The sequence below is a fragment of the Dermochelys coriacea genome, chromosome 1, assembly GCF_009764565.3.
Source record: "Dermochelys coriacea isolate rDerCor1 chromosome 1, rDerCor1.pri.v4, whole genome shotgun sequence".
Classification (NCBI taxonomy): Eukaryota; Metazoa; Chordata; order Testudines; family Dermochelyidae; genus Dermochelys; species Dermochelys coriacea.
In genome coordinates, this window is record NC_050068.2 from 211113876 (window position 1) to 211177691 (window position 63816).

At 47.5% G+C, this 63816-nt stretch overlaps 1 protein-coding gene across 2 annotated transcripts; it reads left to right on the forward strand.

Annotated features, from left to right (window-relative positions):
- The first annotated feature begins 13881 nt into the window (after positions 1 to 13881).
- On the forward strand, positions 13882 to 27586 carry LAG3 (lymphocyte activating 3). Of its 2 annotated transcripts, XM_038387196.2 has the most exons (8): positions 13882 to 15976; positions 16240 to 16411; positions 16645 to 16871; positions 17206 to 17469; positions 17724 to 18017; positions 18474 to 18764; positions 19034 to 19152; positions 26211 to 27586. In XM_038387196.2, exons 1-8 carry the CDS (start codon positions 15922 to 15924, stop codon positions 26319 to 26321), a joined length of 1533 nt encoding a protein of 510 aa, XP_038243124.1. In that variant the 5' UTR covers positions 13882 to 15921; the 3' UTR covers positions 26322 to 27586. The 2 variants fall into 2 exon arrangements, with proteins under 2 accessions (XP_038243124.1, XP_043357195.1); XM_043501260.1 differs by lacking the exon at positions 18474 to 18764 and having other exon boundaries at positions 13883 to 15976.
- The last annotated feature ends 36230 nt before the right edge of the window (positions 27587 to 63816 follow it).

Sequence of the window (63816 nt, forward strand, 5' to 3'; positions counted from 1 at the left end):
GGGAGGATGTGAACCCTGCTGCCCCCCCATGTGTCGCCTATGGGGGTCAGGTGAGCATGTATTAATTCTGTCTGAAGCATGATTAGGGACTTCAACTTGCTCCTCCATCACTTTTATCTGCTTCTGGCCCAATAGAATTCTTTCCTGGGTCTCCTTTCTGTCCAGCCTGCCTATCTTATGATTTTCTTTTAAAGTCTCTCTCCACAACCTACATTCTTGTTTTTCAGCCTCTGAGGATTGGAACACCTCTTGAAATATGTCATCCTTGCTCCTCTTTGGTAGCTTCCTTGTTTGACAGAGGCACTCTGCCGGTGTGTAGGGGGTTCCAGTGAAGGCCACATCTGCAGAAGTACAAGAAACAATAAACAGAAGCATGATTGTTAGTGCATGCACAGCATCAAATCATTATAGTAAAATGCACCCTTTTAAAAATACGAATCCATGTCTCTTGGCAAGCACACAGCTCAGTGAACACCCTAAACATGGTAAGTTCAGCCTGGGGGGGATGCTCAAGATGGGTCAAAGGGTCTCAGTCGTTTTTTAAGGGGATCACTGCCAGTGTCCTGTTTTGTAAATTCTGCCACCATTTTCCATAGACAGGGATAATTGAAACCGATATCTCACTCCTGAGTGTAAGTAAGGATGCAAGGGTGCATCTCCTGCATGTGTGTGGCTTCAGACTGGGTCCCTGTGCTGCTCACCTGTGTGCTGCTTTGGTTCCTGTACAAGGAACCAAATTGCCATTTGAAGTGGAAAAATTTCCTACAACAGGGGAAGGAACAAAGCATCTCTGCCAAGGAACCATTGGCAGAGGATTTGTGAGTACCTCCAGGAAAGTTTCTGAGAGATCTCTCTGGAGGACTCTCGTTAAATCTCAGTGTGCATCAACACACTGTTCTACCACACTTCTTAGCTACACAGAGGAATGTGAAGCATATGCAAACACAGTTAGTCTTGTACATTTCTATCCCTTCACCCACTTCTAGAATATACAGTGCAAAGAACAGCACTACCTCATATAACTGAGCAGCAACAACTCAAAAAGATCACTTACCAGGGCTCTCCTCTCCTGCATCATGCGCACCGGAGATGGACTGCTGGGGCTGGCGAGATCCCTCAGGAGTGGAAAAGAGGTCCTGGCTGGCCATGTCAACAGATGACCCTGCCATGTGCTCCACATCATCCTCATACTCAACCTCCTCATCCACAACTTCATCCTCGGAGTTGAGTCCACAGTACACTGTCTCCAGCCCCACCAAAGTATCCATGGGGCTCTTGGTGATGGAGGTGAGGTTGCCACCAAGGGTGGCCTCCAGCTCCTTATAGAAGTGGTAGGTCTTCAGAGCAGCACCAGATTGATGGTTTCACTCTCTTGTCTTGAGGTATGCCTGCCTCAGCTCCTTTATCTTTGCATGCCACTGATGTGTGTCCTGTTCATAGCCCTTATTCAACATGCCATGAAAAATCTGACTGTAGGTATTGAAGTTCCTGCAGTTGGAACAGAGATGGGACTGCACAGCCTCCTCTCCCCACAGTGCCAGCAGATCCAACTACTCAGGTGTGATCCAAGTGGAAGAGCGTTTGGTGCATAGAGCTGCCATGGCCAACTGGGAAGATGGGATGTGAGCTGTCCATGCCGAGCAAACAGGAAGCGGAATTTCAAAAATTCCCGGGCTTGTAAAAGGGGAGGGGCAGAAGCCTGTGTACCTGGGTGGAGGGCAGAGGAGTTTGAACTGCTGACCAGAGCGGCCATATGGGCATTGTGTGGGACACCTCCTGGAGCCCATGTACAGCAACATACACTGACACTTTGTCAACCTAACTTTGCCACAAAAAGCTCTATGCTGCTCTCATTGAGGTGGTGGGGGGTTTTTTGTTTGTTTTTTTGTTGGCAGGAGCATTGCAGTGTGTACACCTCCACTGTTTTGTTGATGAAAGCTGACTTTTGTGAACAAAGCTCTGTCGTGCAGACAAGGTCTTACTGTCCAGATGGATGTCTGCCACTCCCAGCTAGTGCTCCCAGGTCCTGCCTGGAGCACCCTGGTGGTTCATGGGAGTGTATGAATAGGAGTGCAGAGTTAGAGTTGGGAGCACTGACAAAATGGCAGGTGGTGTTAGGGGAATGGTAAAGTTCTGTTATATTCCCAGTGCCCGCAGCCATCTCCCCAGGGGCAGTGTATGTGTGAAGCATAACCCCACAAAACACAATCATTAGAAATCTAGGAAATGTACGGGTGAGTATTTTCCCCTGGTTCTCAGAGGATCCTGTCTGTGGCAGCCAACTTACATGCTCTGGCAGGGGCTGAGGCTAAGCAACCCTAACTCATTAATGAAGTTTTGTTAGTAATCTTCATGGATTATTTTTTAGAAATGGATGGTAGTGGAGGAGCATGATTGAGGCACCTGGGATGGTAATGAAGTGGTTTCCTTGGTACACTGCTGCCCCTCAACTACTAGCTCCCTCTTCCAGCCCCACCATGCTCCAGCAGGGCTGGTGGGGTTGCTTAGGTATGTCTATACTGGAGCTGGAAGGTGTAATCTCCAGCACAGGTGGGCATACCCATGCTACCTCTGACGGAGCTGGCATGCGGAAAATAACAGTGTCGCTGCAGCAGAATAGGCAGTGGAAAAGGCTAGCCACACTGAGAATGATCCTGTCTGAGACCAGAGGTAAGTACTTGGGCAGTTAGCTCATCCCACAGCTAACGCCACAACTGCTATTTTTAGTGTACTACATATAGCTAGCATGGGTAGTCTGCTCGGCTGGAAATTACACCTCCAGCTCTAGTATAGCTGTACCCTGAGAGGAGGGAAGTGGATATGGCTTTAGGCTGTGAGGGGTGCTTTAGATTCCCTACCTTACCTCAGGTCCCAGTGCATGTGGAAAGAGCTCTGCCCAACCTTTTACCCAGGAGTGGGTGAAGGGGAATCCCTGAGTCCCTTCCTCAGGTCAGGGAGAAGTGAGTGGGGAAGGAGTCCAGGGCTTCCTTTCCACCCAGAAAAGGGATTTTTTAGCCCTAACTCTAACTCTCTTACTCACTCAGAATCCCCTGGAGATATGCAGTGGCAGCTGTTGTAGGAGCAGCAGTGATCTGTATGCTATGTATAACCTGTATACTCAAAAGGTCTGTTACATTCCCCCACCACTACCCCTTTTGTCTCCTTTCCCTCTTTGAATACCTGTGAAGTGGCTTTCCCCCTCCCCTCCTTCCTGGAATGCTTGTGAGGTAAATGGGCTGCTTAAACAGCTGAAAGATCAGAAGAGCTCCCAGGTAGACCAGGTGTCTGGGACTCTAAGTAGGCAGTGATCACACACCCAATACATGGACACTGCATGGACACTGCCTGAGGTGGAGTGTGACCAACCAGACGTGGCCAAGTCATCTCTAGTCACAGGCCATGAGGATCAGGTCCTTAAAAGGGGAAGGGGCCATATGCTCAGGAGTGCACTCACAAGCTTGTACCTCCCATGAAAGCCCTTGGCCCAGACTGTCTGGTCAATGGTTCCCCACCTTGCATTCCATTGTGCGTCGGGAAGACTTACCTTCATCACACTATCCATCGCTGCGCTGTGGGACACTTACCTTGAAGGATCCTGACATCTCCAGTGCCGTGCCTGTCCTGGGAGCGTGAGTATGCGAGTGTGAGTGTGAACCCCCACCTTTTCTTTTGAGCTTAGCTATCAGAATAATAAACATGCTGCTTTCTGCCAAACTCTGGTGGGTCATTAGTCCTCCCTAAGCTTACTAGTTGGCCCAGTTTTGGGTTACATTAATGGTGGCGAATGTAGGCAGCTTGGCGGAGGATTTGACCCAAGAGTAGGGGTCCCCTGGTGCCCCCCGGTGGTCTCTTGGATGGGTCCTGCTCGAGCCTGCGTGAAAAAGTGGTAGGCTAGCAACCCACTGCAGGGAAAAAAGGATGCCACTGTTGAGTGCTGGTATAGGGCAAGGAAGAAAATTGGGTGTAAATCCCGTTGCCCCCAATAGCTTCTTGAGCGGGTCCAGCTCGAGTCTGTGTAAAAGGTGGTAGGCTAGCAACCCACTGCAGGGAGAAAAGGATGCTGCTGCTAAGTATGCCATTGTGGGGCAAGGGGAAAGAACAGGTGAAGCAGCCTGAGCAAGAAGACACCCCGCCTTGGGGAGCAGCACCGCCGCCCAGGATGTTGTTAGAATGGCTCCAAAAGAAAGGGGCAGACCCCTGGATGCCAGGGGTGGTTCCACCTGGGAGTACAATTCATGAGTTGGAGAAGGAACGAGACATGTGGAAAGCGCAGGCTCTGACTGGCTAGCGCCCAGCCATCTTCCCTCTCTGTGGCCGCAGTACAGCTGGTGGCAGCAGAGGAGGAGTAGGAGCGGGTGGAAGTAGAGAATGCTGCTCTGATCCAGGCAGTTACCTGCCTGAAAGATATGGGCCTGGAGGCATCTGCCCGGGAGAAGAGCATCCGGGAGGCTTATTCAACCCAGGTCACCACCATTGGGGTGAAAGCCCAGGTCGGTGCGGGACCATATGATGATTGGGATGGGGATATCTGGTATGATCCAGATCCCCCCGGATCCAGATCCTGGACGGCCGGACCCCAGACATCATGTTGCAGCAGTCTAGAGGGTGGTCCGAAACTATGGGCCTGTGCCTGCAGGGGGCGGGGCAGCCCAAGTACTGGACTCACTGTGGCAGAGACCGAGTTGACTCTCGTGCAAGCAATAGAGTTAGCAAAAACCCTGGAGGGAAAATGAGTACACTACGGACAACTCAAACAAGCAGGGTCTGCCGCGGTGGGAGCACTGTGCTAATTTGTGTCTAAGCTTCTGTCTTTCAGCCTCTGAGCCAGAACATCTGGAGAGCTGGTACCAGCTGAAGAGTTATAGAAATACCACGGTTATAGTATTCCGACAAAGTCTGTGTTCAGAGTTCTGTGTTGCATGTTCTGTTTCTGTCTCTGGTGGGTGTCCTGTGCTAGTACTGGGTCCAGAAAGAGAGGGGATACTACACTAGACAGGGTAAATGCCTTTTCCTCTATTTCCCCCATCTCCAACCAAATTATCAATCACGTATACCTCTGTCCAAAAGACTTTGGTCCCCAATGCATCAGGTTTATTTTTTGTTAGGTTCTCTAATCATTTCGTTTTGATTTTTGTTATTGATACATTTGTATTGTTACATTTTCTTGTATTGTTAATTCCACACTTTCCTCTATGCATCCTGGTTCTACTTCCCCAAGCCCTGAAGGGTAGTTCATGGTCCCCCATAACCTGTAAGATCTTGGCCCATAATTGTAGGGCCCCATCTTTCAGGTCTTGGATTTGTTCCTCTCCTCCTTACCCCCGACCCCGAGACCTCTTGAGAACAACTGTTAGTAATAGGGGATTCTGCAACATTTTAGCAACTAAATTTTAGTTTAAGTCCAAATCAGTTTAACCTTGCATGACTACTATGGTACTCCTACAAATCTTATTTTTTGTGTGTACTTAAGAAGGTCCTGACCTCAGTGACTTTTATTGTTTGATGGCTATTGCAGCATCAAACTCGTTTGTCAGTGTATCCAATTATTGTAATGGTGATGGTTTCATTGTATTCCCAATTATTATGATTATGATTGTTTACATTTGTGTTTATGTTATATCTGGTGTTTAGTCAATTGTAATGCTTTAGTTATATTCACCTGGTTATGTTTATTTGGATTGTTTGCAACAGATCACCTGTGCCCTACAATGACAACAACTACTGTAATGATCATAGATCAAGGGGTGGAGTGTTGTAGGAGCAGCAGTGATTTGTATGCTATGTATAACCTGTATACTCAAAAGGTCTGTTACATTCCCTCCCCCTCTCCCCCCGCCTTTTGTCTCCTCTCCCTCTTTGAATACCTGTGAAGTGGCTTTCCCCCTCCCACTCCCTCCTGGAATGCTTGTGGGATGAATGGGCTGCTTAAACAGCTGAAAGATCAGAAGAGCTCCCAGGTAGACAAGATGTCTCGGACTCTAATTAGGCAGTGATCACACACCCAATACATGGACACTGCATGGACACTGCCTGAGGTGGAGTGTGACCAACCAGACACGGCCAAGTCATCTCTAGTTGCAGGCCATGAGGAGCAGGTCCTTAAAAGGGGAAGGGGCCATGTGCTCAGGAACGCACTCACAAGCTTGTACCTCCCATGAAGGCCCTTCGCCCGGACTGTCTGGTCAGTGGTTCCCCACATTGCATTCCATAGTACCTCAGGAAGACTTACCTTCATTGCACCATCCATCGCTGCACTGTGAGACACTTACCTTGAAGGATCCTGACATCTCCAGTGCTGTGTCTGTCCTGGGAGCATGAGTATGCAAGTGTGAGTGTGATCCCGCCTTTTCTTTTGAGCTTAGCTATCAGAATAATAAACATGCTGCTTTCTGCCAAACTCTGGTGGGTCATTAGTCCTCCCTAAACTTACTAGCTGGCCCAGTTTTGGGTAACAGCAGCTGCACACTTCACTTCAACCTTAAACTAGGTTCACCGGGGGAGGGTAACCTAAGCCCTGAGGTAAGTGGCGAAGTGGGATACTGGGAGGAAAAACAAGGAGGAGGGTGAAAAGGGAGGGGGGCTCCTGATTCATACTGAGAAAGTAGGGCAATCGGCTAGTTATCTTAGGTGCATGTACACGAATGTAAGAAGCCTGGGAAGCAAGCAGGAAGAATTGGAAGTCCTGGCACAGTCAAAGAACTATGATGTGATTGAATAACAGAGACTTGATGGGGTAGCTCACATGATTGGAGCACTGTCATGGATGGGTATAAACTGTTCAGGAAGGACAGGCGGGGAGGAAAGGTGGAGGAGTTACATTGTGTGTAAGAGAGTGGTATTATTTCTCAGAACTCCAGTATGAAACTGGAGAAAAGCCTGTTGAGAGTCTTTGGGTTAAGTTTAGAAGCAAGAGCAACAAGGCTGGTGTCATGGTGGGCTTGTGTTATAGATCACCAAACCAGGAAGATGAGGTAGACGAGGCTTTCTTCGGACAATTAACTGAACCTTCCAGAACACAGGCCCTGGTTCTAATGGGGGACTTCAATCACCCTGACATTTGCTGGGAGATAATACAGCAGTGCACAGACAATCCAGGAAGTTTTTGGAGAGTGTTGGGGACAAATTCCTGGTGCAACTACTGTAGGAACCAACCAGGGGCCGTTCTCCTCTTGACTTGCTGCTTACAAACAGGGAAGAATTGGTAGGGAAAGTAGAAGTGAGTGGCAACCTGGGCAGCAATGACCATGAGATGGTCGAGTTCAGGATCCTCACAAAATGAAGAAAGGAGAGTAGCAAAATATGGACCCTGGACTTCAGAAAAGAAGAAGTTACCTTGTGCAGTAACGATGGTTCTTTGAGAATCATCTACCTGCAGTATCTCAAAGGGATTTTGTAAGGTTATTGAGCACAATACAGGAGAAACTGGGTTAAATTCTATGACCTGTGATATACAGTAGGTCAGACTAGATAATCTAATCGTTCCTATTGGCCTTAAGAATCTAGAGAGGATTGTATAGTTAATGGTTTTTTTAAAAAAAAATTTCAAAGTTTTCTGCATTTAATTTTCCAGTTTATATTTAAAAGAAACTATTTAAAGTCACTTTTTTCCTGATTTTTAACTGTAAATTTTAAGACTGCCTTAACCAAAGTTCTATTGTTTGATTCTAATTAGACTTGTCTAGTTGGGTCAGAAATTACCTTTGAAGCCTAAGGAAGCGGGTTGCTGACAACTCTTTGGGAAACGGGCTGCAGGTTTTACAATACAGGGCATTGCCCCCCGCTGCAAGGTAGAAAGAAAGGGGTGACCCTCACAAGAGGCATTCTGCAAAGGTCCAGACTTCATTGTGGCACTAGTAAGAGCAGGGATGGGGAGTGCCAGGAACTGAACTTGCATGTATACTACATAATTAAAAAGAAACAAAAACAAATCCAAAAAGACAATAAAGGGAATTCACTGAAATGGTCAGTAAAGCCTAGGACCTGATCAAAGGTAGCTAATGCCCAAGCCAAATGTATCAATACTGAGCTTCCGAACTTCAGCCCCTCCTGTATTCTAATCCTAGTTTCCACTGCCTTCCCCAGCTCTGCCAATGCCCTTCAGTCCTCACCTTCAGCCCCTTCTGCTATTGCTGCCCTAGCCTAGCCACACATGCAGCTCCACCAATGCATCTCAGTGGTGACCTCACTCCAGTCGCTGCTATTTGTGCTGGTGGGGTTTTGTGCTGGGAGATGACGAAGGTGCCATTCAATGGAGTCAGCATTTAAAATGGGTCATTACAGAGAAACGTCAGAGATTTCACGTCTAAAGATAGATCCTCACACTGAGTAAAACAATGCCTTAAAAGCTATCATTTCAGAACATGCCCTCTCACCACAATAACCCCTCTACCATCAACATCCCCTTGTGTATGAGAGGCATTGTCCTCAGCCCCAGCCCCTCAGCTCTCCAAGCCTGAGCTTTAGGTTACTTTCCCAGGCAGTGGCCGATAGACCAGAATTTAGCTGTATCCCTTTTTAAGAGTTAGATGTGACATTGCACTCCATATGTTTATGGAAATATGCTTATGATTGTAAACATAATGTAACTGGAATATGCTTTATGCAAAAGGTCTCTTGTAAGGTATCATTACAAAGCTTATGATCTACTGAGTGCATTCATCCTATTTGTTTGCATGTATTATTTCTATGTCTGGAGTTAGGAGAATAAGATATAAACTTGTTTTACTGATGTAAACATGTTAAGTGGAAGCCATTAAGGATGCTTCAGAATCAATGAACTGTGAATGGGTTTGTTTACCTGCAAGTCTTCCTATGTACATGTCTTCCAGCTAGTAGGCTATGAAGAAGGAGGTCTTACAGTGACATGTGATCATGTCACCTGAACTGGAATCCATCTGAAACCTGGTGCTTTTCCATTTAGAAGGAGAGAGGCAAAAGATTCCTGCCTTGTGCCAAAGCTGTAACAGGAGGTGGAACAGAACAAAGGGGGCTGCCAGTCATGAGAAATCCATGAGTTACCACCTGAGCTGGAACAAAGGAAAGGATTGGGCCCAGACTATGAAGGATCTAGTCTGTGAAAGAAGCTCATTGGAACATCTCTGAGGGTGAGATTTACCTGTATTCAGTTTCTTAAATGTATTAAGCTTAGACTTGCATGTTTTGTTTTATTTTGCTTGGTAACTTACTTTGTTCTCATAGAATCATAGAATATCAGGTTTGGAAGGGATCTCAGGAGGTCATCTAGTCCAACCCCCTGCTCAAAGCAGGACCAATCTCCAACTAAATCATCCAGCCAGGGCTTTGTCAAGCCTGACCTTAAAAACTTCTAAGGAAGGAGATTCCAGCACTTCCCTAGTTAACGTATTCCAGTGCTTCACCACCCTCCAAGTGAAAAAGTTTTTCCTAATATCCAACTTGAACCTCCCCCACTGCAACTTGAGACCATTACTCCTCGTTCTGTCATCTGCTACCACTGAGAACAGTCTAGATCCATCCTCTTTGGAACTCCCTTTCAGGTAGTTGAAAGCAGCTATCAAATCCCCCCTCATTCTTCTCTTCTGCAGACTAAACAATCCCAGTTCCCTCAGCTTCTCCTCATAAGTCATGTGTTCCAGTCCACTAATCATTTTTGTTGCCCTCCACTGGATGCTTTCCAATTTTTTCACATCCTTCTTGTAGTGTGGGGCCCAAAACTGGACACAGTACTCCAGATGAGGCCTCACCAATGTTGAATAGAGGGGAATGATCATGTCCCTCGATCTGCTGGCAATGCTTCTACTTATACATCCCAAAATGCCATTGGCCTTCTTAGCAACAAGGGCACACTGTTGACTCATATCCAGCTTCTCATCCACTGTAACCCCTAGGTCCTTTTCTGCAGAACTGCTTCCTAGCCATTCAGTCTCTAGTCTGTAACAGTGCATGGGATTCTTCTGTCCTAAGTGCAGGACTCTGCACTTGTCCTTGTTGAACCTCATCAGATTTCTTTTGGCCCAGTCCTCTAATTTGTCTAGGTCACTCTGTATCCTATCCCTATCCTCCAGCGTATCTACCTCTCCTCCCAGTTTAGTGTCATCTGAAAACTTGCTGAGGGTGCAGTCCACGCCGACCTCCAGATCATTAATGAAGATATTGAACAAAACCAGCCCCAGGACCAACCCTTGCGGCACTCCGCTTGATACCAGCTGCCAACTAGACATGGAGCCATTGATCATTGCCCGTTGAGCCCGACGATTTAGCCAGCTTTCTATCCACCTTATAGGCCATTCATCCAGCCCATACTTCTTTAAGTTGCTGGCAAGAATACTGTGAGAGACCGTGTCAAAACTTTGCTAAAGTCAAGGAATAACACGTCAACTACTTTCCCCTCATCCACAGAGCCAGTTATCTCGTCATAGAAGGCAATTAGATTAGTCAGGCATGACTTGCCCTTGGTGAATCCATGCTGATCCTGATCACTTTTCTCTCCTTTAAGTGCTTCAGAATTGATTCCTTGAGGACCTGCTCCATGATTTTTCCAGGGACTGAGGTGAGGCTGACTGGCTTGTAGTTCCCTGGATCCTCCTCCTTCCCTTTTTTAAAGATGGGCACTACATTAGCCTTTTTCCAGTCATCCAGGACCTCCCCCGATCGCCATGAGTTTTCAAAGATAATGGCCAATGGCTCTGCAATCACATCCACCAACTCCTTTAGCACTCTCGGATGCAGCACATCGAGCCCCATGGATTTGTGCTCATCCAGCTTTTCTAAATAGTTCCAAACCACTTCTTTCTCCACAGAGGGCTGGTCACCTCCTCCCCATGCTGTGCTGCCCAGTGCAGTAGTCTGGGAGCTGACCTTGTTGTGAAGACAGAGGCCAAAAAAGCATTGAGTACATTAGCTTTTTCCACATCTTCTGTCACTAGGTTGCCTCCCTCATTCAGTAAGGGGCCCAGACTTTCCTTGAACTTCTTCTTGTTACTAACATAGCTGAAGAAACCCTTCTTATTACTCTTAACATCTCTTGCTAGCTGCAAATCCAAGTGTGATTTGGCCTTCCTGATTTCACTCCTGCATGCCTGAGCGATATTTTTATACTCCTCCCTGGTCGTTTGTCTGATCTTCCACTTCTTGTAAGCTTCTTTTTTGTGTTTAAGATCAGCAAGGATTTCACTGTTAAGCCAAGCTGGTCGCCTGCCATATTTACTATTCTTTCTACACATCGGGATGGTTTGCCCCTGTAACCTCAATAAGGATTCTTTAAAATACAGCCAGCTCTCCTGGACTTCTTTCCCCCTCATATTATTCTCCCAGGGGATCCTGCCCATCAGTTCCCTGAGGAAGTCAAAGTCTGCTTTTCTGAAGTCCAGGGTCCATATTCTGCTGCTCTCCTTTCTTCCTTGTGTCAGGAGCCTGAACTCCACCATCTCATGGTCACTGCCTCCCAGGTTCCCATCCACTTTTGCTTCCCCTACTAATTCTTCCCTGTTTGTGAGCAGCAGATCAAGAAGAGCTCTGCCCCTAGTTGGTTCCTTCAGCACTTCCACCAGGAAATTGTCCCCTACACTTTCCAAAAACTTCCTGGATTGTCTGTGCACCGCTGTATTGCTCTCCTAGCAGATATCAGGGTGATTGAAGTCTCCCATGAGAACCAGGGCCTGCAATCTAATAACTTCTGTGAGTTGCCGGAAGAAAGCCTTATCCACCTCATCCCCCTGGTTTGGTGGTCTATAGCAGACTCCCACCATGACATCACCCTTGTTGCTCACACTTCTAAACTTAATCCAGAGACTCTCAGGTTTTTCTGCAGTTTCATATCGGAGCTCTGAGCAGTCATACTGCTCCCTTACATACAATGCAACTCCCCCACCTTTTCTGCCCTGCCTGTCCTTCCTGAACAGTTTATATCCATTCATGACAGTACTCCAGTCATGTGAGTTATCCCACCAAGTCTCTGTTATTCCAATCACATCATAATTCCTTGACTGTGCCAGTTCTCCCTGCTTGTTTCCCAGGTTTCTTGCATTTGTGTATAGGCACTTGAGATAACTTGCTGATCGTCCCTCTTTCTCAGTATGAGGCAGGAGCCCTTCCCTCTCATGCTCTCCTGCTTGTGCTTCCTCCCGATATCCCACTTCCCCACTTACTTCAGGGTTTTCATCTCCTTCCCCCCGGTGAACCTAGTTTAAAGCCCTCCTCACTAGGTTAGCCAGCCTGCTTGCGAAGATGCTCTTCCCACTCTTCGTTAGGTGGAGCCCGTCTCTGCCTAGCACTCCTCCTTCTTGGATCACCATCCCATGGTCAAAGAATCCAAAGCCTTCTCTCCGACATCACCTGCGTAGTCATTTGTTGACTTCCACGATTCGACGGTCTCTACCTGGGCCTTTTCCTTCCACAGGGAGGATGGACGAGAACACCACTTGCACCTCAAACTCCTTTATCCTTCTTCCCAGAACCACACAGTCTGCAGTGATCTGGTCAAGGTCATTCTTGGCAGTATCATGGGTGCCCACATGGAGAAGCAGGAAGGGGTAGCAATCCGAGGGCTTGATGAGTCTCAGCAGTCTCTCTGTCACATCATGAATCCTAGCTCCTGGCAAGCAGCAGACTTCTCAGTTTTCCCAGTTGGGGCGGCAGATAGATGACTCAGTCACCCGGAGGTGGAAGTCCCCGACCACCACCACCCACCTCCCTTTCTTGGGAGCGGTGGTCGTGGAACCCCCCATCACTAGGACAGTGCATCTCATGCCTTCCAATCGGCAGAGTCTCCTTCTGTTCCCTTCTCTCAGATGTATCATCTAGTCTAGTCCACTCTCTTCTGTCTGTTATTACTTGAAACCACTTAAATCCTACTTTTAATAGGATTTAATAGGATTACTGTTACTCTTAATAAAATCACTTTTGTTTATTAGTAAACCCAGAGTAAGTAATTGATACCTGGGGGAGCAAACAGCTGTGCATATCTCTCTATCAGTGTTATAGAGGGCAGACAATTTATGAGTTTACCCTGTATAAGCTTTATACAGAATAAAACTGATTTATTTGGGGTTTGGATCCCATTGGAAGCTGGGCATCTGGGTGCTGGAGACAGAAGTACCTGCTGAGTGGTTTTCAGATAAAGCCTGAAGCTTTGAGGGCATGGTTCAGACCCTGGGTCTGTGTTGCAGCAGGCTAGTATGTCTGGCTCAACGAGGCAGGGTTCTGGAGTCCCAAGCTGGCAGGGAAAATGGGCTCAGAGGTCATTTCAGCACATCAGGTGACACTCCCAAGGGGGCTATGTGACCAAACCCATCACACTAGGAGATGAGCTTTTTCATTTGAATACAACCGTTCCAATGCTGTGAGTGTGGAGTTAACACCTAGGCCAATATTAAGGATTGAGTGGGGATGATGCAGGGGGAGTGAGGTTAGGAGATTGAGGAGGGGCAGATGGATGGAGATGGAGAGCAGAGTCCTGTCTGTATCTCTGGAGTGCAGCCAGGGAGAGGGGTGGGGCAGATGGGGCCTGAGAGTCACGACCAGTCTTAGGGGTGGGCCATCCGGACAACCACCCAGGGATACCATGGTTAAAGGGGCACTGTGAGGCAGCACAGAGAGGCACACTGCTGATCTAGAGTCAGAAACTGCTCCCGGCTGGCACAGGAGTGCTGTGTCCCATGTGGGGAGGCGCCCAGATTTCTCCCTGCTCCCTACCTGCAGAGGAAGGAGGGACAGTGGTGATATACAGATAGTGCTCACGGTCACCCTCCCTGCAATGGGGCTGTGGGGGGGGGAGGGGAGGGAGCAAGAGCAGAGCAACACCAAGCACTCCCTGCATCCAGGTCACTTTCCCCAGCTGTGCTGTGCTGTGAGGAGAACGTCAGGAGCTGCTGTTTTCCTGCCCTCCTGTTATTCAGCCCGGGTGGGGAAAGTGACCTGGATGCAGGGAGCCCTGACTTTGCCCCCCCCCAGAGCCCCCGAGGGGTGCGCAGAGGAGCAGTGTTTGAGGGGGTGAGTGAGCAGCAATGCCAGGCGCTCCATGCATCCAGGTCAGTTTCCCCACGTGGGTGCAGGCTTGGGGATGCAATGGTTAGGGGCACATGAGGGGGTACAGTGTAGGGGTTAGGAGCGCAGGAGGGGGCGGGGAGCCTCAAAAGCCCACAGTGGCCAGGGGCAATGTGGGGCGACACTGAGCCCACGGGAACCAGGGTGTGTGGGTGCCAAAATACAAGTTTGCCCAGGATGCCATTTTCCTTCAGGCCAGCCCTGCTGAGAGTGAAGCCCCACATGCCTCCTCGCTATGCCGCAGACCCCTCTCTCTTTCATTCTCTTGCTCTGTTTCTCTTTCACCCATGCACTCATGCCATTCCTTTGATGCTGACTCAGTGGAATAAGTCTATACCCTCTGCTTAGACCGGACACCAGGCACTGTTTTTGCTGAATAGGAGGAAAAACACCTTGTCCTTTAACTGTAATGTATTCTCCAACCTCTCCTTTCCTCTCTCTGTTACCCACTTCTCTGTTTCCCTTTTCCTCCCTCCTGATCACTCCGCTGACAAAAAACAGAGAGAGAAAGAGATCCTCCAGCAGAGGAGAATTGTGCCTCTGAGACACCCTGTGCTCCCTGAACCCAGGGAGAGGCCCCACCCACTCCGGTTAGTGGGGGATGTGTGCACAGAAGGGGGCACAGTCAGAAGTCACCAGGAAGGACAAATGCATGATTAAGTCAGATAGAGCCAAAACCAGTGGGTGCTGGAAAGTGTGAGCCACAAAAGAAGGGATTCTCTGAGGTGACAAGGGGGCCCCATGTGTGACAGGGATGGGAATCTATGAATCTCACTATGCAAAGTTCAGTTCTGTTCTCCCTGAACTTCTCAGCACCTACATGGAGCTGGGAGAAGCCCCCACATCACAGGACCTGAAGTTGGGTCTCCCCAAAACTGGATAGAGAGGGATCATTCTCTCCCTGTTCAGGGATGCAATGTCTTGCCATGCAACCCCAAAAGCACAGCAACCTTTTCTGTAGCCAATATGCAGCCTCCTCCCTCAGCTCCTCCTGGCCATCTCCCTTCCAGTGTGGTCCTGGGTTTTGGATCTATTACTCACATTTGTCCTAGCTGAAACTCACTTTATTTCCTGGCCCCATCTCCCACAGGACCTGGAACAATTTGTGTAGCCATTGAATCAAACTGTAAACCCTGTATATGATGGGAACCACTTCAAGCCGGGGTGTGTGGCAGCATCCCCAGCACCCCTAGTTCAAGCACCTATGCCATCTCTCGTCTTTTTTAGTCCCTTTGGGTTATTTGCCTGTCCTTCCTGTTGTTTTCAGCTCCTCATTTAGTGTCTGCCTGTGAATTGGAAATACAGAAAAAGAAAGCATATATTTGAGAAAGTAAAAGAAAAAATGGAAAGAGGAACAAGGCATTTTGAAAAGACTAAAACAATTAATTGATTGAAACAGTGAGAGGCGGAAAGATCAAACCAAAAAAGGTAAGAGATGAAAGAAAAACATGAAGGGCACTTGCTGGGAAGTGTCTTCTACAAATTTTCCGCTCTCTGGGTAGAAGCGAAACTGTGAAGAAAACAACAGAAACCAAGAGAGAGAATTTCCACTAAAAGATGCTTAGAACACGATCTCTGACTCCTTCTTCCTCTGTCTCCATCTCTTTCTGCACGTGCCTCAGTCTGATGCTGGTTTCTTGGCTGTGACGCATCTTCTCACTGCTGTGAGGAAATTAGCTGCCCACCCTCATTATAAGGGCATCTAGGGAAAGGCTTTGATCAGAACGAGAGAAATAGTGAGCGAGAGAGCAAGTGAACGAGAGAACCTGACGACCCACTCACCTGCCCCCTCCTTGGTCCAGTCCATGCCTTGTTCTCACTCGTCCCTTGAAGCTTTGGATCCATTCTGGTGGTGAACTGAGTGTGGAGACACATCCCCTTTGTCTCCTTGATGCCACCATGACATTGGCATTCATGCCACTGTCTCTCGCCCTCATGCTGCTGGTGACCAATGGTAAGGGGGGCTGAGTATTTTTGGTGGTGGAGGGTAGTTGCACTGGGGACATTTGGGGTTTACCTGGTCCACAGGATTTTAGCAATTCAAAGCTGAACCCTTGGCAGATCTTGCTTTCCTGACCCTTCAGTGTTCCCCTTATCCCGATATTGCTCCCCAGCCCTCTTCCATTCTCCTTGGCAGGGTTCTCTCAGGACAGGAAAAAAATGTCTCCACTCCCATTTCTAAACCTTCCCCCTGCTCAGTTCTCTGTCTTGTTGCAGCCAGCATTACTTCCCCTGGAGCAGCAAAGGAGCAGAGGGGGGAGCAGAGGATGTGGGCCAAAGTGGGGGACCCGGTTGTGCTCCCCTGTCACCTGAGTCCTCAGGAGCTGCAGAGCAGCTGGAAGCAGCTGTATGAGAAGACAGCCGTCCGCTGGGAGCGGCATGGGGAAAGGTAATGCAGGCTGGGGGGGGGGGGGAGGGATTGCTGTGCTTTTTGATTCCTTTCCTATTTTTCACCTTTCCCTCATTCTTCTTTCTCCTCTTCCACAGTCTTTGATTCCCATTCTCTCTCCCCGATGTGCTCTTTCTCCCTCTCGCTGCCTTTCTTCCCCGCTCTTTCTCTGCTCCTTTCCCCATCCTCTCCCTCTCCTAGCACTAACTCATTCCCCCTGCCCATATCCCCAGCTCCCACAAAGAGCCCCACATGGTGCTGGAGGTGGAGTACAGTGGTCTCCTGAAAACAGCCCGATCCATGATGCCCCGAGCCTCAGTCAGGGAAACCAGCTTCCGCCAGGGGGACTTCTCCCTCTGGATTGAGCCACTACTGAACGACGATGCAGGCCATTATGAGGCACTGGTGAGATATGGCAAGGAGACTCGGCGCTGCCAGTTGGAGCTGGGCATGGTGACAGGTACGAGAAGTTGGAGCCCAACAGGGATCCCTGGAACAGCAGGGTATTGTCAGTTAGGACCAAAAGTTCTGGGAGGGGAGCCCAGAACTGGAACAGCAGATTAGAAAATGAGAAGCAGCCTCTTGAGATTAGTCAACTCCCCTGTCTTCATCCCATGGGCTGAGAGCTGCAGAGAGGGAAATCTCTAGGTAATAAACACAACGAAAACAGGGAGACCAAGGACAAATTGATTGTCCCTTCAATGCCCTGCAGAGAGGGGCTGGGAGGTCCAAAGCGGGAATGGTTTTAGGGCTCCCCTGTGACATTAACTTCTCTTTTCCCTTCTTCTCCGCAGTGACTGTCAATCCCCCAGGCCTGCTGGTGGAAACGGAGCCTCTCTTGTTACTCTGTAACTCCAGTCATCCGGCTAAGCTTGTGGGGATGCGCTGGTTCCATAATGGCAGCCTGGTCCCCGTCTCTGGCAGGTTCCGTTCCCGCTATGGGGATGGGGCTCTATCCATCTCTAGGCCAACTGTGAGTGATTCAGGGCCCTGGCGCTGCGAACTCACATACTCAAATAATGAGAAAGTTTCTGCCACATTCAACCTTCAAATTCTAGGTAATTCTGGCTTCCGACTCACCCTCTCCACTCCCAGAGATCTCTGGCCTCTCACAATAGCCTCCTCCTCTCCAACTCTTGTCCTATCATGAGTAGCCACCTTGGATCTCTTTGCTTCCCTCCCTGCTTTCCCAGTCATGGCTCCCCTCTGTCCCAGCATCCCCTCCCCACAGGGTGTGGTAGCCTCCCCTTCTGTTGCAGTTCTGTGGACCTCATACCATCTAATGTTGCCCTACACTCTTTGTTTCCTCCAGGTTTTGCTGGCCCAGCCTCTCCCGTAGTCTATGCTGCAGTAGGATCTGCCACCAACCTTCCCTGCCTCCTGAACCGAGACCCCAGTGCCTCCGGCATTCTAGGGGTGTCAGCCCACTGGAGCCGTCTTGCAGGAGAGGATCTGGAAATACGGGGCATCTCCAGGAATGGGAGCAATGGGAGCTTCACCCTCCATCTCCCTGAGGTGGGGCCAGGGGATGCAGGGCAATACTGCTGTGCTGTCTCTATCCATGGCACGACCATCACTAGGGACGTGACCTTGGCAGTGATGACAGGTGAGCAAGGGAAACCCAGAAGATGCCAAGGAGACTCTTCCCCTCCAGTGGTCTTCACTGGCTTGGAGAAAATCTCCTTGCACACCAATGTGGTGAGTTTGGGCTGTTCTCAGCCTGTCCAGCCTCCACATGGGGTGAGACTCTGTGTCTCAGCTCAGGCATTTAGCTGCACAGGAGTGGAGTCTCTCTTTCCACAGGACGCTGTGCCATAGAGATGTTTCTCATGGTGGTTCCATTATTTTTCTTTTAGAAATCTGCCTTAAAGTAGGAAAATGAAAGAGAGAGAGAGAGAGAGAGAAGGGGGAAGACAGGGAGTCAATGAGAGAAGGTGTGAGAGAGAAAGAGAGAGTGAAAAAGGAGGAACGTGACAGAGAGAGGAAGGAGGTGCTGAAGGGGTGAGGCAGGAAGACGCTCTACTTTCTTTGCTGAAGGTATTTCTGTTTCCCTCCCCCACAGTCACCCCAAGCACCAAAGGGCCAGTCGCTGAAGGCTCTCGTCTGCTGCTTATCTGCAGCCTCACCCACCCCAGAGGGCACGAGCTCTTTCAGTGGAGGCAGCTGAGCTCAGGTCTCAGCAATGGGAGCTCATTTGAGGCCACTCCCAGGAGCCCAGGGGTCCAGCGCTACTATCTGGGTTCCACCCTGGAACTGACCCATGTGTCGCAGGAGGATATTGGCACCTGGGAGTGCAGTGTCCATGGCTCAGAAGGGAGGCTGGGAGCTGTGGAATATGAGCTGTATATTACAGGTACCATCTCCCCTGTGCCCCACTTCCTCCACCCCACCCCACTTCCATCTCCCTGTGCCCCAAGACTTCTGCTCCACTTGACCAGCCAACATTTTCCAAACCTCATCCACACCCCAAACTAGTTCCAACCCCCCCAACTCCCCACCCCCACTCTGCCAGACCAATCCCATTATTCCCTTTCCAATGTCAGCTCCCTCAGTGCAATCCCATCCCTTTCCCATTCCAACTGCCCCTGTTTCACCTCCCTTCTAACTGATTTCCCCTTACAGGTGCCCAGCTCTCTGGTCCTCATCCCATTCTGGATGGGCAGGTCTCTTTTGGCCTTATTCTTGTCCTCTTCCTCCTGCTTGTGGCCTCCATCCTGGCTTTGGTCCTGCGGAACCAAAGGGTGAGTCAGTCCATTGCCCTGTCTATGTCCATCTGTCTTCTCTCTCAAAGGCCATTCATTCCTCCTTGGGCAGAGCCGTCAAAGAAGTGTCTGAGTAGCGTGACAAAGGGAGAGTGAATGGGAGAGCTGAGAGGGAAGAACCAGGGGGGAAAGGGCTGTGATTGAGCCCATCTAAGCCTGACAGCCCTGCTTCGGGTTGGGGCAAAGAGGCTACATTGGGTAGCCTGCCAGCTGTGCCCTGGTCGTATGCAGTATGTACTGGGAATATAGGAACTGCCAGGTTGGATCAGCCCAGTGGACCTGCTAGCCCAGTGCCCTGTCTCTGACAGTGGCCAAGTGCCAGATATCTCAGAGGAAGGGGCAAAATACCTTCTAGTGGACAATTATAGAATAACCTGCCCACGGAGGAAGTTTTCTCTTAACTCCTGTCAATTTGAGGTCCTCTTGTGCCTGAAAGGATGAGGGTTTATGTCCCTTCCAAACTATTGTGGTTGTACTTTTTCTTTTTCATAACCTGATCTAATGTAATTGTGGATGTTCTCAATTCCCATGTAGATTCATAGATTCCAAGGCCAGAAGAGACCATTGTGATCATCTAGTCTGACCTCCTGTATAACGCAGGCCATAGAACTTCCCAAGATACTTCCTGAAGCAGATCTTTTAGAAAAACATCCAATCTTGATTTAAAAATTGCCAGTGATGGAGAATCCACCACGACCCTTAGTAAATTGTTCCAGTGCATGTATATGCCCAATACCTTTTTGAATCCTGCTAAGTTCTTGGCCTCCACATTATTCTGGGGCAGTGAGTTCCAGGGGCTCATTATGCAAGGTGTAAAAACTGTTCCCTTTTATCCACTTTGAAATTGCAGCCTTTCAATTTTACTGATCATCTCTTTGCTCTGTGTTATGATAAATTCATCCTGACTGACTTTTTCACCCAGTTAGAATTTTGTTCACGGAAATCTTTCAAGGCCTCACATCGTTTTCATCACTCATATCTGAATCCCCTCTGTTTTACTATGACTTTTTATAGAGAGGGTAACGGAAGATGAACACAGTGTTCCAGATGAGGTCATCTCACTAATTTACATAATGACATGGGAATAGCTCCAGTATTATTCTCCATCCCATTCCTGTGCATGCTAACATTTTGTTGGCTTTTTAACTACTGCTACCTGGTGAGCAGAGATCTTCAATTATACAATAATGTCTAGGTCTTTTTCCCTAAGTGGTTATGGTTCATTTAAAACCTAATAATTTGTTGGAGTTCAGATGATTGCTTTCAATGTGCATTACCTCGCATTTGCCTACACCAGCAGTCCCCAAACTATTGAGGGTCGCACATTCCCCTTACCCTGTCTGCCCCCAGGAGCTGGGGCCAGGACTGGGGCTGTGGCTTGGGACGGGGGGACGCAGTCAGGGGTAAGGGGGCCAAGACTGGGGCCACAGCTGGGGGTGGACCTGAGGCTGGGTGTGGGGACATGGCCAGGGGCCGAGGCTGGGAGTGGAGCCATGTTGAGGCTGGGGACGGGGCCAGGTACAGGTCCATGAATGGGACCAGAGCACAGCTGGGGGCAGGGAAGGGCTGGGTGGTGCTCCCTTCCTACAGCCCTAGGGGCTGGTCCGGGCCCTGCCATGCCCCCCTGGACTTTCCTCCACACCATAGGCAGCAGGTATAATAGACTGGGGAAGACTGTGCTTCCCCAAACAGCCCCGCATGTGGTCCCGCTCATGCTCCAGCCCGAGGCCCTCTCCTGCTTGCCCTTCCCCCTTGGTCTCAGCCCAGGCAGGCTGCTCCTTTTCCAGGGAGCTTGATGGGGCTGTGACTAGGGCAGCTGGGACTTGAGATGACTTGTGGCTGGGGCTGCACGGCACTGGGGGGAGCCCTGGTGCTGGGGGCTGCAGTGGCCAGCACTCTGGGGCTGGGGGCGCTGGAGCTGCCTCGCCCGGTGCTGGGGGGGGAGTGCGGGCTGTGTGCCGCCCACCTGGTGCTCTGGGCTTGTGGGGGGGGCACGCCATCCATCCCGTGCTCCAGAACTGGGGAGTGAGGGGACGCGCGATACCCTCTCACCCAGTGCTCCAGGGCTGGAGGTGCTCGGGCAGCCCGAGGCTGGGGTGGGAGGGACTAGAGGTCATGCGGGGGGGGGCCTCTGGGCTTTGGTGGGGGAAGGGGCTGAGAGGGGCAAGGCCTCAGGTGGAAAGGATGGGCCTGGCCAGGGGCTAGCCTCCAGAAGCCCATGGTTCACCCACTGCCCATGCTCCATGCCCCCCTAGAGGGTGCACCCCACATTCTGGGGACCTCTGATCTACACTGAGTTTCATCTGCCATTGCGATGTCCATTCATCTAGCTTTGATTCATAGGTTCATAGATTCCAAGGCCAGAAGGGACCATTGTCATAAGCTAGTCTGACCTCGTGTATAACACAGGCCATAGAACTTCCCCAGCCTAATTCCTGTTTGAACTAGAGCAGATCTTTTAGAAAAAAAATCCAATCTTGATTTAAAAATTGCCCATGATGGAGATTCCACTACAACTCTGTGCTAGCTCTCACAGTCTTCTCCAGTGTTGTTTAATTTAAATAATGTTGTGCTATATGCATATTTTGCTACTTCACTGCTCATCCCCTTTTCCAGACTAGGTAAATTTTTAAAATCACTGAAGGACCCAGGATCTTAAGTCCCATTTTGAAAAGTGATTTAGGTACTTAGGAAACTAAGGCTTATTGCACTTCAGTGGGCCTTAAGTGCATAAAAATTGACAAGTTGCTTCTGACAATGAGACTTCCAGGCTCCTAAGTAGGGTTCATTGAAAATTCAGTTTTTGACTACATTAAATTTTTTGCAAAAAAGTTCCTTTTTCAGAAACGTTTGACTTGTCACTGAGAACCCAAAACCCAAAATTTGGATTTGGACATGCCAAAAGTGTGCCTCATGGAAGTTGTTGTTTGGGTGCCTCATGCCCCCATTCTTCTCTATGAGCCAAGTTCTGCAACCAGACTACATCTTCCATGATGCACCACAGTGGCTCAACAAGAGGGGAGATGTAGACTGACCAGGGTGCCTGGCCCATAGAGGAGAATGTGAGCATGGGGCATCCAAACCACAAATCCCATGAGTCACTGTGCATTTGGCCAAAAATGTTTAGGTTTTGATTTCTACCAAGAAGTCAAAATTTTCTGTGGGGGATGCCCCCATTTTCTGGCCAGCTGTACTCCTAAGTCTTTTAGGCACTTAAAAAAATTATACAAATATAAACATGGTAAACACCTGTCCTAGTACAGAACCTTGTGGCACACTACTATTAACCTTTGGCCATGATGAAAATGTATTATTTATTCCAGCTTTCTCTCTGTTAGCCGGTTTCTGATCCATGATAAAACTTAACCTTTCACACCATGTTACTTAATTTCTTAACAGCATCTCAGAAGGGACTTTGTCAAAGTCTTCTGAAATCCCCCCCCCCCAACATCATGACAACTGGGTCATTCTTTATTCACAATATTGCTGATGCATTCAGAGAATTCTAATAGATTAGAATGGCATGATTTTCCTTTGCAAGCACTAATTTGTAGCTATCAGATCACGTTCTTCTAAGGATTTTATAGTGCTCTAATTATTATTTCAATTAATTTTCCTGTTCTACGGTAATTTTCTTGCTACAGCTTTTCTGGGGCTAGGTCAGACTCACTGATGTGTAATTATCAGGATCAATGTACAACATTTGTCAATGTATACTTGCTGATTTTAATGAGGCTTCATATTCTTGTTAGCAGTCTCAGACCCAGGTCCCATCCACTCTTGGTGACTTGTCACTCTTCTAATTGAGAAAGTAACAGATTTTTTAGACAAAGGAAACGGAGTGGATCTAATTTACCTAGATTTCAGTAAGGCATTTGACACCATGCCACATGTTAAATTAGTTAAATTGGAAAAGATAGGGATCAATATAAACATCAAAAGGTGGATAAGCAATTGGTTAAAGGGGAGACTACAATGGGTCCTACTGAAAGGCGAATTGTCAGGCTGGAGGGAGGTTACCAGTGGAGTTCCTCAGGGATTAGTTTTGGGACCAATCTTATTTAATCTTTTTATTACTGACCTCGGCACAAAAAGTGGGAGTGTGCTAATAAAGTTTGCAGATGATACAAAGCTGGGATGTATTGCCAATTCAGAGAAGGATCGGGATATTATACAGGAGGATCTGGATGACCTTGTAAACTGGAGTAATAGTAATAGAATGAAATTTAATAGTGAGAAGTGTAAGGTTATGCATTTAGGGATTAATAACAAGAATTTTAGTTATAAGCTGGGGACACATCAATTAGAAGTAATGGAGGAGGAGAAGGGCCTTGGAGTATTGGTTGATCATAGGATGACTATGAGCTGCCAATGTGATATGGCTGTGAAAAAAGCTAATGCGGTTTTGGGATGCATCAGGAGAGGTATTTCCAGTAAGGATAAGGAGGTTTTAATACCGTTATACAAGGCACTGGTGAGACCTCACCTAGAATACTGTGTGCAGTTCTCCCATGTTTAAAAAGGATGAATTCAAACTGGAACAGGTACAGAGAAGGGCTACTAGGATGATCCAAGGAATGGAAAACTTGTCTTATGAAAGGAGACTCAAGGAGCTTGGCTTGTTTAGCCTAACTAAAAGAAGGTTGAAGGGAGATATGATTGCTCTCTATAAATATATCAGAGGGATAAATACCGGAGAGGGAGAGGAATTATTTAAGCTCAGCCCCAATGTGGATACAAGAACAAATGGGTATAAACTGGCCACCGGGAAGTTTAGACTTGAAATTAGATGAAGGTTTCTAACCATCAGAGGAGTGAAGTTTTGGAATAGCCTTCCAAGGGAAGCAGTGGGGGCAAAAGATCTATCTGGCTTTAAGATTCTACTCGGTAAGTTTATGGAGGAGATAGTCTGATGGGATAATGTGATTTTGGTAAGTAATTGATCTTTAAATATTCAGGGTAAATAGGCCTAATCCCCTGAGATGGGATATTAGATGGGTGGGATCTGAGTTACCCAGGAAAGAATTTTCTGTAGTATCTGGCTGGTGAATCTTGCCCATATGCTCAGGGTTTAGCTGATTGCCATATTTGGGGTCGGGAAGGAATTTTCCTCCAGGGCAGATTGGAAGATGCCCTGGAAGTTTTTCACCTTCCTCTGTAGCATGGGGCACGGGTCACTTGAGGGAGGATTCTCTGCTCCTTGAAGTCTTTAAACCATGATTTGAGGACTTCAATAGCTCAGACATAGGTGAGGTTTTTCGTAGGAGTGGGTGGGTGAGATTCTGTGGCCTGCGTTGTGCAGGAGGTCGGACAGGATGATCGGGATGGTCCCTTCTGGCCTTAGTATCTATGAATCTATAATTTATCCGTTTGTTCCAGGATCTCCTTTTTTCAGACTTCAGCCTCTCACAGTGCCTCAGCTTTGTCACCACTAAAGAGCAGGTCTTTGTTAGGTGTCCCCCCAACATCCTCAGTGGCAAAGACCACACAAGGAAATCACATTTCTTCAAGGCAAACTACTTATATTGCAAATTCCTCCTCTAATTGCTCCCCCGGTGGTCCAGGGGACCCAATTATTCTCTCATAGGCTTCCTGATTTTTCTATACTTTACTGGGGCTATGTCTACACTATCGCGGAAAGTTGACCTATGCTACACAACTCCAACTACGTGAATAACTAATCTGGAGTTGATGTACCTTAGGTTGAGTTACCATTGGGTCTACATTGCTGGGGGTCGACAGGAGAAACTCTCCCATCGACTTACCTTATTCTTGTCATCAGGGTAGAGTACGGTGTTGACTGGAGAGTGATCTGCTGTCAATTTGGCAGGTCTTCACTAGACCCGCTAAATTGACTGCCAGTGGACTGCCAGCATCGATCTCAGATATAGAGTAGATGTAGCCTGGTTCTCAAACTCTTCAATATCATGACCTCTTTTTCTATAATGGGGACCGCTCCCATCTAGCAGGGATATCCCTCCCAATTTGCAATATAGAAAGGACAAGCCCCTGTCCCCTGTTCATCACCCACCTGGAGGTCACAAACCTCAAACTGAGAACCCATGGTACACTTGAAGAGTAACACCCCAGAGTGTACTTAAACAGAGGTGACGTTGTGAACCTTTCAATACTATTAGAGCTATGTATCCACAGGATAGTGCTCCTGAGTGTATTTTGAATGATTCAAGGTCTGGAAAGCCTGTCTCACCATGAGAGACTCAAGAAGCTCAATCTATTTAGTTTATCCAAGAGAAGTTAACAGGTGAATTGATCACCGGCTACAAGTATCTACACAGGGAAGAGACTTCTGATACTAGACAGCTCTTTAATTTAGCAGAAAAAGTCATAGTAAAGTCCAATGTCTAGGAGTTGAAGCTAGATAAATACAGATTAGAAATAAGGTGCAAACTTTTAGCAGCACCTGTAATTAACCATTGGAACAATTTACCAAGGGTTATGGTAGATTCTTCATCACTTGGAGTCTTTCAATCAAGACTGGATGTCTTTCTGAAAGATACACTTTAACTCAACCAGAAGTTATGGGCTTGATGCAGAAACTCCTGGGTGGGTTCTCTGGTTGGGTTTACACAGGAGGTTAGACTAGATCATCATAATGGCTCTTTGTGGCCTTAAAATCTATGAAAGGAGACACATTAAAGGCATAACTCAACTGCACACAGCATAATATCAAGCCAGTATTCTCTACAGGAAAGGGAACATGACTGTGGAGCATGACTCCCGGGTTCTTCTCTCAGCTCTAGGAGATGACTGGGGTATAGTAGTTACAGCAAAGGAAACTGAGAGTCAGGTTTTCTGAATCCTATTCCTGGTTGTGAGAAAGAAGAGTGTAGTGGGTTAGAGCAGGAAGAAGTAGAAATCAGGACTCCCAGGGTTCTCTCTGAGACCTTCTAGGCCTCTGAGAGATAAGACCTACGGTGGCTACTCAGACCCAGGGTCCAGATGTAAGCATCATGTGGGGGCAGGATGGAGCCCATGCTAGGTCCATTCCCCAATCATCTCTTCTTTTTCCCTTTCAGATATTCTCCCCAGCCTTCCCGGCACTGGAGCGGGTGGTTACTGCCCCTACATCAGGGAATGCAGGGAAGGATGAAGGCCAGGAAGGGAAGAGCCTGCAGACAGAGTGCTGATGGAAGAGAAGGCACAAAGGTCAATTGGAATGGCAAGCACTTCAATGGGAAAACAAGACTGTGTTACACAGCCGGGGGATGGGAACCACGCAGACTTGTCCAGAAGGCATGGAGGTCACATGGACACAGCACGGGGACCATGCCACTGCGGAGGGGGTGGGAGTCATATGACAAAAAGGAGATGGGAGTCACTTGGGCGCAAGAAGGTTGGGAGGGGGGTTGTACTGGTTTCTGAGCTTCCTTTTTGGAGATGAAGGACTCCAGTGTTCATAACCTGCTTCACTTCCACTTGTTTCTCTCTCACTCCCTTGTTCTTTCTCTCTCACACCCTCTGCCCTCTGTCTCCCTCTCTCAGCCTTTCTCCTTCCTTGAAGGGATGTGAGTGGCCTTTAGCAGATGGAGAGATTGGCAGAGACTTGGCTCCCCTTTGCCCACAGGGAATTTAACTCCCCGCTGCTGACTTCTCTCTCTGTATTCCATAAGCACCCTGCTCCGGCACACATTCGCTGGCACATTCGATCCTGCAGCCAGAGATATTGCATAGTTGAGTTTGTTATAGTTTATTAGCACTCAGAAGAAAATGTCCTTCAATAAAACCCCCCCACTGGAAACCCTTTGGTCTCTGTGTGCATTTGGGGTGAAATGGGCCTGTCTAGCACATTGTTTGCATCTGGTTGTCTGTGTGAAGCAGCTTCCCTGAAATCTGCCTCCCGCCCCCCGGTGGATTTCACTTTTATTTTTGTTTTCCTGCTGTAGATCATTAGTTTCTGGACTTTCAGGAGAGAAAATGAAATGACACCAGAAAAGGAAAAGTTACACGCTCTATCTGTCCCTTTCTCTTGGTTTCAGTGTCTCTCTCTTTTTTCTGCCTGTCTCTCTCTGTGCCATTCACTCTCTTTCTTTCATTTTCTCTCTCTCCCCACTCTGTCTTTCTTATGAGACATCAACGCAAGAGATCCTGACCACTCATGGTCATTAAACATCCCTGTTATTTCCCCCCAGTTTGGGGCATTAGCCTATCAAATGCCCCACACCAGGATCCAGGAAGTGTGCTGGCCAAATCCCTGCTGAGTGCATCCATTTCACCACCCTAAATTTCACTGTGATCTCGCTGTATACAGAACTCCCTTTTACTTCCTGTCCCAAATTATTGTGTAGTGCTGCTGTGTGGCTATTAAACAGCTGCTGTGTCGTACCCCAGAGGTAGCTGCATTAAATATTGTTATTACTGCAGGCTTTCATTTTTTGTAGCTTGTGTAGGCTGAATGCATTGCACTCACCAGGGGCTCTTTGCATCCCCAATTCCCCACCCCCAGTTTCGTGTGCCACTGTCCCATTCCCCTCTATTTCAGGAACTCTCTATAACATCACCCCCCTGGCTTCATGCCAGGGGTTCTGTTTGACACTCCCTCCCCATTACTAGGATACTCCATTTTCTCCCATGCCAGGGCATGCGTGTCCCCTCTGTCCCTCCTACCCCTTACCATTGTCCCCCATTCTCCCTATCATGCTAGGAGCTTTGCGTGCCTCCCTTGTCCCCTCCCTTGCCTATTACACAAAAGTAAGGCTTTTGACACAGTCCAACATGACATTCTCATAAGCAAACTAGGGAAATGGAGTCTAGATGGAATTACTATGATGTGGGTGCACAACTGGTTGAAAGAACATACTAGTGTAGTTATCAGTGGTTCACTGTCAAACTGGGAAGGCACATCTAGTGGGGTCCCAGAGAGGTCAGTCCTCACTTCAGCACCAATGTTCCCTCTAATTTTTTCCATTCATGTGCGGAATATATTTTGTGACGTGCACCAAGGTAATGTGTGCATGTGCACCACCAGTAGAAACAAAAAACATAGATATAATCAGTGGTGAGCTGGAGCTGGTTCACACCAGTTCACACAAACCAGTTGTTAAATTTTGAAGCCGGTTTAGAACCGGTTGTTAAAGAGGTGGGCAAACTCTGGCCCGCGGGCCACATCCGGCCTGCGGGACCATCCTGTCCAGCCCGCCTGAGCTCTCGGCTGGGGAGGCTCTCCTGAGAATCCCTTTTAAATTTTTACTCACTTGGTGGCGGTCCGGGTCTTCGGCAGTGCTTCGGCAGCGGGTCCTTCACTCACTCCGGGTCTTCGGCAGCACTTCAGCGGCGGGTCCTTCGGTGCTGCCAAAGACCCAGAGTGACGGCAGCACTTCGGCGGCAGGTCCTTCAGTGCCACGAAAGACCTGGAGTGACTGAAGGACCCACCACCGAAGTGCCACCGAAGACCCAAAGCGACTGAAGGAACCGGTTCTTCAGCTTTTGGCAGCTCATCACTGGATATAATATATATATATATTTTTAAAGTTACCATAGGGACAATTACTCCAGACAGGACAGGTTAGGCATTTGAGAACTCACTACTCAAAGAATTAAATTTAAGTGTGAGAGAGAAATAAAAATTATGAAATGCATAGACCAGTCAAAACACTAAAATAACACACTTTGAAAGAATAAAATTATAGAGAATATATGTGCATTGCAGGAAGTACCAAGAAGTAACAACAATACTAAAACAAGTATCTGATGGGAGGTGAATGTGAAAGAGAGAGAGAGAGAGAGTGTGTGTGTGTGTGTAAAAAGAAAAGGAGTACTTGTGGCACCTTAGAGACTAACAAATTTTTATGAAGTTGACAGATTTCCACTCTATACAGCTAAATTCAGTGCCTTGCATAATGACAGGTTTCAGAGTAGCAGCCGTGTTAGTCTGTATTCGCAAAAAGAAAAGGGCTCTAAGGTGCCACAAGTATTCCTTTTCTTTTTGCGAATACAGACTAACACGGCTGCTACTCTGAAACCTCTGTGTGTGTGTGTGTGTGTGTGTGTGTGTGTGTGTGTGTGAGAGACACACACACAGAGACAGTGTGTGTGTGAGTGACACAGAGACTGTGTGTGTACATGAGTAGGAGTGACACAGAGACTGTGTGAGACACAGAGATTGTGTGATGCAGAGGGGGAGTGTGTGACGAGACTGTGTGTGTGAGACACAGAGACTGTGTGTGAGTGTGTGTGTGTGTGTGTGAGACAGAGATACTCTGTGTGACACAGGGTGTATGTGACACAGAGACTGAGTGTCTGTGTGTGAGAGAAAGACACAGAGACGCTGTGAGACACAGGGTGTGTGTGACACAGAGACTGTGTGTGACACACTGTGTGTGTGTTTGTATGTGTGTGTGTGACACACAGAGACAGTGTATGTGCTGGCTGATGGGGAAAGCCATGCGCTGTCTCTTTAAGACACTCACTGAAAGCTATCCTGCTCTGTCCTGAGCCCTGTTATTTCCGTCCCCCTGCGGGATGGGGCACGTGGACAGGGGAAGGGGAGAGAGAAAGAGAGAGAGAGAGAGAGACTGTGTGAGCTGGCTGCTGGGGAAATCTCAGAAACAGTGCACTGTCTCTTTAAGAAAGGCACTCAGCCACTCACCATTCAGACCTCAGCAGCAGTTCCAAGTCCTCCCGAGCCAGGCTGTCCTCTCTGCCCTGCTCTGTGAAGATGGGGTACAGGGGCAGGGGGACACCCTGAAACCCTCCTCTCCCCCACCCCCACTCTGCACAGTCAGCAGGAGGGTCCCAGGAGCAGCTGCAGTTGGCGCAATGTGCGGCGAGGGGCACCTGAACACTGCCAGCTGTGCGTGCTCTCTAATCCACTGGGCAGCATTTGAATCTCTTCTGTGCAGCCGCCCAAGCACGCAGCTTACAGGGAACACAGTCCAGCACTATTCAATATTTTCATTAATGACTTGGATAATAGAGTGGAGAGCATGCTTATAAAATCTGTGGATGACACCAAACTGGGAGGGGTTGCAAGCACTTTGGAGGACCAAATAAGAATGCAAAGTGACCTTGACAAACTGAAGAATTGGTCAGAATCTAACAAGATGAAATTTGATAAAGACAAATGCAAAGTACTTCTAGGAAGGAAAAATGAAATGCACAATTACAAAATGGAGAATAACTGGCTAGGTGGTATTATTACTGAGAAGAATCTGGGGGTTGTAGAGAATAACAAATTGAAAATGGGTCAACAATGGAATGCAATTGCAAAAAAAAGCTGATCTAAATCTGGGATGTAACAACAGGAGTGCCATATGTAAGACACGGGAGGTAATTGTCCTGCTCTACTCAGCACTGGTGAGGCCTCAGTTCTGGGCATGTCCAGTTCTGGGCACCATACTTTAGGAAAGACGTGGACAAATTGAAGAGAGTCCAGAGGAGAGCAACAAAAATGATAAAAGGTTTAGAAAAGCTGACCTATGTGGAAAGATTAAAAAACTGGTTATGTTTAATTCTGAGAAAAGAAGATTGGGGTTGGGGGGACCTGATAAGAGTCTTCAAATATATTAAAGTCTGTTATAAAGAGGATGATGATCAGTTGTTCTCCATGTCCACTGAAGGTAGGACACAAAGTAATGGCCCTAATCTGCAGCAAGGAAGATTTAGGTTAGCTATTAGGAAAAACTTTCTAACTATAAAAGTAGTTTAGATGTGGAATAGGATTGCAATGGAGGTTGTATACTCCCCATCACTGGAGTTTTTAAGAAGGGGTTGGACAAACACCTGTCAGGGATGCTCTAGATCCTGCCTCAGTGCAACTAGCTGAATGTGATGACTTCTCGAGGTACCCTCCATCCCAGAGGTGGGCAAACTATGGCCCGCAGGCCACATCCAGCCCGCAGGACCATCCTGTCTGGCCCCTGAGCTCCTGGCCGGGGAGGTTAGCCCCCCTGCACTCTCCCCACGCCCTCACAGCCTCAGCTCACTGCACCACACCTGCCGTTCCAGCTGGGCAGCGCGGCGGCGTGGCTGGCTCCGGCATGGTAAGGGGGTGGGAAGCAGAGGGTACCGGAGGGCAGTCAGGGGCAGGGAGCAGTTGGATGGGATGGAGGTTCTGGAGGGAGTGATTAAAGAATGGGGAACAAGGGGGGCTGGACAGGTGTGGGAGTCCCGGGGGGCCTGTCAGGGGGCGGGGGCGTGGATAGGGGTTGGGGCAGTCAGGGGACAAGGAGCAGGGAGGGTTGGATGGGTCACGGATTCTGAGAGGGCGGTCAGGGAGTGGGAAGTGGTAGGGGGCGGAGAGGGTGCAGGGGCCAGGCTGTTTGGGGAGGCACAGCCTTCCCTATCTGGCCCTCCATATAGTTTTGCAACCCCGACGTGGCCCTTGGGCCAAAAAGTTTGCCCACCCCTGCTCCAGCCCTATGTTTCTGTGATTCTATGATTCTACTTTCTTTTCTTTCTGTTTGGGGGAGGAATCATTCAGAGTATCAACATATGAAACTTCATTGGGAGGATAAGCAGAGCTGAAGTGAGGGTGTTGTTATGCTGGAAGGTGTTAATGACTGCCATCAAGTGGTTCTTTAATATATAAACAATTACAGACTATACTTTCAGAAATTATGTTACAGACAGACAAAGGGATGCCATCAAGTTGAGGGTAGGGCCTTGCTTTGCTCATTATTTTATTATTTCAGTGAAGAATGGAAGACATCCCTGATCCCTCCCCATGTATTCCTTTCCTCCCTCCTCAAGAGTTTGGAAGCTTCATACATGTAACCACTTTGAGATCCTCAGATGGAAGATATTAGTGAAGGGACAAGGAATATTAGGGTTTTAATGAGTCATCAGCAGTTGCCCCAAAGCTCCCAAATGACATATCCCAAAGACCATAGTCAGCACAATGCAGCATAAATATGGGCAAATCAGTCATTTTCCTGTTCAATTGTCCTCAGCTTTATCAAAAATGTGATTGTTTCACCACTAAGTGGTATCCTAGTTTGCAGAGATTTGTTAAAGGCACCAAGTTGAGCTGTCCATGTAAAATATCCTATACAGTTTTGCAAGTCGCTTTCAAACAGACACTGATTTTTTTTATATTGGACTTGAGGCAAAGGGAAGGTGATGTAAGGAAGCAGAGTCCATTTTAGTGCTAGGAGTTTACCTGAGAATTTTATAGGAACATAGGAATTACCAGATTGGGTTTGCCCAGTGGTCCATCTGACCCAGTGTCTTGTCTCTGACACTCGTCAGCACCAGATGCTTCAAAGGAAGGGGTAGGCCATGCCAGAGTAGGAAATTGTAGGATAATCTGACACTCATGAAGGTCTCATCCTACTCCCCAATAATTAGAGATTTGCTAAACGCTGAAGCATATGGTTTCATATCCCTTCCAATAAGCTTTTTTAGCATTAGCTATAATTCTGGTTGTTCTTGTTATCCATATATAGGTATGATCCCTCTGTGAATTTTGATATGTTCTTGGCCTCAACAACATCCTAGCAAAGAGCAAGTAGCAAAGTAGCAAAGAGTTCCTATGATCTGATTACCCAAAAATATTTCCTTCTATTGATCTCATATTTCCCACCTTTCAATGTCACTGACAGTCCCTTTGTTCTTGTGTTAGGGGCGAGGGAGAACAGAGGTTTCCAATCTTCCTTACTGTGTAGACTTTCTTTATGTCCCCTCTTATTCTCCTCCTTTTTAAGTGTAACCCTTCTGCTAGGTGGAGGCTGAGCCAGCAGCAACCAGGGCCGGGTTCAATATCTAGGGGTTCCTTTTCAGCAATACAACACAGAACTGGCTTGAGCCCCCATCCAGTAACCTGGGACAATTACACACTACCCCATGGCGCCTCTGACGGGCAATACTTCCCCACTCGCAAGCAGTCTGAGTGAAAAAAGAAGCTTTTAATGAAAGGAGAGAAGTCACCTGACATTAATTAGGGAAAATGACACAAGCAGGATTCATAATCATAAACCTGTGAGCAGGCCCGCCAACAGCAATTCCGGGCCCCAGGGCAGAACAGTCAATGGGCCCCCGCTGGTGCCCAGCGACCTGCCGGCTGTGCTGCTGGGCATGCTCTTCCGGAACGGCCAGGGCTTCCACATGCCCGCCCCGTAGCCTTCACCACCACCAGTACCACTCCAAGCGTACCTAGTCGCATAGGCTCCAGATTTCCTGGGAGGTGCTTGACCTCCCGCTCTGTCCTAGGCTCATGGGTGGTGGGTGAACACACCCTTGGGGGAGGCTAGCCCCCAGCCCCTCTCCCTCTGCCCGAGGGCCCATCCCTTCTGCTCCCTCGTTGGAGCCCAGAGCACACCCCTCCCCCCCCCCGCTGGCTGCCCTGCGCACCCCCCCCCAGCCCCAGCAGCTGGCACCAGCAGGCAGCACAGCTGGAGCACCTCCAACTCCAGCGCTGGATGGGTGGGCGGGGAGCACCCTGGCCACAGCACTGGGCAGGCGGCTGGCAGGGTCAGAGCGCCCCCGGCTCTAGTGCGGTCCCAGCACCGGGAGAACGGATGGCATGGCATGGTCTTGAATATCATGGCCCCAGCCTGCCTGCTCCAGCCTCTCAGCCACAGAAGGGAGCAGCAGGCAGAAGGGGGCCTGGTGGAGCGTGGCAAGGCCTCCCCCTGCCTATGATACTCGCCACTCATGATACTAGGCCCCTTCCCCCAATGCCCCACCCCATCCCACCGCTTCCCATCCCTGTTCCGTTCTCTCCACCAAGGGCACCCCATATACAGCTGGTGCCTTCCCATAGTGGGGGGGGGCACGATCTAAAGGGCAGGTCACATGTCCCCCCCAAGCCCAGGGCCACTGCGCTCTCCCCCTTATCTTACCTGAGGGGCGGGGGGCGCTTTGTCCTCCCACTGTGCCTGCCCCACCCCTGGCATGTTCTGCCGCTCTCCCTAGTGGGCAGGAGCCCCGGCAGGGAGCAGGAGGGAGCTGCTTTTAATGCCAGCCCCTCCCGGTCCAGCAGTTGCCTGAGAAAGCCTGACTAGGGAGGAGGCAGCTTCCGCTCCCCACCCAGCTCGGCTGCCGGGGACCCAAAGCCCGGCCAGGGAGCGGAAATCACCTCCCCAGCCAGGCTCTCTCAGGCAGTCACTGCACAGGGCTGCAAAGCAGCATCTCAGCGGCTGGAAGGGGCTCATGCCGCCCCTTCCACTCCTGGCATCTGGGCCTTTCATAAATATAAAGGGAAGGGTACACACCTTTAAAATCCCTCCTGGCCAGAGGAAAAACCCTTTCACCTGTAAAGGGTTAAGAAGCTAGGATAACCTCGCTGGCACCTGACCAAAATGACCAATGAGGAGACAAGATACTTTCAAAAGCTGGGGGGAGGGAGAAACAAAGCCTCTCTCTGTCTGATGCTTTTGCTGGGAACAGAAAGGAATGGAGTCTTAGAACTTAGTAAGTAATCTAGCTACATATGTGTTAGATTCTGATTTCTTTAAATGGCTGAGAAAATAAGCTGTGATGAATGGAATGGATATTCCTGGTTTTGTGTCTTTTTGTAACTTAAGGTTTTGCCTAGAGGGATTCTCTATGTTTTGAATCTAATTATCCTGTAAGGTATTTACCATCCTGATTTTACAGAGTTGATTCTTTTTAAATTTTTCTTCTATTAAAATTCTTCTTTTAAAAAACTGAATGTTTTTTCATTCTTCTTAAAATTCAAGGGTTTGGGTCTGTGGTCACCTATGCAAATTGGTGAGGATTTTTATCAAACCTTCCCCAGAAAGGGGGGGGTAACATTTGGGAGGATTTTTTGGGGGGGGAAGAAGTTTCCAAATGGACTCTTTCCTAATAATAATACCGGTTAGACGTTTGGTGGTGGCAGCGAAAGTCCAAGGGCAAAAGGTAAAATAGTTTGTATCTTGGGGAAGTTTCAACCTAAGCTGGTAAAAGTAAGCTTAGGAGGTTTTCATGCAGGTCCCCACATCTGTACCCTAGAGTTCAAAGTGGGGAAGGAACCTTGACATGGTGGCAGAGCGGTGGGATTAACTTGAAATAATTTTGAGATCAATTTGAGATTTTTTTGAACCAGAAGCACAGATTGGAAAGAATTTTTTTTTTCCTTTGGGCTGCTGAAAAGCAGGTTTTTGGCTGAAAGCAGTTAGAGGTGTTTTTTTTTTTTCTCTCTCTGCTTTGGGGCCAGAGCAGAGACAAAAGGGAATTGTCTTCTGTGAGCTGGAGTTTTCTCTACCTAAAGGCAGGATAGTTAACCTCCTGCAGGGAAATTCACCAGTCTTCACAGACCTGAAGTTTTTTTTACCTAAGAGCAACTAGAGGGGTTTTCTACCTATTTGCCTGGAGACAAAGGTGTTAGGGTTTGGGGGAGTGTTTTTTTTTTTTGTTTTTTTTGGGGGTTTTTTTAGGATTTTTCTGTAGGCTGACTATCACTATCAGAGAATATAGGTATCATATTACAGCACAGCAAAATTTTACAAGCCAAGTTTTTGTTTGTTTTTTTTATTTCTAACTCTCGGGTGTAAAGTTAGTTAAAAACAGAGGAAAAGATGACAAACCAAAACACAACACAAATTGGAGTTAGCCAGACTGGAGGCAGCGAAAGAGGCAGAACAAAACCAAGAGGCTGCCCATAGGAGAGCTATGGAGGCAAGGGCCAAAGAACTGGAGGCGAAGGAAAAAGAGAGGAAGCATGCACTGGAGATGGAGAAGGCAAAGGCTCAGCAGAATATACCAGCAAACCCTAGCAATCCTTCTCCAGGTACCACTTCCCATCTTAGAAAGTTCCCCACCTACAAGGCAGGCGATGATACCGAGGCCTTCTTAGAAAACTCTGAAAGGGCCTGCCTTGGGTACAGCATCTCTACAGACCAATACCTGGTAGAGCTGAGGTCACAGTTCAGTGGACCCTTAGCTGAGGTGGCAGCTGAAATGCCTAAGGAACAAATGAACCAGTATGAACAGTTTAAAACCAAGGTGAGAGTCAGAATGGGGCTAACACCCGAGCATACCTGTCGGCGGTTCAGAGCCCTAAGGTGGAAACCAGACGTGTCATTTACCCGACATGCCTACTGCATTGTGAAACATTGGGATGCTTGGATATCAGGAGCAAGTGTTAAATCTCCAGAAGATTTGCCCTTCCTAATGCAAATGGAGCAGTTCTTAGAGGGTGTTCCTGCGGAAATAGAAAGATACATCCTAGATGGGAAGCCCAAAACTGTAATTGGGGCAGGGGAGATTGGAGCCAAATGGGTGGAGGTGGTAGAGAAGAAAACAACTGGTTTCAGTTGGAGCGGATACCAGAAGGGACAACCTCAGACCACCCCCTACTACCGAGGGCCGCCCAAGGCCCCACCTACCCCCCAAGGAACCCTCCAGCCACCTTATCGACCTGCCACACCATTCTCCAGCAACCCACCTTGCCCCAGTGACGCATTAGCTGGATGATGATTTAAATGTAACGAGCCGGGGCATGTAAAGGCCAACTGCCCCAAGAACCCCAACAGATTACAGTTCATTGCACCAGAATCACCCCAGAGGTCCTCAGGCCCAGATACCTCCCAGATACCCTTGGAGTGGAGGGAAACTGAGTGTGGGCGGGAAGAAGATCACCGCGTGGAGGGACACCGGAGCACAGGTGTCTGCTTTCCATGCTTCCTTAGTGGACCCCAATTTAATCAACCCAGAGATCCAAGTGATGATTCAACCCTTCAAGTCAAACTCTTTCAATTTGCCTAAAGCCAAGTTGCCTGTCCAGTACAAGGGCTGGTCAGGAATGTGGACATTTTGCAGTCTATGATGATTATCCCATCCCCATACTGTTGGGGGAAGACTTGGCCACCATGTGAAGCGAGTCAAGAGGGTGGGAATGGTCACCCGCAGCCAGGCTAAACAAGCCGTCACGCCTAGCTCTGTTCCGGAAACTTCTACCAGGACCCGGTCAGAGGTGATGGATCCGGACCCCAGGCCAAAGTCTGCAAGAGCAGTAGTGGATCCAGTCCCAGAGACCCAGACAGAGCCAGAACCGGAACTGGCGAAACAACTAGCACCAGACCCATTGCCAGCACTGAATCCAATACTTGCAAGCCCAACACCAGAGGGGGCCCCCCCCCGAACCTGAACCAGCAGCAGCTGATAACCCTACATAAGAGGCTCAGCTGGAGCCTGAAACCCAATATAGTGCATCAGCGGAGAGCGGAAACAGCCCCATCCCCTACATCGCTTCCAGAGGGACCAAGCATGGGTCCACAATCCAGTGAGGAACTGATGTCTCCAGCATCAAGGGAACAGTTCCAGACTGAACAGGAAGCAGATGAAAGCCTCCAGAGAGTTTGGACGGTGGCATGGAGCAACCCAGCGCCTCTCATCTCTTCTAATCAATCCAGGTTTGTTGCAGAAAGAGGACTTTTATACAAAAACTCTTTCTGGTGGACACCAGAAAGACTGGCATCCTCAGAGACAGTTGGTAGTTCTAACTAAGTACCGAGTCAAGCTCTTGAGCTTAGCCCACGATCATCCTAGTGGCCATGCTGGGGTAAATAGGACCAAAGACCAGTTGGGGAGGTCATTCCACTGGGAGGGAATGGGCAAGGATGTTTCTACCTTTGTCCGGTCTTGTGAGGTATGCCAAAAAGAGGGAAAACCCCAAGACCAGGTCAAAGCCCCTCTCCAGCCACTCCCCATCATTGAAGTTCCATTTCAGCGAGTAGCTGTGAATATTCTGGGTCCTTTTCTGAAAAGGACACCCAGAGGAAAGCAGTACATACTGACTTTCATGGATTTTGCCACCCAATGGCCGGAAGCAGTAGCTCTAAGCAACACCAGGGCTAAAAGTGTGTGCCGGGCACTAGCAGACATTTTTGCCAGGGTAGGTTGGCCCTCTGACATCCTCACAGATGGAGGAACTAATTTCCTGGCAGGAACTATGGAAAGCCTTTGGGAAGCTCATGGGGTAAATCACTTGGTTGCCACTCCTTACCACCATCAAACAAATGGCATGGTGGAGAAGTTTAATGGAACTTTGGGGCCCATGATACGTAAATTCGTAAATGAGTACTCCAACGATTGGGACCTTGTGTTGCAGCAGTTGCTCTTTGCCTACCAAGCTGTACCACATCCTAGTTTAGGGTATTCACCATTTGAACTTGTATATGGCCGCGAGGTTAAGGGGCCATTACAGTTGGTGAAGTAGCAATGGGAGGGATTTACACCTTCTCCAGGAACTAACATTCTGGACTTTGTAACCAACCTACAAAACACCCTCCAAACCTCTCTAGCCCTTGCTAAAGAAAACCTACAGGATGCTCAAAAAGAGCAAAAAGCCTGGTATGATAAACATGCCAGAGAGCATTCCTTCAAAGTAGGGGACCAGGTCATAGTCTTAAAGGTGCTCCAGGCCCATAAAATGGAAGCGTCGTGGGAAGGGCCATTCATGGTCCAGGAGCACCTGGGAGCTGTTAATTATCTCATAGCATTCCCCACCTCCAACCGAAAGCCTAAGGTATACCATATTAATTCTCTAAATCTCTTTTATTCCAGAGATTTAAAGGTTTGTCAGAGAGGTGGTGGAATCTTCTTCCTTAGAGGTTTTTAAGGTCAGGCTTGACAAAGTCCTGGCTGGGATGATTTAGTTGGGGATTGGTCCTGCTTTGAGCAGGGGGTTGGACTAGATGACCTCCTGAGGTCCCTTCCAATCCTGATATTCTATGACAGGAGACAAAGCTGCGTGGAAAGGCTGGGGGTGGTACAGCTGTGTCAGAGCAGCTGCAATCATGGGGCGCTGGCTCCTGGGCGTGGTAGCCCCATGTTCTGCTCCTTTCACCACTGCAGTTCCCAGGACAGCCCCACAGCGGATACTGATTTCTAGCCACAGATATCCATATCCATGGGTATAGATTTGTATCCATGCAGAGCTCTACAATTCATTCTTGAAAATATGTCTTTCCAGTAGAGCGTACCAGCAATAAATGTCTTAATGGTAAGGTGTACCTGATCATACCAGCTTACTTTCACCACGGTTCACCTCCCACCCAGGCACCTTGTTTGCTCCACCATCTGAGAACTTGCTCTGACTGGCCACCCCGCCAGCCACGGTTCCTCTCTGCCTGGCCACCCTGCCAGCCACTGCTGCTCCTGGCTGCCCTGCCAGCTACGGTTCTTTTCCACTTGGCCATCCTGTCAGCTCAGTTTCTCTCCACTGGCCACCCTGCCAGCCACCATTCCGCTTGCCACCTCACCAGCCACCATTTCACTCACTGGTCATCTTCTGCCACCTGCTGTGACCTCTGCAGGTCAGTCCCTTGAGGTTCCACCCAGTTCTTAGTAATTTTCAGCTCTGAGACTGGGCAGAGGCTGTCCCAACACAAAGGATTGTCAGCAGTGTTAAGCTTTTAAAATAACAAAAGGCTCCCAATGAAGCCCATTTAGCTCTATCATTGAATAGTGAGGAAAAACAGTTTAAACCAGACCAGGGACCATTTCAGAGAAAGGGAGTCCACATCTTCTGGCTGGAACATCTTTCCCCACCCCTCTCCATTTTCACAGGGCTCTGGCATTCTAGCCCCTCACTTAACCAGGCCCTTTCAGCTGAGGGTTACCCCTTCATTTGGGATAGGTTAAGCACAGTTCTGCTCCCCTTTACTCAGACAATAAAGAAATAAAGACAACAACACTGATAACATTACTATCCCTGCATCTAGTACTAAAGTGATTTGTAACCCAATATCAGCCAAAGTTGATTACTTGGCGCTGCACAGCTCCCGTCTGCTGGATACCTACGCAGAGTAGGTACGTTCACGTAAATACAGTTTGCTCCTGAAGTCTCTCCCCCTCCCAGCTAGCTGTCAGGGGAGAGTTCATTCAGACCCTGCTTATATCAGTGAAAAGATTGGGCTCATTGGGATTGTTAATCTCTCCTCCTCCTGCAAGAGTTTTTCCAGGCTCTTGATCATTCTTGTCATTCTTCTCTAAGCCTCCTCCAGTTCTGCAATATCCTTTGGAGATGGGGTCATCAGTGCTGCACACAGTATCTAGGTGAGGCAGCACCAGTGATGTATATAAAAGCATTATAATATTCTCTATATTGTTACCCATCCCATTCCTTATGCATCCTATCATGTTTGCTTTTTTGACCACAGGTGAACATTGAGCAGAAGTAATCACTGAGCTGTCTATGACATCCAGGTCCCTTTTCCTGAGTTAATACAGTTAATGGAGAACCCAGCATGATGTACAAGCTGTTAAATTTCTCTCTTCAGCATGCATTTCTTGGCATTCATTGACACTGAATTTCATTTATCATGTTGCTCATTCCCCTAATGTGTTTAGGTCTCTCCAAATTCCATAGAATCATAGAATATCAGGGTTGGAAGGGATCTCAGGAGGTCATCTAGTCCAACCCCCTGCTCAAAGCAGGACCAATCCCCAACTAAATCATCCAGCCAGGGCTTTGTCAAGCCTGACCTTAAAACTTCAAAGGAAGGAGATTCCACCACCTCCCTAGGTAACCCATTCCAGTGCTTCACCACCCTCCAAGTGAAAAAGTTTTTCCTAATATCCAACCTAAGCCTCCCCCACTGCAACCTGAGACCATTACTCCTTGTTCTGTCATCTGCTACCACTGAGAACAGTCGAGATTCATCCTCTTTGGAACCCCCTTTCAGGTAGTTGAAAGCAGCTATCAAATCCCCCCTCATTCTTCTCTTCTGCAGACTAAACAATCCCAGTTCCCTCAGCCTCTCCTCATAAGTCATGTGTTCCAGTCCACTAATCATTTTTGTTGCCCTCCACTAGACGCTTTCCAATTTTTTCACATCCTTCTTATAGTGTGGGGCCCAAAACTGGACACAGTACTCCAGATGAGGCCTCACCAATGTTGAATAGAGGGGAACGATCACGTCCCTCGATCTGCTGGCAATGCCCCTACTTGTACAGCTCAAAATGCCATTGGCCTTCTTGGCAACAACGGCACACTGACTTATATCCAGCTTCTCGTCCACTGTAACCCCTACGTCCTTTTCGGCAGAACTGCTGCCTAGCCATTCAGTCCCTAGTCTGTAGCGGTGCATGGGATTCTTCTGTCCTAAGTGCAGGACTCTGCACTTGTCCTTGTTGAACCTCAGATTTCTTTTGGTCCAATCCTCCAATTTTTCTAGGTCCCTCTGTATCCTATCCCTACTCTCCAGCGTATCTACCTCTCCTCCCAGTTTAGTGTCATCTGCAAACTTGCTGAGGGTGCAATCCACGCTATCCTCCAGATCATTAACGAAGATATTGAACAAAACCGGCCCTAGGATCGACCCTTGGGGCACTCTGCTTTATACCTGATTGCCAACTAGACATGGAGCCATTGATCACTACCCATTGAGCCTGACAATCTAGCCAGCTTTCTATCACCTTATAGTCCACTCATCCAGCCCATACTTCTTTAACTTGCTGACAAGAATAATGTGGGAGACCATGTCAAAAGCTTTGCTAAAGTTAAGGAATAACACGTCCACTGCTTTCCCTTCATCCATAGAGCCAGTTATCTCGTCATAGAAGGTAATTAGATTAGTCAGGCATGACTTGCCCTTGGTGAATCCATGGTGACTGTTCCTGATCACTTTCCTCTCCTAAGTGCTTCAGAATTGATTCCTTGAGGAGCTGTTAGTCCTCTCTGGTCCTGACTATCCCAAATAACACTGTCATCTGCATATTCTGCTTCCTCATTTTTCACCCAGGACCCTTTCCTGATTATCACAGGACCTATTACAGACCCTTAAGACCCCTGCGGTTAATCTTTAGACAGGCTGAAAACTGACCAGTTAGTCCAACTCTTTGCTCAGTTTTTACTCCATGACAACACTTTGCCTCTCACTCTCAAGATGACTTAGCTTCTTCAGTAGCCTCTTGTCAAGACCTTTGGAAAGTCTAAATAAATTATGTCAGCCGGTTCTCCTTTAGCACCTACTTTACTGACATGTTCAAAAATTGTAAGAGATCAGAGAGATATGATTTTCCTTTGCAGAATCCATGCTGGTTAGACCCTATCAGATTATGAGCTTCCAGGTGATTTATTATTCTATTGTTATCATTTCAGCCAATTTGCTAGGCACAGATGTAAGGTTCACGGGGCTTTAATTCCCCAGATCACCTGACAGCCTTTTTTACAAAATATATACAAGCAATATTTGCTGTCCTCCAGCATAATAGCAGTTTATAATAATACATATTTTTCCTAGCAGCTCTGAAAATTCATACTTGAGCCTTCAGTATTCTTGGGTGTAACCATCTGGGCCTACTTTAGATTATCAGTTTTTTCCAGCAGCTCTTTTTCTGACACCTCAATCTCTGATGGTAGCTCATCTTTCTTACCAGAAGAGGTCAGGCATGGGCTAGATATCTCCCTAACATCCCCTGTTAGGAAGTTTAATGCAAAGAAATCATTAAACTTCTCAGCAATGTCCTTATCATCCTTAATTGACCCCTTAAATCCCTAGTGATTCACTAGACACACTGATTCTTTTGCAGACTTCCAGCTTCTGACAGACTTAAAGAATTTCTTGTTGTTTGGTTTTAAATCCTTTAGATATTTCCTCTTCCAAATCTATCTAGCCCTCTTTGTTTTTTCTCTTACATATTGCCTCTGTATTTTATGCTCCTTTCTATTCACTTCATTTGGGTTAAATTTCCAAATGTTCTAGACTCTCTCCTGGTTGAATAGCCTCTCAACCCTTGCCATTCAGTCATAGAGGTTTTCTGCTTGCTTTCCTGGGTCCCTTTGTGTTCAGAGGCATTTCTTCTCTCTTTAGTGACATTTTACTTTTTAAATTATAGCATTTTATGAAACAAAGTAAGTTTCTGTCTGTGATATACATAGCTATTTTTATAAGTAGGGATTTTTTTTTAGTAATTTTCCCATGCTTGCATAACAAAACAGTTAGATGGATTGCATGTGTAACTTTTGTGGAACCTGTATTTTATCAAAAAGAAAAGGAGTACTTGTGGCACCTTAGAGACAAACAAATTTATCTGAGCACAAGCTTTCATGAGCTACAGCTCACTTCATCAGATGCATTCAGTGGAAAATACAGTGGGGAGATTTATATACACAGAGAACATGAAACAATGGGTGTTACCATACACACTGAAAGGAGAGTGATCACTTGAGGTGAGCTATTACCAGCAGGAGAGCAGTGTGGGGGGAACCTTTTGTAGTGATAATCAAGGTGGGCCATTTCCAGGAGTTGACAAGAATGTCTGAGAAACAGTGGGGAGTGCGGGGGAATAAACATGGGGAAATAGTTTTTACCTTCAAATCAATGGCACTACTATGGGTACCCACATGGCCCCACAGTATGCCAACATTTTTATGGTTGATTTAGAACAACACTTCCTCAGCTCACGTCTCCTAATGCCCCTACTCTACTTGCACTACATTGATGACATCTTCACCATCTGGACCCATGGAAAAGAAGCCCTCGAGGAATTCCACCATGATTTCAACAATTTCCATCCCACCATCAACCTCAGCCTGGACCAGTCCACACAAGAGATCCACTTCCTGGACACTACGGTGCTAATCAGCGATGGCGACATAAACACCACCCTATACCGGAAATCTACTGACTGCTATTCCTACATACATGCCTCCAGCTTTCATCCATACCACACCACACGATTCATTGTCTACAGCCAAGCTCTATGATACAGCCGCATTTGCTCCAACCCCTCAGACAGAGACAAACACCTACAAGATCTCTATCAAACATTCTTACAACTATAATACCCACCTGCTGAAGTGAAGAAACAGATTGACAGAGCCAGAAGAGTACCCAGAAGTCACCTACTACAGGACAGGCCCAACAAAGAAAACAACAGAACGCCACTAGCAATCACCTTCAACCCCCAACTAAAACCTCTCCAACGTATCATCAAGGATCTACAACCTATCCTGAAGGACGACCCATCACTCTCACAGATCTTGGGAAACAGGCCAGTCCTTGCTTACAGACAGCCCCCCAACCTGAAGCAAATACTCACCAGCAACCACACACCACACAACAGAACCACTAACCCAGAAACCTATCCTTGCAACAAAGCCCGTTGCCAACTCTGTCCACATATCTATTCAGGGGACACCATCATAGGGCCTAATCACATCAGCCACACTATCAGAGGCTCATTCACCTGCACATCTACCAATGTGATATATGCCATCATGTGCCAGCAATGCCCCTCTGCCATGTACATTGGTCAAACTGGACAGTCTCTACTTAAAAGAATAAATGGACACAAATCAGATGTCAAGAATTATAACATTCAAAAACCAGTTGGAGAACACTTCAATCTCTTTGGTCACTCGATTACGGACCTAAAAGTTGCAATTCTTCAACAAAAAAACTTCAAAAACAGACTCCAATGAGAGACTGCTGAATTGGAATTAATTTGCAAACTGGCTACAAATATTTAGGCTTAAATAAAAACTGGGAGTGGATGGGTCATTACACAAAGTAAAACTATTTCCCCATGTTTCTCTCTCCCCCCCTGCATCCCCCACTGTTCCTCAGACATTCTTGTCAACTGCTGGAAATGGCCCACCTTGATATTATTAAAAAAGGTTCTCCCCCTCCCCCACTCTCCTGCTGGTAATAGCTCATTTTAAGCGATCGCTCTCCTTCCAGTGTGTATGGTAACACCCATTGTTTCATGTTCTCTATGTATATAAATCTCCCCACTGTATTTTCCACTGAATGCATCCGATGAAGTGAGCTGTAGTTCACGAAAGCTTATGCTCTAATAAATTTGTTAATCTCTAATGTGCCACAAGTACTCCTTTTCTTTTTGTGAATACAGACTAACACGGCTGCTACTCTGAAACCTGTATTTTATCGGTAAGGTTTATCAGAGCTGCATGCTCTACCTCTACCAAGGTAGAGTTCAGAACATCTGCGATGTTTCAGATGTGGTTCTCAGGTTCCCAGCACTGGCAGAACTTGTATTCAGCACAAGCACAACTCAGAGGCTTGGCAGCATTTGTAAGTTTTGTTACCATAACCTAAATAGAGCACAGCTACTGGGCACTATTGCTCCTTCTATCACAAGAGGCACAATCCCTTTCCACACACAAAGCATCTGCATGGCCTCTCAAGAAGTGATAATGTCTGTGGAGGCAGTTACCTCATTCGCAGGTGCTCTAAAATTTGATTCTCAATAACTAAGAATGTATGTACTTTAGTCTGTTCAAAACAGTGCCATGTGCCCTAGTTCATGTTCCAGACTAATGCAGAGAGCAAGACTGAAGTGTATTGCACTAAATGATCCCATTACCTTTATGGGGCTTCCAGCCCTCAAATACATGCTGACAGGTTTCAGGTACCCCCTACCCCACGGTCATTGCTAGGCTCAAACAGCTGGATTGAGTGATTTAAGCCACACATTACAGCTTGTCCTAAAACCACTATTTTCAAAAAGTGGCGATCCAGCACTTTTGCAAAACCTCCTAGCTTGCAAATAGCTCACTTCATTTATACTTAAACTGCCCCCATAATCCTCCTTTGGGCTTAGGCTCCACGTGCAAAATTTAAGGCAAAAAGCAGCTTTTTTTTTTTTTTTTTTAAGATAAAGTTAGTGTGTCAAAATCAGGTTTCAAATGGAAACTGCCTTTTAGCCATGCCTATGGAATCTGTGTAACTGATGTTACTAGTACTACAAAGGGGATGCAATGCAGATTTCTGCTACAAGGGGGCTGCATAAAAGATGTGGATAATGGTTCTGAAACAGCCCTCGGGTTATTGCCTCAAATGCTCCATCTGTTTTGTTCTAGGTATTAAAAACCAAAACAGCAGGTGTAGTCCTTGCAGGGTTATGGTGTGACAGGGGAATTCTACTGTTGCCTATGTATATTCTGCTGAAGTGACACTGCTCCTAGTGTTTCAGAAGACGACACATTTCACTTCTCCAAAACTTTTGCATTGTGCACCTATGAGACAGTTGAGACACCCCACCAGAGTAGTGGCTCTGGATGGGAGAAGAGAAAGTAAGGCATCCCATTTGCACATGAAAACTGCAAATGATAGAAAGTGCTAAATTAGTGGAAGTTTTTTTAGTGCCTACTGTTTATTATTATTGAGATGTTTTCTCTTCCCCCCACCATGTCTTTCTCTTTCTCCTTCCATTGACACACACAGTCTCTCCCACTGACTCACACTCCATTTTGCTAATTTCTGTACAGACATGCATGAAGCCATGTAAAGAAGGGCTTAGCAAATCCAGCAGTGTCATAATGGGAGATGAGGAGTTGGAGGTCTTACTGAAGTATTCATACCTTTAGAAGTTCAGAGCTGGAGCCCACATGCTGTACAGTGGAGTATGCCTGTCAGGGACTTCTTGTACACAGTAGGTTGCAGGACTGCTACTAGCATGTCAGGCTTTTGTACCGGATATGGATTGGTTACAGACTGTCCAACCCAGAGAGATACACCAGACATATGTTTAATACAAAATCCTTTAATCCACTGCAAGGAATGACCATTGTGAGTTTTAAAAGGGTATGAGGAGTCCGGTGGCACCTTAAAGACTAACAGATTTATTTGGGCATAAGCTTTTGTGGGTAAAAAAATCCCAAATAAACCTGTTAGTCTTTAAGGTGCCACCAGACTCCATGTTGTTTTTGTGGATACAGACTAACAGGGCTACCCCTCTGATACTTAAAAAGGTTATGCTCTAATAAATTTGTTAGTCTAAGGTGCCACAAGTACTCCTTTTCTTTTTGCGAATACAGACTAACACGGCTGCTACTCTGAAACCTGTTAAAATGGTACGTTACACATTGTGCCACCTAGTGGCTGAGCAGTATAATACAGTTTAGCATTGCTTTACCATACCAGTGTCAGGAACATATTTTGTGGTTCATGCATCTGTCCAAAGAAAGGCACAGCCTGACACATTCTTGCAGTATTATCAAAAAGAAAAGGAGTACCCGTGGCACCTTAGAGACTAAAATTTATTAGAGCATAAGCTTTCGTGAGCTACAGCTCACTTCATCGGATGCATTTGGTGGAAAAAGCAGAGGAGAGATTTATATATATACACACACACACACACACACACACACACACAGAGAACATGAAACAATGGGATTATCATACACACTGTAAAGAGAGTAAAAAGAAAAGGAGTACTTGTGGCACCTTAGAGACTAACAAATTTATTAGAGAGTGATCACTTAAGATAAGCCATCACCAGCAGCAGGGGGGGAAAGAAGGATAACCTTTCATGGTGACAAGCAAGGTAGGCTAATTCCAGCAGTTAACAAGAATATCAGAGGAACAGTGGGGAGTGGGGCGGGAGGGAGAAATACCATGGGGAAATAGTTTTACTTTGTGCAATGACTCATCCATTCCCAGTCTCTATTCAAGCCTAAGTTAATTGTATCCAGTTTGCAAATTAATTCCAATTCAGCAGTCTCTCGTTGGAGTCTGTTTTTGAAGCTTTTTTGTTGAAGGATAGCCACTCTTAGGTCTGTGATCGAGTGACCAGAGAGATTGAAGTGTTCTCCAACTGGTTTTTGAATGTTATAATTCTTGACATCTGATTTGTGTCCATTTATTCTTTTAAGTAGAGACTGTCCAGTTTGACCAATGTACATGGCAGAGGGGCATTGCTGGCACATGATGGCATATATCACATTGGTAGATGTGCAGGTGAACGAGCCTCTGATAGTGTGGTTGATGTGATTAGGCCCTATGATGGTGTCCCCTGAATAGATATGTGGACACAGTTTGCAATGGGCTTTGTTGCAAGGATAGGTTCCTGGGTTAGTGGTTCTGTTGTGTGGTGTGTGTTTGCTGGTGAGTATTTGCTTCAGGTTGGGGGGCTGTCTGTAAGCAAGAACTGGCCTGTTTCCCAAGATCTGTGAGAGTGATGGGTCGTCCTTCAGGATAGGTTGTAGATCCTTGATGATACGTTGGAGAGGTTTTAGTTGGGGGTTGAAGGTGATGGCTAGTGGCGTTCTGTTATTTTCTTTATTGGGCCTGTCCTGTAGTAGGTGACTTCTGGGTACTCTTCTGGCTCTGTCAATCTGTTTCTTCACTTCAGCAGGTGGGTATTGTAGTTGTAGGAATGCATGATAGAGATCTTGTAGGTGTTTGTCTCTGTCTGAGGGGTTGGAGCAAATGCGGTTATATCGTAGCGCTTGGCTGTAGACAATGGATCGAGTGGTATGATCTGGATGAAAGCTAGAGGCATGTAGGTAGGAATAGCGGTCAGTAGGTTTCCGATATAGGGTGGTGTTTATGTCGCCATCGCTGATTAGCACCGTAGTGTCCAGGAAGTGGATCTCTTGTGTGGACTGGTCCAGGCTGAGGTTGATGGTGGGATGGAAATTGTTGAAATCATGGTGGAATTCCTCGAGGGCTTCTTTTCCATGGGTCCAGATGATGAAGATGTCATCAATGTAGCGCAAGTAGAGTAGGGGCATTAGGGGACGAGAGCTGAGGAAGCCTTGTTCTAAGTCAGCCATAAAAATGTTGGCATACTGTGGGGCCATGCGGGTACCCATCGCAGTGCCGCTGATTTGAAGGTATACATTGTCACCAAATGTGAAATAGTTATGGGTCAGGACAAAGTCACAAAGTTCAGCCACCAGGTTAGCCGTGACAGTATCGGGGATACTGTTCCTGACGGCTTGTAGTCCATCTTTGTGTGGAATGTTGGTGTAGAGGGCTTCTACATCCATAGTGGCTAGGATGGTGTTTTTAGGAAGATCACCAATGGACTGTAAAAAGAAAAAGGAGTACTTGTGGCACCTTAGAGACTAACAAATTTATTAGAGCATAAGCTTTCGTGAGCTACAGCTCACTTCATCGGATGCATTTGGTCCGATGAAGTGAGCTGTAGCTCACGAAAGCTTATGCTCTAATAAATTTGTTAGTCTCTAAGGTGCCACAAGTACTCCTTTTCTTTTTGCGAATACAGACTAAACACGGCTGCTACTCTGAAACCTGTCATTATGCAATGGACTGTAGTTTCCTCAGGAAGTCAGTGGTGTCTCGAAGATAGCTGGGAGTGCTGGTAACGAAGGGCCTGAGGAGGGAGTCTACATAGCCAGACAATCCTGCTGTCAGGGTGCCAATGCCTGAGATGATGGGGCGTCCAGGATTTCCAGGTTTATGGATCTTGGGTAGCAGATAGAATACCCCAGGTCGGGGCTCCAGGGGTGTGTCTGTGCGGATTTGTTCTTGTGCTTTTTCAGGGAGTTACTTGAGCAAATGCTGTAGTTTCTTTTGGTAACTCTCAGTGGGATCAGAGGGTAATGGCTTGTAGAAAGTGGTGTTGGAGAGCTGCCTAGCAGCCTCTTGTTCATACTCCGACCTATTCATGATGACGACAGCACCTCCTTTGTCAGCCTTTTTGATTATGATGTCAGAGTTGTTTCTGAGGCTGTGGATGGCACTGTGTTCTGCATGGCTGAGGTTATGGGGTAAGCGATACTGCTTTTCCACAATTTCAGCTCGTGCACGTCGGCGGAAGCAGTCTATGTAGAAATCCAGGCTGCTGTTTCGACCTTCAGGAGGAGTCCACCCAGAATCCTTCTTTTTGTAGTGTTGGCAGGAAGGTCTCTGTGGGTTAATATGTTGGTCAGAGGTGTGTTGGAAATATTCCTTGAGTCTGAGACGTCGAAAATAGGATTCTAGGTCACCACAGAACTGTATCATGTTCGTGGGGGTGGAGGGGCAAAAGGAGAGGCCCCGAGATAGGACAGATTCTTCTGCTGGGCTAAGAGTATAGTTGGATAGATTAACAATATTGCTGGGTGGGTTACGGGAACCATTGTTGTGGCCCCTTGTGGCATATAGTAGTTTAGATAGCTTAGTGTCCTTTTTCTTTTGTAGAGAAGCAAAGTGTGTTTTGTAAATGGCTTGTCTAGTTTTTGTAAAGTCCAGCCACGAGGAAGTTTGTGTGGAAGGTTGGTTCTTTATGAGAGTATCCAGTTTTGAGAGCTCATTCTTAATCTTTCCCTGTTTGCTGTAGAGGATGTTGATCAGGTGGTTCCGCAGTTTCTTTGAGAGTGTGTGGCACAAGCTGTCAGCATAGTCTGTGTGGTATGTAGATTGTAATGGATTTTTTACCTTCAGTCCTTTCGGTATGATGTCTATCTGTTTGCATTTGGAGAGGAAGATGATGTCTGTCTGTATCTGTGCGAGTTTTTTCATGAAGTTGACAGATTTCCACTCTATACGGCTAAATTCAGTGCCTTGCATAATGACAGGTTTCAGAGTAGCAGCCGTGTTAGTCTGTATTCGCAAAAAGCAAAGGAGTACCCGTGGCACCTTAGAGACTAACAAGAAACTGCGGAAACACCACCCTATATCGGAAACCTACTGACCGCTATTCCTACCTACATGCCTCTAGCTTTCATCCAGATCATACCACTCGATCCATTGTCTACAGCCAAGCGCTACGATATAACCGCATTTGCTCCAACCCCTCAGACAGAGACAAACACCTACAAGATCTCTATCATGCATTCCTACAACTACAATACCCACCTGCTGAAGTGAAGAAACAGATTGACAGAGCCAGAAGAGTACCCAGAAGTCACCTACTACAGGACAGGCCCAACAAAGAAAACAACAGAACGCCACTAGCCATCACCTTCAGCCCCCAACTAAAACCTCTCCAACGCATCATCAAGGATCTACAACCTATCCTGAAGGACGAGCCATCGCTCTCTCAGATCTTGGGAGACAGACCAGTCCTTGCTTACAGACAGCCCCCCAATCTGAAGCAAATACTCACCAGCAACCACACACCACACAACAGAACCACTAACCCAGGAACCTATCCTTGCAACAAAGCCCGTTGCCAATTCTGTCCACATATCTATTCAGGGGACACCATCATAGGGCCTAATCACATCAGCCACACTATCAGAGGCTCGTTCACCTGCGCATCTACCAATGTGATATATGCCATCATGTGCCAGCAATGCCCCTCTGCCATGTACATTGGCCAAACTGGACGGTCTCTATGTAAAAGAATGAATGGACACAAATCAGACGTCAAGAATTATAACATTCAAAAACCAGTTGGAGAACACTTCAATCTCTCTGGTCACTCGATCACAGACCTAAGAGTGGCTATCCTTCAACAAAAAAGCTTCAAAAACAGACTCCAACGAGAGACTGCTGAATTGGAATTAATTTGCAAACTGGATACAATTAACCTAGGCTTGAATAGAGACTGGGAATGGATGAGTCATTACACAAAGTAAAACTATTTCCCCATGGTATTTCTCCCTCCCGCCCCACTCCCCACTGTTCCTCTGATATTCTTGTTAACTGCTGGAATTAGCCTACCTTGCTTGTCACCATGAAAGGTTTTCCTCCTTTCCCCCCCCCTGCTGCTGGTGATGGCTTATCTTAAGTGATCACTCTCCTTACAGTGTGTATGATAAACCCATTGTTTCATGTTCTCTGTGTGTGTGTATATAAATCTCTCCTCTGCTTTTTCCTCCAAATGCATCCGATGAAGTGAGCTGTAGCTCACGAAAGCTTATGCTCTAATAAATTTGTTAGTCTCTAAGGTGCCACGGGTACTCCTTTTCTTTTTGCGAATACAGACTAACACGGCTGCTACTCTGAAACCTTGCAGTATTATGTCAGACAAGGAATGATTTGCCACAACACCTCAAGGAATTTTCCACATTAACTCCATGGGGAACAGGCAAGGGGAATCCTGGCTATACCCCTAATTTGATCCCCTAATTGTTTTCAGGTTCTGCTCCTCCCAGCCTGAGGTTATACTGCCACCTTGTGTTAGCACTCACAGAATACATAGGGAAATAGAAAAAAAGATGTGCAGAGAGAGATAAAGGGACTGAGCAAAAGCGAGTCAAGAAAAGAGGGAGTAGAACAAGAAGATACACACAAAGCAACAGCTCTCCTTGTGGAGGTTGCATGAGCTATGAGCTGCTTGCCCCTGATGCACAGGAATTTTGTTTTTTGCTCTGGAAACACCAATTCAAAGGAAAATACTGCAGATTCCTCGCACTCCAGCCCCTCAGAACGCCAGTAGCAATTTGGTCCCCAGTACCCACTGACCACTAGATCAATGAGGAAAGCAGCTGAGTCTAGCAGAGAGCATGGCCAGGGCACACTTCTCTGGGCATGAAAATGAAAGTGCTGCAATGAAGGATGCAAAAAGAAAAGGAGTACTTGTGGCACCTTAGAGACTAACAAATTTATTAGAGCATAAGCTTTCGTGAGCTACAGCTCACTTCATCGGATGCATTTGGTGGAAAAAACAGAGGAGAGATTTATATACACACACACAGAGAACATGAAACAATGGGTTTATCATACACACTGTAAGGAGAGTGATCACTTAAGATAAGCCATCACCAACAGCAGGGGGGGAAGGAGGAAAACCTTTCATGGTGACAAGCAGGTAGGCTAATTCCAGCAGTTAACAAGAATATCAGAGGAACAGTGGGGGGTGGGGTGGGAGGGAGAAATACCATGGGGAAATAGTTTTACTTTGTGTAATGACTCATCCATTCCCAGTCTCTATTCAAGCCTAAGTTAATTGTATCCAGTTTGCAAATTAATTCCAATTCAGCAGTCTCTCGTTGGAGTCTGTTTTTGAAGCTTTTTTGTTGAAGAATAGCCACTCTTAGGTCTGTGATCGAGTGACCAGAGAGATTGAAGTGTTCTCCAACTGGTTTTTGAATGTTATAATTCTTGACGTCTGATTTGTGTCCATTCATTCTTTTACATAGAGACTGTCCAGTTTGGCCAATGTACATGGCAGAGGGGCATTGCTGGCACATGATGGCATATATCACATTGGTAGATGCGCAGGTGAACGAGCCTCTGATAGTGTGGCTGATGTGATTAGGCCCTATGATGGTATCCCCTGAATAGATATGTGGACAGAGTTGGCAACGGGCTTTGTTGCAAGGATAGGTTCCTGGGTTAGTGGTTCTGTTGTGTGGTGTGTGGTTTCTGGTGAGTATTTGCTTCAGATTGGGGGGCTGTCTGTAAGCAAGGACTGGTCTGTCTCCCAAGATCTGAGAGAGCGATGGCTCGTCCTTCAGGATAGGTTGTAGATCCTTGATGATGCGCTGGAGGGGTTTTAGTTGGGGGCTGAAGGTGATGGCTAGTGGCGTTCTGTTGTTTTCTTTGTTGGGCCTGTCCTGTAGTAGGTGACTTCTGGGTACTCTTCTGGCTCTGTCAATCTGTTTCTTCACTTCAGCAGGTGGATACTGTAGTTGTAGGAATGCATGATAGAGATCTTGTAGGTGTTTGTCTCTGTCTGAGGGGTTGGAGCAAATGCGGTTATATCGTAGCGCTTGGCTGTAGACAATGGATCGAGTGGTATGATCTGGATGAAAGCTAGAGGCATGTAGGTAGGAATAGCGGTCAGTAGGTTTCCGATATAGGGTGGTGTTTATGTGACCATCGCTTATTAGCACCGTAGTGTCCAGGAAGTGGATCTCTTGTGTGGACTGGTCCAGGCTGAGGTTGATGGTGGGATGGAAATTGTTGAAATCATGGTGGAATTCCTCAAGAGCTTCTTTTCCATGGGTCCAGATGATGAAGATGTCATCAATGTAGTGCAAGTAGAGTAGGGGCATTAGGGAACGAGAGCTGAGGAAGCGTTGGTCTAAGTCAGCCATAAAAATGTTGGCATACTGTGGGGCCATGCGGGTACCCATCGCAGTGCCGCTGATTTGAAGGTATACATTGTCACCAAATGTGAAATAGTTATGGGTCAGGACAAAGTCACAAAGTTCTGCCACCAGGTTAGCCGTGACAGTATCGGGGATACTGTTCCTGACGGCTTGTAGTCCATCTTTGTGTGGAATGTTGGTGTAGAGGGCTTCTACATCCATAGTGGCTAGGATGGTGTTTTTAGGAAGATCACCAATGGACTGTAGTTTCCTCAGGAAATCGGTGGTGTCTCGAAGATAGCTGGGAGTGCTGGTAACGAAGGGCCAATGGGTATGATAAACCCATTGTTTCATGTTCTCTGTGTGTGTGTATATAAATCTCTCCTCTGTTTTTTCCACCAAATGCATCCGATGAAGTGAGCTGTAGCTCACGAAAGCTTATGCTCTAATAAATTTGTTAGTCTCTAAGGTGCCACAAGTACTCCTTTTCTTTTTGCGAATACAGACTAGCACAGCTGCTACTCTGAAACCAATGAAGGATGTACAGTATAAGTGTAATTTCTAGCTAATTCCACTAGGGGGCAGGATATCCTGGCCTCTTGGAAACCCTGAAGTCTAGCAAACTTGGGGAGACAGCTTCAGCACCTCACCCAGGACACTGAGCTTAAGCCTGGGCTCCTCAATCCTAGAGGCCTCATGTCATTAGACTCCAAGACCAGAAGGGACCATGGTGATCATCTAGTCTGATCTCCTGTAGAACACAGGCCATAGAACTGCTCCAAAATAATTTCCAGAGCAGATGCTTATTTTTATTTTCTTTCACATCATTGATACAAATGTTAAATATTGTAGGGCCAAGAACTGATCCCTGAGGGACCCTACTTGATGATGATTTACCATTTACAATTAAATTTTGGGATCTATCAGTTAGCCAGTTTTTAATCCATTTAGTGTGTCATTTTAATTTTGTATAATTTTTGCAGTACCATATCAAATGCTTTATAGAAATCCAATGGCCATCCTGAAGTGGGGAAGGGATAATTCCTCTCTATGTTGTCCTGGAGAGACCCACCTGGGATAATGCACTCAGCTCTGAGCCCTTCGGTCTCACACCAGGTCTACACTACCGCAATAAATAGATCTAAATTACGCTATGGATTATGCCAGTTAGGTGAGTAATGTAAGTGAAGTCAATGTAGCTAAATCCACTTACCGCAATGTCTACAGTGCACTGCGTCGACAGGAGATGCTCTCCCACTGACTTACCTTACTCTTCTCGGAGAAGTGGCGAGCGCTCTGCCATCAATTTAGCATGTCTTCACTAGACCCACTAAATTGATGCTGCTGCAGCGATTGCATCAGCCAGTTTAGCTCCATAGTGAAGACATGGCATCAGGAAGTCGCATCAGAAAGTAACCTTAGAGAAGAGCCACAGAAACAATCAGGGGACCAAAGGGGTTGGGTTCTGAGGGCAGAGTCAAGGAGTGTCTGAACTGAGCAAGTTCTACCCCCCACATGGCTACTGACATCATGTGGAATAGGCGATGGTGCCTTTAAGGGCTGAACTTCCCAGACAGGCAGTCTGGGCGGGGCGCTATGAAGTGCTAGCTATGCACAGCACAGCCAGTTGGAACCAGACACATAATAAAGCAGAGCTTTTGTGAGCACCTTAAACACTGACTGATGACTGAACACCTCACATAGCAACTCTTCCAAATATACCCTGGATGCAGGGATGTAGCAAAAGTAGCCCCTCCCCTCCTTGGCAAGGGAAAGGTGCACCAAGTTGGAGCCAAGAGGAAAACATGAATTTCAATAGAAGTTCTTCTGCTGACTAGTGTTAATTTTGGGTACTTATAGCTCTTATTATTGAAGAAGTCCCTATGTCCCTAACCTGAGATGAAAAAATAATTATGGTATCACATAATTCAGGTCTGGGAAAGGTAATGATAGTGCCACACTAACTATAAGGTGGAATGGATTATTAAGCATAAGCATGAGCTGCTTGACTCATGCTCATATACCACAGAATATGCTCTGAGGAGAAAGTCCAGGATACACACCTTAACACACTTAAAACTCCCTTCACCAAACAAATCCATGCCACCAAAGAAATAGATTGCATCATGGAATGGGCCATCCTAATTCTCTGACTGCACACCCCTAGTTGTCACTTATCGCCCCACACTGGAACTCAATATGGGATATCATCAAACAACCCATACTTGATGGGGATCACATCCTGACAGAAATCTTTCCCAAACCCCCTCTTCTGGTCTTCAAACAACCCCCAACCACTCCGACTCATCATCAGAAGCAAGCTCCCCACAGACTCAAACACACCAAGCCAAAGTGGCACCAGACCCTGACAGAACAACAGATGCAAAACCAGCAGATACCCCTCCACTGCTATAATGATCAATATCCCTCACAACATGCCTATCACAATATGTGGTGTACCTCATCCAGTGCACTAAATGCCCCATGTAGCAGGGCAGTTACCCCACTCCTAGAAAAACGCTAGGCTGATTGTGGAAGCAGCCACAGCTGGGGCCAAGCCCCAATCAGACCACACCTGGCCCTGTTATAAGGGCTCAGGGAGGAGCTAAGTCCATCTCTCTCCAGACTTGGAGGGAGACAGACCTAGGTGTCTGGGAGAAAAGGGTACCTGAAGCAGAACAGGGCTGGGGAGCAGCAAGAGGGGCTGGGGAGCTCCAGCCTGGCAACTCCCCAGGCTGCAGGCCTTGTTAGAGGCCCAAGAAAGGTACTGGGCTGCAGAGGAGCAGCCCAGGGATAGGCAAAGGTATCCGGTCCTACCCCCTTGCCAATGATGAGTGGCCTTTATGGACTGCAGTCTGCCCCAGTGAAAGGGGGCTAGATGATGACTGGCGGTAGGTAAGTTGGGGTTAGAGGGCTGGGGGATCCCCTGGGAGGGGAGACCCAGAGGGTGGGGGTACTGCTGGGGCAGAACCCTGAGGTAGAGGGCACCAGGGTCCGGAAGGGACATGGGGCCTGAGGCAGGTGAGGCACCAGCCAGCAGAGGGCGCTCTGAGTGCTGAAAGAACTAATTCCCAGGACGACCAGCAGGAGGCTCCTGCACCCGTAATACTTGCTTCACTACACTCCAATAAAAAAATGTGAGTGAAACCAGACAATCACAACATTCTCACATAAATTCACACAGAAAAATTATAAAAGACAAAAACACCATATCATCTATGGGCAAACACAATCACTTTATATCTGACCTCTCAGTCGTCCTCAAAGGAAACCTGCACAACACTTTCAAAGATGAGCCTAGGAGCTGAAATTCCTATCTTTGCTAGACACTAAAAATCATGGACTGAACAAAGACACTGGATGTATGGCTCATTACAGTAACCTGTAACCCACTAACCCCCCTTTTTTGTCCTGTGACTAGAGGGTTGTTAATGGGCCACTTCACCTTGAATGGTCTCTTAGGGTATGTCTACACTGTGAAATTAAGTTGATTTTATAGCGATCTTTAGAAAGCGATTTTATACAGTTTATTGTGTATGTCCCCACTAAATGCATTAAGTCGGCAGAGTGAGTCCTTAATACCGTGGCTAGCATCGAATCACGGAGCGGTGCACTGTGGGTAGCTATCCCACAGTCGCTGCAGTCTCCACTGCCCATTGGAATTCTGGATTAAGCTCCCAATGCCTGATGGGGCAAAAACATTGTCGTGGGTGGTTTTGGGTACATGTCATCAGTCTCCCCTCCCCCCGTGAAAGCAACAGCAGACAATCGTTTTGTGCCTTTTTTCCCGGGTTGTCTGTGCAGGTGCCATAGCATGGCAAGCATGGAGCCCACTCAGCTCACTGCTGCTGTTGTGAGCATTGTAAACACCTTGCACGTTATCCTGCAGTATGTGCAGAACCTGGCTAGGAGATGCCAGCATGAAGATGATTATGAGGAGAACATGGACACAGACATTCCTGAAAGCACGGGATGTGGCAATTGGGACATCATGGCAGCATTGGGGCAGGTTGATACAGTGGAACACTGATTCTGGGCCCTGCAAACAAGCACAGACTGGTGGGACCGCACAGTGTTGCAGATATGGGATGATTCCCAGTGGCTGCAAAACTTTTGCATGCGTAAGGCCACTTTCTGGAATGTTGTGAGTTACTTTCCCCCGCCCTGAAGTACAGGAATACCAAGATGAGAGCTGCCCTGACAGTTGAGAAGGAAGTGGTGATAGCCCTGTGGAAGCTTGCAATGCCTGACTGCTACCAGTCAGTTGGGAATCAATTTGGAGTGAGCAAATCTAGTGATTGCAAGTAGCCAATGCAATCACTGACCTTCTGCTAACAAGGGTAGTGACTTTGGGAAATGTGCAGGTCATAGTGGATGGCTTTGCTGCAATGGGGTTCCCTAACTGTGGTGGGGTGATAGATGGAATGCATATCCCTATCTTGGCACTGTATGACCTTGCCAATCAGTACAGAAACCCCTAGGGGTACTTCTCAATGGTGCTGCAAGCTCTCGTGGATCACAAGGGACGTTTCACCAACATCAATGTGGAATGGCCGGGAAAGGTACATGACGCTCACATCTTTAGGATCTCTGGGCTGTTTGAACAGCTGCAAGAAGTGACTTACTTCCCAGACCAGAAAATTACTGGTGGGGATGTTTAAATGCCAATAGTTACCCTTAGAGACACAGTATACCCCTTGCTCCCATGGCTCATGAAGCCGTACACAGGCAGCCTGGACAGTAGTAAGGAGCAGTTCAACTATAGGTTGAGCAAGTGCAGAATGGTGGTAGAATGTGCCTTTGGACATTTCAAAGCTTGCTGGAGCTGTTTGCTGAATAGGTTAGACCTCAGTGCAACCAATATTCCCATTGTTACTGCTGCTTGCTGTGTGCTCCATAATATCTGTGAGAGTAAGGGGGAGACGTTTATGATGGGATGGGAGGTTGAGGCAAATCGCCTGGTGGCTGATTTTGAGCAGCCAGACACCAGGGCGATTAGAAGAGCACAGTTAGGCATGCTGCACATCAGAGAGGTTTTGAAAACCAGTTTCACGACAGGCCAGGCAACGGTGTGACAGTTGTGTGTGTTTCTCCTTGATGCAAACCTGCCCCCTTTGTTGATTTTAATTCCCTGTAAGCCAACCACCCTCCCCCCCTTCAATCACAGCTAGCAAAGGAAATAAAGTCACTATTCTTTTGAAACCATGCATTCTTTCTTTATTAATTTTTTTAAAAAGTGAGATAACTGACAAGGTAGCCCGGGTGGGGTAGGGAAGGACAAGGCCACATTGCTTATTATAGCCCACACTACAAATCAAAACTGTTTGAATGACAGACTTCTGTTGCTTGGGCCATCCTCTGGAGTGGAGTGGCTGGGTGCCCAGAGCCTCTCCCCCGCCCCAACCCCCCCGGCATTCTTGGGCGTCTGGGTGAGGAGGATATGGAACTTGGGGAGGAGGGCAGGTGGTTATACAGTGGATGCAGCAGCAGTTTGTGCTCTTGTTGCCTTTCCTGCAGCTCCACTTGATGCCAGAGCATGTCTGTTTGCTCCCCCATTAGCCTCAGCATCGCCTCCTGCCTCTTCTCATCGTGCTCACCTAATGCTTTCCTGGCCTCTGACACTGAATGCCTCTATGCATTCAGCTGTGCCCTATCAGTGCGGGAGGACTGCATGAGCTCGGAAAACATGTCATTGCATGTGTGGTTTTTTTGCCTTCTAATATGCGATAACCTCACGGACGGAGATGATGGGGGGAACGTTAAAACATTTGCACCTGTGGGGGGATAAAAAGGGAGAGTAAAAAAAAAAAGATGATACATTTCTGAGAACAAAAGGGAGACTCTTTCACAGTGAATCAAGCAATTCACAGCAGACAGCACATGTGCTTTAGGTACAAGGTTGCAGTTTGCCTTTTATATTGAGTGCCTGCTGGTACGGTGACACATCACACACGGCTGGGCAACAGAATTCAGTTTCCAGGCAGCCATGGTAAGCCAAAAGGTACACGGGGTTGGCTTCTTCAGCCTTCATAACATGTGAGAATGGTTTCAAACTGCAGTACTCTCCTTTCCCATAGCAAGCAATGCTTGTTGGGTTTGCTATTTAAAAGGAGGGTCTGTGGTTTTCGGGTGGATGTGCAGCACAACCCTCTCCCCACCCTACCGCATGGTGATTCTCTGGGATGAGCCCTTCACCCCTCCCCCCACTGCGTAGCTATTCTCAGGGATGATCCCTTTTAGTCAAGCACAAACAGCCCAGCATGAACAGGGTCCTTTTACTCTTCCCTTACAAAAATTCGCCTATTTCAACCAGGTGACCATGAATGATATCACTCTCCTGATGCTAACACAGAAATATAAGGACTGAATGTTGCTTGAATGCGACCAACACCCAGGACCAGTCGCTGCCATGCTTTATGCTGCAATGATTCCAGACTACTTGCTACTGACTTGGTGTGATAAGTGTCCTACCGTGGAGGCTGAAATAAGGCAGCCCTCCCCAGAAACCTGCAAAGGCTTTCAGAGTACCTCCAGGAGAGCTTCATGGAGAAGTCCCTGGAGGATTCCCGCTCCATCCCCAGACAAGTTAACAGACTTTTACAGTAGCTGTACTGGCCGCAAATGCATCCCAATTCTTCAGGGCAAATCAAACATTAAACACAATTGTTTTTAAACCCTGTAGTGTAGTTACAAATGTGCACTCACCAGAGGTGCCTTCTCCAGCCTCAGGGTCCAGGAACCCGCCTTGGGAGGGTATTGGCTCCAGGGTGATGAAAAGGTCCTGGATGCCAGGAAGAACGGATTCTCCACTTGCCAGCTGCACATTCTCCTCCTCTTCCTCATCCACAAAATCCTCCTCCCTGTTGCGTGAGACTTCCCCTTGAAGGAGTCCACGGACAGTGGTGGGGTAGTCATAGGGTCCCCCCTAGAATGCCATGCAGCTGATCATAGAAGTGGCATATCTGGTGCTCTGACCCAGAGCGACCGTTTGCCTCTTTTGGTAGGCTCCTTAACTTTCACGTGGCACTGCTGTGTGTCCCTGTTGTAGCCTCTGTCCACCATGCCTGTGAAATTTTGGCATATATATTAGCATTTCTTCTTTTTGATCGGAGCTCTGCCTGCTTCTCCCCATTCAGCAACCAGATCCAGAGTCTCCCGTTCGCTCCCTGCTGGAGCTTGTTTGCAATTCTGGGACTGTATGGTCACCTGTGCTGCTGAGCTCGCCATGTTAACCAAACAGGAAATGAAATTCAAAATTTCCCAGGGCTTTTCCTGTGTACCTGGCTAGTGCATTGGCGTTGAAAGTGTTGTCCAGAGTGGTCACATTGGAGCACTCTGAGATAGCTCCCAGGGCCCAATACCATCAAATTGTGTCTGCACTACCCCAATTTGACCCAGCAGGGCCGATTTTAGTGCTACTCCCCTCGCCGGGGAGGAGTACAGCAGTCAATTTTAAGAACCCTTTAGGTCAATGGAACAGGGTTGGTTGTGTAGACGCATTGCTTATAAAATCGACCTAATGAGGCTAAATTTGACCTAACCTCGTAGTGTAGACCAGGGCTAAGAATATGTGCTAACTACTTATGTGAAACAATCTGTTCAAACCTTGTATTCAGCAGTGACATGCCTGGTCTACACTGTAGAGTTAGGTCAATGCAAGGAAGCTTCTGTCAACCTAACTCTGTGTCCACACTAAAATGTCATTCCCACCGATGTAACTTGCCCACTATGCCAACTAAATAACTCCACTTCCGCAAGAGGCATAGCACTTAGGCCAATGTAGTCGGAGCCATACAGTGTCAGTGTAGACACTGTGTTACTTATGTCAACTTTAGTGGCCTCTAGGAGGTGTCCCACAATGTCCCACTATGACCACTCTGGTCATCGTTTTAAACTCCACTGCCAAGTGGCCAGTATGCAGGTATATCTCCCTCCCCTTTTAAAGCCCCACAATTTTTTGAAATTATATTTCCTGATTGCTCAGTGTGGAGAGCACAACTAGAAACTGCCTAGCTGATTGTGCCGGCTCCACGCTGCAGATGCTCTCCTGCCTGGAGTACACAGGAGAGGATGGATCTCTTGGCTCTGTGGGGCGAAGAGGCTGTGCAGGCACAGCTCCAATCCTGCAGTAGAAATGTCAACATCTACAAGGAGATCGCTTGGGGCATGGGGGAGAAGGGCTATAAGCAGGGCTGGATTTACACCTTCTGCACCCCTAGGCACAGCATCTTCAGAACACCCTCCCCCCTACAGATGACCTTCGTGTTTTCCGTAAAAAATTAAACAAAAAGAAATATAAACACAGCCTCTCCGGGAAGGCATGAGACCCTCCGCCACACATGGCACTCCCAGCCCATGCCAGGGCGCAGCCCACCCACCTGAGGAAAGGTGCAAGGATGGGACTGTACCTCTCCCCGGGTGAGCAGTCCCCGGGTGTCTTCCGTCCCTCCTGCAGACCGGCATGGCAGCCGCACTCCGGCTCTGCCAGTGCAAGTGAACGGGGCACCGGCCACTCCATTCTCCAAGCATTCTCAAAACTACGATACCCACAGGAGGAAATAAGGAAAGAAATCAACAGAGCCAGACGTGTACCCAGAAGCCTCCTGCTGCAAGACAAGCCCAAGAAAGAAACCAACAGAACTCCACTGGCTATCACATACGATCCTCAGCTAAAACCTCTCCAACACATCATCAGTGATCTACAACCCATCCTGGACAACAATCCCTCACTTTCACAGGCCTTGGGAGGCAGGCTAGTCCTCACCCACAGACAACCTGCCAACCTGAAGATATTCTCACCAGCAACTACACACTGCACCATAGTAACTCTAACTCAGGAACCAATCTATGCAACAAACCTTGACGTCAACTCTGCCCACATATCTACACCAGTGACACCATCACAGGACCTAACCAGATCAGCCACACCATCACAGGTTCATTCACCTGCACGTCCACCAATGTAATATACGCCATCATGTGCCAGCAATGCCCCTCTGCTATGTACATCGGCCAAACTAGACAGTCCCTACGTAAAAGGATAAATGGACACAAATTAGATATTAGGAATGGTAATATACAAAAACCTGTAGGAGAACACTTCAACCTCGCTGGACACACAATAGCAGATTTAAAGGTAGCCATCCTGCAGCAAAAAAACTTCAGGACCAGACTTCAAAGAGAAACTGCTGAGCTTCAGTTCATTTGCAAATTTGACACCATCAGCTCAGGATTAAACAAAGACTGTGAATGGCTAGCCAACTACAAAAGCAGTTTCTCCTCCCTTGGTGTTCACATCTTAGCTGATAGAAGAGGGCCTCATCCTCCCTGATTGAACTAACCTCGTTATCCCTTGCCTGATTCTTGCTTGCATATTTATACCTGCCTCTGGAAATTTCCACTACATGTATCTGAAGAAGTGGGTATTCACCCACAAAAGCTCATGCTCCAATACATCTGTTAGTCTATAAGGTGCCACAGGACTCTTTGCCACTTGTACTAGTTTGAGTAACCTAATGCAGTGTTTTTCAAACTTTTTTGCTGGAGACCCAGTTGAAGAAAATTGTTGATGCTCATGACTCAATGGAGCTGGGGATGAGGGGTTTGGGGTGTGGAAGGGGCTCTGGGCTAGGGGTGCAGGCTCTGGGTTGAGGCCAGGGATGAGGGGTTTAGGGTGCAGGAAGGGGCTCCAGGTTTGGGGGCGGCTCAGCGCTGGGGCAGGGAATCGGGCACAGGGTTGGGGAGTGGGCTTACCTTGGGTGGCTCCTAGTCAGCTGTGCAGCCGGGGTGCTAAGGCAGGCTTCCTGCCTGTCCTGGCACCACGGATTGTGCTGCGCCCCGGAAGCAGCCAGCAGCAAGTCCGGCTCGTAGGTGGAGGTGCGCAAGCAGCTCCGTGCAGCTCTCACCCACAGGCACTGCCCCCCCCAACTCCCATTGTCCAGGAGCCAGTGCTCAGGATGGGGGCAGCAAGCAGAGCCCCGTGCTCCCCCCCACCGAGGAGCCAGACCTGCTGCTGGCTGCTTCTGGGGTGCAGCGCACTGTTAGAACAAGTAGGAACT

What these genes read in the sequence shown, in the direction of transcription:
- LAG3 (XM_038387196.2), top strand. Translation starts at nt 15,922, where the DNA reads ATGACATTGGCATTCATGCCACTGTCTCTCGCCCTCATGCTGCTGGTG. An exon ending in CATGCTGCTGGTGACCAATG is followed by an intron (nt 15,977 to 16,239) that starts GTAAGGGGGGCT and finishes GTCTTGTTGCAG; the next exon opens with CCAGCATTACTTCCCCTGGA. An exon ending in TGGTCCTGCGGAACCAAAGG is followed by an intron (nt 19,153 to 26,210) that starts GTGAGTCAGTCC and finishes TTTCCCTTTCAG; the next exon opens with ATATTCTCCCCAGCCTTCCC.